The following is a 71,519-nucleotide window of genomic DNA, read 5'->3' as shown; positions in this document are numbered from 1 at the left end:
CAATAGGTGCTGCCATTAGAAGAAGAAAAAAAAGAAAGAAGGAAAAAAAAAGATTCTTCAATCTTGTAAATTATGTAGGTAGAGGCATATTGGACATGGTTCAGATTGACTGAAGTAACAGAAAAAAAAAAAAAAAAAAACACCTAGAAATTAGAATAATGCTTCTTGTTCTCAAAGACAAGAATTCCCTGCATGGATGTTGAGTATAGTCCTGAAACATGGGTCAAAAGTCTCCAGATGTCATGACGGTGCATTGCACAATTTGGTCCACACCAAACATCCACAGCCAGAGCTGCAGCCCCTATGAGATCCTCTTCACTGTAACAGGGGAGCAAAGAGAGTTGTTGTCCAAAGGAGCCTCCCCTGCTCCTCTGATAAAGCAGAATACTTCAGCAGCACTGAGCCTTCCATCATCTGCTTTACACCTTGTAAAAGGGCAGGAAGAGGCTTTTGGGGCAGAAGCTGGAATCTGGGCTGAGGCCATGAGCTGTGACTGGGGAGCACAGCCGTCCTTGGAGGCTCTGCTCATGGCCCAAAACAGGGATAGCAGAAAAGAGCTCTGTGTTAGCAGAGGGGTTGTGCTGGCCCTTGCCCAGGGAGGGTTAGCAGGGGTACAAGGGCTGCCTTGTCTTCATTTCTGGTCACAGCAGTCGGACCTACCGCACATGGCGTGGCATGGAATTACCCTTCTGCATTAGGACTCTCTGAGCTAATGCTCAGGCCCATTTTGAGGATGTGTTCTGGTGATCATCAACCATAACCAATGGGATAAGGAGAAATCAAGGGTTCACAGCTGGGGGAGGGAGGGGAGCAGGGAGGGAAGAAGAAGAAGAAAACGAGAACCACTCTTCTGACTCGTGCCTTAAAATCAAATCCACATTAGTGGATTTAGCTCATACCAACATTCTTTTAGCACGCCTCTGGAGCGGGCACCAGGGTTCCAGCTGTTTTATGTGGTGTTCATTATATCTGCCTGCTACAGCCTGATTTTTATTGCTTTGAAAACATGTAAACCTCTTCTCAGTACATAGGTAAGCAAATCCTGGACGATATTACCCAGTGAGGGGAAGGGAACGGCTTAGCGGCTAACCTTAGCACGGAGCTGAAAGGCTGTGGTGCAGAGCAAACAATCTCCGTGGTCGGGGTCTGTCAGTCAAATTCCTGGTGGACAATCAGCCCTTAAGATGTGATTCCTGTCCCGGAATAGCCCACACTTATGCTCTTAAGAGTTCATAAAAACCTGCGGGTGATGACTCGCCGCGGCGGCTCGGGCCCCGCGGCGCGGCGGCATCGGGTGAGCGGAGCCTGCCCCCTAGCGGGGCGCCCGCCCTTCGCGCCTGCCGCCGCGTGGCCGCGCTGCTCCGGACCCCCGGGTCGGGACGGCTGCTACACGAACGGCATGGGCAGCCAATAGGGGATGCTGAAACGAGACTATGGTCTGAGGGAGATTGTTCCACGCTCCTTTTCCCTGTGCACCAGCAGCACAAGTTGTCTGTTCACGAAAGAGGAAGTCATAGGGCTGGTTTCACAAGGTGCCCGGATGGGTTTCTGGAGAGGAAACCAAACTCACGGCTTACATTCAGCAGAAGCAGTGACTAATATGCTAGAGAAAGGACGCTAGTTTTCCAGCTTGCTAACAGGAGCTCTAGCAACGACCCTCAGCTCAGTAAGTTTGCTGATGACACCAAGCTGAATGGTTCCGTTGATACAAAAGAAGGAAGGGATGCCACCTGAAGGGACCCAGACAGGCTCGAATTTGGGCCCATGAGTATCTAAAAAGGTTCAACAAAGCCAAGCACAAGATGTTGCACTTGAATTGGGGCAATCCCAGACACAAGTACAGTCTGGGAGAAGAACTGAATGAGAGCAGTCTTGAGGAGAAGGACCTAATGGATGAGAAGACAGACATGAGCCAGCAGTGTGCTCTTGCAGTCCAGGGGGCCAGCAGTATCCTGGACTATGACAAAAGAGGCCAGCAGGAAGAGGGAGGGGATTGTCACCCTCTGCTCTGCCTCTCATGAGACCTAATTTGTACTGCTGTGTCCAGGCCTGGGGCTTCCAGCATGAGAAAGGTGTGGAACTGCTGGAGTGGATCCAGAGATGATCAGATGACTGGAGCACATCTCCTATGAGGAAAAGTTGAGAACATTGAGCTTTTTTAGCCTGGAGAAGAGAAGGCTCTGGGGAGACCTCACTGCAGCCTTCCAGTATTTGAAGGGAGCCCAAAAGCAGGAAGGGAGTGACTTTTTTCGAGTCTAACAGTGATAGGACAAAGGGGAATGGCTTTAAACTAGAAGAAAAAAAAAATTAGGTTAGATGTTGGAGGAAATTCTTTTCTCAGATGGTGAGGAGGCTCTGGAATGGTCTGTCCAGAGAAGCTGTGGTTGCCCCATACCTGAAGATGTTCAAGGCCAGGCTGAATGATCAGGGCAAGACTGCCCTGAGCAGCCTGATCTGCTGGCTGGCAACAATGCCCACTGCAGCAGGGCTGGTGATTTTTAAGGTCCCTTCCAACTTAAGCCATTCTATGATTCAGTGATTCTGTGATTAGTTCCAGGGCTCCCACAGTGCTCCTGATTTGCTTCCAGACCTTCATGCAAATCCACCATGGTGGAAGATGTGCCTGGGCCTCCTGTCTCCTAGATGAGGTGGTGGTGACAAGAAGGATTTAACTCCATCCAAAAGGCAGAGCCTCTGCAGAAAGGGTACCCTCATCTGCAGTTGTACTGGCCAGCTGCAAGTCACAGCTACATGTAGTTTAAATGTCAACTGCACTCTGGTACATCAAACACGTGGTTGTTTAACTGATATAACCAGGCGGTGCCTGCAGTGCGATGAGGGGCTAGTGGTGGAAGGAAGTGAGCAATACTTTGCTGTGTGGGACAGGGCATGACCAGAAACCTGAAATTGTGCCAAAGGACTTAGGAAGGCAGTGAGGGTGAGGACCGGAGGCATGCAGGCATGGAGACCAAGCAGAAGAGTTTGTGCTGCCTGCATGCAAGCTGGGATGGAGGCTGGTGCCAAGATGGGATGGTCTGGGCAGAGTGGCTGGGGCTAGAATAATAAAAAAAAAAAACAGAGGAAAACTCCACCACTATCAGGTGGAGACAGTGTGAAGCCCAGGGATGGCAGAAGCCCAGGGAACCACGAGGCCCAGGAACTGTACAAGGTCCAAGGAGAGCACAAAGCCTTTTGGACCACAAGAGGCCTAGGGACAACATGTGGTCCAGGGAGAGCATGAGGCCCAGAGGCCCTCTCAGTGTCCAAGCCGGGAGGACAGCTCAGTGCTGCCAGCTGTTAGCAGAGCTGGCAGAGCCCCGTAGGAGTAGTAGGTCTTTTAACCAGAGCTTTCCACTTTGTAACAGAGGTCTGTGGTCTGCAGTTAATCTCCACAGGTGGCCCCAAAGGTAAAGAGCTCTGAAGCAAAGGGTGAAGCTAGTCTTGATTTAGTCTCAAGCAACACACAGGAGCTAATTCATCACCGGTCAGTACTCATGCTGCTGAGTAACAGCTGTTTGACATTCAGGAAAAGGAACACTGCTTTATACAGGAGAGACTTCATTAAAAGTATGAAGTTAGATACAAAGGATGTAAAACCCCCAAATGTAGTATAAATTTGCACTGTGGCTACTGAGTTCCTAAAATGTTTGCAGCAGTGAATACAAAAGGAAACCAGAAAGGTAAGAGATGCATCAATGTAACCAGATATCAGTGGGTTTCTTTGAGGCAACGAGAAAGTCTTCAGAATTCAGAAATTTGATACGGATCTAGTTAATAAACGAGAACAAAGAGAGTGCAGACTAAGAGAGACAAGGACTGAGGTGGACTTTGCAAAGTGAAAAGTGTACTGTTTTAAAACAACAGCACATCAGCTAGATGTATCTGAACCAGGGAACCTGTGAAAGAAGTGGGAGAGGTCTGATAATTGGACAAGCTCTGAAGAGTAATTAAAGGAAATAAAGATATTGGTGAGAAGTTGCAAAATTTCCATGCATTACTCTTCATTGCTATAGATATTGGCACAGAGGTTAGCTAGCAATAAAGAGAGAGATATCACATGATTTATCATGGAAGTAAACTTGTCATATGTCTGAGGTTTATAGAGGAGATAAGGACTAAAGTAGTTAAACAGGTAACAGAAATAACAGTTACTATCCAAGAAGTTGGATTAGTGTATCAGTATTCAGGCCATAAATAACAAAATAACTTAATCCTAGTCATAAACATTTGCATTATATCACTGCTAACATAGAGATAGTTTGCTTCTTTCTCCATGCATTTTAAAAGCCTGAGTCTGGACTTCTCAACTCAGCCATAATTCCAATTTATGGATGTGACATGGTGACTTTATAGAGACAGGTCTTCCCAGGGGGAAGAATCACTCTCCTCAGCTGAATGTTCCTGGAGCACTTCACCCTCAACTTTTGAGTCTCCTTGGCTTACTGCAGAAAGGAAACAAAGAGCATTCTACCTTAAAATTATGAGAGATATAAAGCCTCTAAAAATCTCTCCTCTACACATTTGGATTCCATTATTTTTGTATTAATTTTTTCTCCCCTTCCACCATTCTCAAATCCTCAATAAACCATAGTGATTTTATTTTTACTTAGTGTTTTATTTTTTATTTTGTATACCTTCATTTCCACTTTCCTCTCTGCCTTTCTTTCTCTCTACTGCCAGCCTATGCAAAACAAAACATGACCTAAAATGTAGGGAGATCCATGTTTATTTTCATATGCTCGAATATTTAAAACCCTGGATATTAGCTCAGTAATGTATATCCTAGAATTATATGCTGCAGGATAATTCTGAATTAGTAAAACTGTCAGGCATAAAATTGTACAGCAATGGATTCAGTTTTCTTACAGTCTATACAACAATATTGCTGGAATTTTGTTTGTTTGTTTGTTTGTTTCATGTGTATTTTTGAAGTTTAAACCCAAAATAATTTATTTTCCATTGTGAAAGAAATAGATACAGACTTGCCCTTCCAAAGAACTGAGGATCTGTTCAAAGAAAACAGATTTCAAACATAGCAGCCTGGTCTCCTGCAAACAAATTTTACTCTTTTTCCTTCTTCAATCAACCAATAGCATTTTTTTCCTTCTTCTGCAGATCATCTGTCTATCTAATGTTGACAGATGCCACACTCTGATGTAAAGTTCTTTACTTGGTGTGTGAATCTCACCTAAATCCCCCAGCTCAGTTTTTAATGGTATTAAATTGAAGTTTGGTTGGAGCAGGAAATATTTGCATAAATGAGTTTATTTTTCCCTCTGCAAAATTTGCAATAGTAATAAACATATAATTGATATAACATCCAGCTTCCAGTGTCCTTGTCTGGATCTGTAAGCACCCCACTCATGTGACTCACACAGAGGGTCGGGGCACATTGCTGGCTCTTCTTGCTTTCCACCTCTGAACTTCCCTAGGGCATTGATCCTCATCTGGCTCTCTGACTGCACCCCCACACTTCACCCTAGGTCTTGGCCCTGCTGAACGACCTCAAGCTCATACAAGCCCTGTGGTCTCCCCACCCTCTCCATGCCATGAGCCACCCATGGACTTGCACGCAGAGTCTAATGCTGCTACCATAAGAGTTCATTCAAAACAAAAAGCCACATGATACAACGGTTCCAAGTGTTTCGTGGCCAGTTCTCATTTATTTTGATGGATTTACCTGTGTGGGCCTCCTGCATCCTGCAGCAGGATGATGCAGCAGTCAGCAGGAGGGTGTAGGCAGCAGGCTGGAGTACTCCCTCCTCTGCCTTTATCCAGTACAACCAGCCAGAGGCCTGGGCAAAACACAGACCTCTCAGAGCTTCATTGCAGCCATGTTTTGGAGAAGCTGTCCTCTGATCACAGCACTGAAGCCCAGGGCTTGGTTCTACAGGCTTTGTGGGAATTTGTCATCACACCCACATAAAATCCCAAGATGTCAGTAGAACAAAAACTGCAAGCACGTTCTCATGTCTCCATTCCAAGCATGCAGTTTGCATTCACATTTCTGGATCTGAAAGCTCCCTGGCAAGCATCCCTTTCACATTTTACACCCACTGATGATGGATGTAGGCGTGTGTGTGTGTGTTACTGCTAATACCCAGAGAGAGTCAATTTTTGTTGTATGAGAGAGTTCTGCTGAACTCATATTTTGGAAGTCAACATGCAATGCTCACCAAATGCTAACATTATTTTTCTTCATCCAAGTTCTACTGGGAGCCAGGGAGTGAGGTGCTGCCTGCTTCCTCTATACCACAGGCTGGCACCCTGGTGCCCACAGCTGGCCACCTGCCCCATCTAGCAACAATAATTAATGCCAATGTCTCAGGAACAAATTGAGCCTTAATTAAAAATCTCCTTGGAGCCTTTGATTTATTTTCTGAGTTAGACATATGTTCCTGTCCAGAAGAAAGAGCATCAGCTTTGCATAAAATCTGTGGGAGATATCCTCATGCTTATATCAGGGTAAAGGCTTTCATCAAAAATTGGAATATTAATAGCCTAATCCAGTGTGCTTTCTATGTACAAATTAAATTTATAATACATTTTTATTTTCTACTTTTACTTCAGTAAAGTGTATTCTGAGTTATCAAGGTCAAATAGGACTCCCTGTCCTTGCTGCAGTACTGTTAGCTGATGTGAGTCAATTACTCAGAGCATCTGTAGTTTCCACCTATTGTTTTTATTTCTTACCCAGCCAAATGTTTGAATAACAAACAGACTAAACTGTTTTCCTCAGTTACTGATGCACATGGCTCACCTGGTGTTTGTATTCCTGGGCCTGGTTCTGTTGTTTTGCTTCTAGTTAGGATATTTTAAAAAATTAGACACAGGAAGAAATACAGCTAGGTTTGTACCAAGAGCTCAAAGACTGGAGCCCTTTAAAGGCTTTAAGAAGAGAATTTCTATATATCAATCATGCTGACATTTCTCTCTAGCAGAGTGCTTTAATACTCCATAAGGTTCCAATTTGTCTTTTTTTTTTTTTAATCCTTATTTAGAAAACCAATTTGGTTAATTTGGAAATAGTAGTGGGTAGTACTAAGCTACATTTCCAAAAGAATGTCTTACCTAAGACAACCAAAGAAAAATGTGAACAGAAGAAAAAATTTATTTCAATCTGTTCCTTAGCTGCACATTTTAGAAAGCAGAACTATGTAATCCCCAGATGCTGTCACTGATAAATGGGGTATGAAACAGCTGGTCAGCATATTCTGAGACAGATTTTTCTGCACACTTTTGCAGCCATGGGCCAAGCCCTGAGAAGACACAGTCAACCAGAGCTTCCTCATGTATACACAGGCCTGTTTCCAGTCAAATCACCAAGCAATATGATGCTCAAAAAATACCTGGTTTATCATTAACATGTATTTCAAATGTGAGCTGTTTTGTGCTTGGAGTTCTGAAAGAGAGAGAGGAATATCTTGTAATATTTGTATTTGTATACAAAAATACTTGTAGTAAATGATCGAAATATCTCTGAAACTCTCAGGCTTAAGCTCCTCCTCTCCAGGCTGCACTTCCACATCTTGAACCTCCTCTGTGCAGTTGGAACAGGACAGCCAAGCCCGTGCCACTTCTGAAGAAGCCCCCTGTGGCCACTTGGCTGCTTCTGCAAAACGGACTGCAGTACAAGTGAGGGGATCACTGTTCACTGCAGCACTGTCCTGCAGTACCAGCAGCATGGCTTCATTGACTTTCAAATAGCTGCTTTAGGTCTATGCAGGATTAGAGTGTCTGGAATGGAAGCATTTAAAGAATGGTCAATTTTATTTAAATTTGTTGATGTTGTTGTTGTTGTAGTGCTGTTTAAAATGAGTCATTTATGTACTGAAGCTCTGCTCCAGGGCAGATTATCTGCAAATGTTATTTAGCCTTCTTTCACAGTGAGGCAGACAAGTCTCCCGGCTGGGAGCAGGCCAGGAACAGGGTAGATCATCACACAGATCTGTGCCTGCAGTTACTGCCTGCTCCTTGCAAGCTATAGCCAGGAGAAGAAGGAGCCACAAGTAGCCCAGGGGCATCAGATTCAGACCCAGAGATGTAGAAACCAAGGTTTAATCTAGCAAACATGCTACTTCAACAAAGTGCCATATACTTTTTCATTGTTTTCCTTTTGCAAAATCAGTTTATAAACAATTTTTTAACTTTTCCATTTATATCTATCATATTCTCAAGCCCTTGGAAAGGATTCTATTGGCTTTACAAAGGTATGGATCATGTGTTTAACAATCCACCTGTAGAAAAAAAGAAATAGGGATAAAAAGAGAGCAGAGGCTGTTTCTTTCCTTGCAGATTTGTATTTAAAAAAAAAAAAAAGCTGCATTTTTTTACTCTTTTGTAAGCTAGTGAGTAAAATCAGTGCCAACATGCCACTCTTCTCTATCAGACAGGATGCCTCTTGGGTTTCTTCTTTGGTAAAAGTGGAAAGTTAAGGGTGGACGATATGGTACATATATATATGAGTGATACAGTGAGAAATGTTTTCACAAGTAATGGCTGAGGGCTGGAAGAGACTGTTCACCTAGCTGCACTGCTCCATTGCCTCTCATGTGTTTAAGAGGGCAGCACATTTTCTTCAGATAACAAGCTCAACACAAGTCTAGCCAGCACAGGCACAGTGTACATCTTCATGTGTCCTGCATCGCCAAGCAATAAGATACTCCAGGGCAAGTCACCTTCTTGATCATCCATCCTCAGGACAGTATTGTTCCTATGGAGCAGCTAACCAAAGTGCCTTGATACTCACTCAGTGTGGTCTTGTAAGTGAATGTGAATACCACATCCAGGCTAAGTGAGAGACCTTGGACACACAGAAGCTATAGTTACTCCCTGCTATATAATAATATTTGTATTTACAGGATGAACAGGAGGCCTCAGCATCTGTGTGTGATTTACTGATTACTGACCTGTTAAATATTTGTTGCTAGGGAATGCAGCAATTGTGATTTCACACAATGAAAGTGCCCTGGTTGTAAAAATCACCTTTGTACTACCTATAGTGCAAGGAATGTCATAGTTTCCAAAGCCACTTAGCCACATAAGTAATATTCTTTAACATGAGAATCCAATTCATTTTGCACTTTAATAGGTAAATGCAGTGACAATTTGAGACATAGCAGCAGGCATTGCATTTGTAGCTAATTAAAGAAAACTGGATTGAGCCCAGATGTGGATTATGCAAAGTGATTGCTAGTGCTCCTTAGAAGCTGATAATTTTGAAAGCATTTCCTTGTGTTTGTTCACTTTTTCAGTATGCCAAGATTAAAAAGCTTCTGAAGAGGGGAAAATAGGCTTCCACGGGGTAAAGCTATCAATGGCAATTATTTCCATCGTTTCAAATTGATGTGTATGGTAGTTAATAATTGGGTTGCAGACATTCTTTAAACCAAAACCTGCCACTGAGATTTCCAAAGTGAGTGCAGCAAATAGTTTTCAGCTACTGTGTTAATAAATATAGAGCTTGGCGCCTAGTCCAGTTCCCACTGGAGCAATTTGTGACATAATGATATTTCATTTTTGTTCCAGAAAAAAAAGACAACATAATAAATGCTAAATATTAAAGATAAAACTGTGCTATATCTAATTCCACCAAATAGCAGAGTGAAGGAAGCGCAAAGATCGTTCACCTGAGGAAAGGAGGCAGAATCTGGCCTCCTAGAAACAAAAGAAAGATAGCACTATGTCAGGATCTTTAACACAGTATTAAGAGATAAAAAAAATACTATGTAAATAACAACAAGGTAGTTTTAGATTTCTTTCTGACATAAACTGACTTTAATATTTTTATAAGTTACCAAATATCCATTAGAAAACAGAGGGAAGAAACATACAAAAAAAAAAATATATATATATATATAAGCAGCTTGAATCTTGAAGCTTGAATTTTTGAATGCTGATTTTGTGGTGGGAAACTTGCCTGATTGTTTGATTTTAGAAAGCTGATGAGTGGTTTGGCAGTATCCACAGAAGCTTCTGCTTTCTCTCTTTCTTCTCCTTTTTTTTTTTTTTAATTTTTTTTTCCTAATTTGTATTGATCTTATTAAATGCTAATGATTCAGCATAACTCAGACATTTTCCAAGTATAAATACTGCCATTCTGCAATGAAACCATTATAAATTTATATGATTTCTAAACACAATATGCCCCTCTTGGGTCTTTGTAATCAGTTGTTGAATTATTCTTCTGTATTTGTTATAATTATATTGACGAATATTGCAGCACACAAAATAAATGTTGTTGGTGAAACAGAACAGACAATTTTCCATTTCCGTTCTGTCTTGTTTGCACTAAATTGGACTCTTACAGATTCTGTTTATAAAGATATTTACAACATTTACTATCATGAAAGCAAAAGGGAAATTTTTCACTCTGCATTTTCTCAGGCTGTTGTCTCTCATCCACAGTTCTCACTCATCAGCCATGCTTAGCCCACAAATGCTGAGACGTCAAAGCAGACAGGAAGGGGTAGATACACCCGTACAGCTCATTGCTAGTGCTGCCCAGGCAGCCTCCACCTGGAAAATTTTGCAACCAAGGCAATAGGCAGGGAAGGGGATGCAGACAGACAGTGAGCTTGGGACTGCACATCTCAGTGTCCCAGAGGTTCAACTCCTATCAGATTTTTGGAGGCACCAGAGAAAAGGATGGTCTTGAAAGAAAATAAGGATGTTTTGGAGCTGTTTCTCACAGTTCTTGAACAAGAGAGAGAACAAGAGAACGATATCAGAAGAGTAAGTTCAAAGGCACATTTAGGTGTTAAAATCCTAGTCATCTGGGAAATTTTCAGCTAGTCTGGACAAGATGCATGTGTGGTAGGACAGGATCATGGGGAAGAAGGTTGTTGGATGTTCCTAACAGTTCCCTTCAGTAATTTTATTAAAAGGGACAATAGTGGACACAAATAATTAAAGTTGCACGCTATTGTTAAGATTCAGAGCAAAATCATGTACTAGCCACAGATGTCATTATATTAACTGAAACCCAAACAGAGGCATTTGCAAAAATAAGTAGTGACAGGATAGTAAATAACTTTTGCACTCAGGCCTGACCTATGTTTAATCAAAATGAGTGAGGATGAAAACACTCCAGTCCTAAAGAACTATATTTCATCTGTGAACCTACTATTTTCCTGACCTTGCTGGGCTCACAGAACGGTACATAGAAAATATTCATTATTAAACAGGGAAATTATACACCACGTTCAATAGCCTGATATAGAGCTATTACCTTATACATAGACTTACAAAACATCTGCTCTTTTCTTTGCTTAAATTTTGGCCTCAGGAGAAAGCAGCTTTTATTTTCTCAGCAAAATACTCCCAAACATAGCAATAAATATGGGAAAATATGTTGCTATCTGTGTGCACGCAATGAAGAAATAAACCTGTCCAAAAAGACAGTATTTTTCTTCCAGCCCTATTATTAAAGCCTTAATTGTAAATTTTCTGGACTATTTTTTGTTTCTTATGGTGTTTGAATTTTCAAAAGCAATTAGCAGCAAAAACTGCTAAAGTTTATTTTAAACCTTTCCAGTTTCTGTAATGTACAGAAGTATTAATAGCTCAGCTGAAGATGTTTCTAGGAGTACACAAGAAAAATTACTGTTCTGCTGTCCATCCCAAAAATCCCAGAATTTAACTTCTGATTTGTGTTTTGATAGCATTTATGGAGACTGAGGCTGGAGCATCAGCAAGTTTCCTACATCCAGCTCTTCAGAACATCTATATCTGTTAATTTCTAGCGTATTACTGCAGGACAATGCAAATATATCCTTCACAGGATTTGGCTTTTTCAAAAAGTTATGTGGACAAGGTATCATCACACATACAAAGTGTTTCTTAACTGTCTTTCACTTTCTTAGTCAAAGAGATCTCCTTAAGTAAAACAAAGCTGTGTTTTCCCTCTGGCTTTAAGGATATCAACAAAAATTCTATGAAACACAACACAGTGTGGGTGCAGTCCTGAAGAATTTTTGTCCTCACAACCTTTTACTCTCCAGTGCATACTGGGAGCGCCTGTAAAGGAGTGGGATGCTCTCTGAGGGCTATGATGGGAGTTACTCAGCCTCTCCAGCAGTGTTACCTGCATTTCAGTGGTTGTGTCCCTTCACTGACTTCAATACAACTTCTCACTATGATGCTCCACGTTAGCACTGTGCTCATTTTTGCAGCTCCAGTGCTTCTCCCATTGCCCATCTCTCACCTGCTGGGCACTGCTGAGACTTCTCCCCAGGCCTTGCTAAACTGTGATTTTGAATGGTTTCACCTCAAAACCAGTAATCTGACCAGATTCGTTTGAAAATGGGACTAGTTTCATTCAAACCACGTCATAAACTTCAACACAGTCTGAGCTTTGACATTCTTGTGAAACTTGAAACCACATGTGTTCCACATGGTTTAGGTTTTTCTTGTGAATATCTTACACAGCTCTCTGGGAATAACCTTTTCTTGTGGGCTTTTAGCATTTCCTATCCCAGCCAGAACCATAAAAAGCAAAGACTGGAAAATATGAAAACTACAATTATGTGGGAAAAAAAGAGGACTTAAGTTTTTAAGCCTCAGACAAAGTTTGTGTTCATTTAGAGCTCAGAGTAAAGTTTTGAATTAATTCATGTTTTATTTAAACTGTTAGCCTTAATTAGGTGCACTCATGAGAAATCACTTCCGCTCTAATCCAAAATCATGGAGCTTGCAACACATGGAAATTATAAACACTTTGGAGTGACTTGAGAGATGGGTGTTGGCTCTGCAGCAGCAGAAGAGCAAATATTTACAGTACATTAGGCTTTGCTTCGCTCCTAAATTATTATCTTCCCCTCTGGAATAATCTGTTTTCCAAAGACAGATTGCTACTAATGCCAGTCCCCTCCTCATCAGTTCCATGGCAGTCAATTATTTTTCCTTTATTTCTATATTGAACTTTCTTGCTCTACCTCTCCACAGAACTAAGTGAGAACTAAGAAAATTCTTAATTGGCTGTCTTTTTTGTCCTCAGATCACACTTTCGCTTCTGGCAAATTATTATACTCCTCTGAGCTTCAGGTTTCTCTTTTTGAAAATAAAGATACCAAAAGTTAACCTCCTAACAGAAGTCTTAATTCATATCCATAAGAGGACTTCAAAATATGAAGTGATACATAATGTTAATTAGTGGTATTACAATTGCTTATTCCAAAAGCCCAAAGAAGCTGTTTCTGTACAGATTACTTAAGTTAGCACTAAAACATTCCCGTCTTTGTTCTCACATGGAAAGTTAAATACAATGAAAGCAATACTATGGTATAAAGGGGAAGAAATAATTACACATAGCATTTTTATTCCCCTGGTATAAATCTGCAGTGTATGATGTGCTGTTAGGTTGTGCAGTAAATGTACAGCAACCTGGCTTTGCGCTCACAATAGCTAAAACCATCTGCGTAGTGTAAAACCTTTGCTGGCAGGTTTCCATGTGTGGTTCATGCATTCCTTTGCCTGTGCAATTTGAAGCTGTCAAAAACTAATTAAATAATTATGTGGTTGTTACTGCAGCTGTGTGTATTCTTCATTACGCTATAAGGCTGCGGTTTGAGGCACTCTCCTGCTCTGGGTTTCAAAATATTAGTAATGGAAGGTGTGTTGTCGGTGCATGTTCTGCTGCTGCCAGAAAAAGCAGAGAGGGAAGGGAACCATCTTTAATATCAGTTTGTCACTGCATTTTTTACTGTATATTCCTGGTATACAGCACAGAGGTGGAAATAAAAGTTAGCTGCTTGCAGCAGGCAGAAACTGGCAAGGCCTGCCATGCATGCGGGATCTTGGGAAATCCCTGCAGGGCCTCTCTGGCAGGTGAGTGACCAAAGATCAGTGCTGCCAGACCTGCAGAGGTGGACTGTGGGTTGGCAGCAGGAGAGTGAGACCACGGAGGGGCATACCTGCTCTCCTAGACTAGGCCCAGGCCACTCTTGGCCCTGCTCCTGACTCAGCCCATCCTCCTTGTCACTGAATTAGGGGTGACACTGTATCACTTCCTCCAAGAACAAACTGAGTGGGTTTAACAACAATTGTAATGAATCTTGATCTCAGTCTGAGGGTGTTGTACAGATGCAACACAGCACTGTTTAATTTAATCTTTGGCCAAATTATGACACTGTCACTCACCAGTGTATGTTTTCCATTGAATAACAAGAAACTGTCTTTACGGTAAAATAATTTCTGGCTTCCCTACATAGTACGATAACTCTTTTGAAGATTAAAACATAGCTATCATTTACATTGCCTAAAACAGCATAAGTGGGCAGCAGAAGGACCGAGTCAGTGAAGCAGACATAACCCTGCCTTGTGTCTGTTGACCATGTGCAACAGAAGAAGGGGAAGCAGCCCACTGGCAAGGCACATGAGATCTCCTCACCAGGGAAGGTACTTCTCAGGACTGCTTAGTGAAGCTGCTGAGTCATTCTATATGCAGATAGAGCTGCTATTTCAATTCCAAAACAGCAGATATCAAAGACATTTTCCATTGCTGTGGAAGAAATGCCCTGTTTCCACATGCAGTGGCATTTTAGAATGAGTTGCTGGAGCAACAGCAGCAGCAGCAAAGCTGACTATTACAGAATGTCTCCGATTTATTATATTTATGGAGCAACTTTATTTTTAATAAGGTTTTCCTCTCATGTATGGAACCGTCTCATCACATCTACAGTTGTCTGCTTGGCTAAATGTTCAAAAATACTAATAACGGAAAAATTCCAGATGCTGACTTTTTTAAAAAATATTTTTCTTGTATGCACCCATGGTATAGTACATCAGGGCAGATGCTTTCCTCCTCATGTTTTCACATGGTTTATAACTATTGGCCTAGAAGATACACAGTTGTTCTCCATGTGCTCAGCAGTAATTTATTACCTAAAGCAGTTTGTTTGGTAAGACCCCTTCTCAGATTTTCCCACAAAAAAAAAGATTGGAGGTGAGTATTAAAAAGTTCCTGAAAACTAAAGCTAGGCAACAAAAAAGCTGCTTTCAGAAAAACCAGGCTGGGAGCTAATGGCTTTGAGTGGCGCATGCCTCTGGGTCCCTCTCGTGGCCCAGCACCAATAAGTACTGTCGCTAATCCCCGTACACAGCCCAACGCACCGACAAACAGGCGATTCCCACGCATAGGAAGGACAAACACGCTGGTAATCTGCGTGAGAGTTGATCCAAACCTGTTTCTCATTAATCTTGCAGCTATTGAAATTCCAGGGAAATATCACGTAGAGCCAGATGGCACAACTTCATTTTTGTGTTTACTCCACACGGCCATATAAACGTTATGAAACTACTGCAGATTACTATCCGGCATGCTTAAAGGGTATCAGGACATGACTGCATTTCACATAGCTTCCAGATCTATATTCAGGGTTGTACATTCATTATTTCTGTACCTTCCAGACTTGTGCGTTGTATTCTTAATAATCTGAAGGCAGTCCTCTTCCTAAGTACAGTTGAAGCAAACTTTGTTTGGGGCAATGTAGATTTGTTTTTTTGGCAGGGACTCCTTGTTAATGACTGAATATTATAATTAACCTCATCTGCTTTATTTGAGTTGAAGCTTGTTTACAAGCTAAAAGCATCAGGAAAAGCTTCAGACAAGTCAGCAGTAGTCTGAAACTGCAAATCTGGGGAAGACGTGGAATATGAAGAACTGACAAAGTATATTTAAAAAAAGATGGCTCTGGCCAAAGCATAAAGGGGCTTTTGGCACCTGCCTCCGTATCAGCAGTAAGAGCAGACACTAGAAAAGAAGTGCTGTGCCAGTACATGCTGGATCTTGCAGACCAGTTGTTTCAAGGGCAAGAGAAATGTTCTCAATCCATCTACTCTCACTACTGCTGAATATGCTCACTGGGCATGACATAGTTGAGGAGATACAATGCAGCACCTGAGCAAAAGGATCAGTTCAGTATCCAATGCCGCAGAAGGTAGCAGCTGCAGGGGAGTTATGTGCCAATGAGGGAGGCTCATCAGAAAAAGGCTATTATAGGCAGCCCTCAATTACTGTCATCCAGCTGACAGTACAAGATGCAAACATGCGAACGTCTGCTAACAAGAGCGAGGGGACTGTGGAAAATTCACATCCTGCCTGAAGGCCCATCTTCACAGGGCCTTGCAGATCTCTTCATTCTCTCAGATACAACTCTGAGTAATTTTGGTTGTGTTCCTCAAGAAACTGTACCAATATGTTATTTGTCCCATCTTCCCCCTCCAAGAGGTTGCTGGGCTGCCAGGGACTCTTCTGTGCTACTTTCTCCTACCTCCAACTGGTTCTAACCAATTTTCTTCTCCTACCTGCATCCCCTTTCTCAGCACCAGCTCTACCACTTCCACAAAATCATGCACACTTGTCCCCCAAAAAGCTATTTTGCTCTCAGCAAGTAGAGAAGCAAAATTCAATCTCATCTATGCTATGAAAAAGCCCTAAGCCACTCCAAGTTTATTTACAGCATTGGCTTGCTGTGCTTGTTGCAAAGGAATTGACCAAGGCAGAATGATATGCTCTAGACCAAGGGCAAATATACTGGTGCATTCATCAAACAAACAGGCAGCATCATGTGTAACAATTTACATCTCCACATTTGTCAACCAGGCTGTACACATTCTTTCTTGGAAACTATAAATTACAAAATATATCAAAATGTCCAGACAAAAACTCATTGGTTCTTTCCAAATAATCTCTAATCCATTTATCTAACGATACAACAGCAAGAAGGCAATCTAAAGCTTCTGGTTTAGGACTCTTTGTTTGTTTACCCATTTCAGAAATATTTACATCTTCTTACATTCCTCATTATCCTCAAGTGGCCTTTTAACTTTGCCTAAGTGCAAATAACCTGACTTGTGTGAAAAAAATAATACAAGTTATTTCTAACACTGAATCTTCTAAAAGTTCTGTTTGGGAAGGAGAGCTAAAAAACAGAGCAGGATTTGTTTTATTATCATGTATAACTGTTCTGCTAGCTTCTGTAGGAGGGAAGACCTTTTCCATACAGAGATAACGTCTCTACTCAGAAAGCTTCCCATAACAATGCTAACTGCCTAACTTCCCTAACTGTAGTGAAAGCTGACTGGAGGTAAACCTAAACTTCCTCACAACAACTGCTCCCTTAAGGATTAGCAAGAGAAAACTAGTCCAAATATGTCTGTATTCAGTAGATCCCTTTACATATTTTTGTAACCTCCAAATAGAGCTCTCTGATTTTCCAAAGGTACATCCCCTTTTGCACCCTGAAGTTTTTTCTAGGGAGATTCACAGGACTTTGGATATTGATATTAGATTTTCAGGCATCCAACAGCTTAGGAACGGAGGCACTGCATTGCTTGTTCCAAATGTGTTTCAAGACACCTGAAAATCCTGCACAAGCTCATCAAGCACAAGCAAAACATCAGGCACTGGCCTCAAAGCCACTTCCAGTGGAAGCGCTTCCCTTTTTACTGAAAGCTGTTGGAGAAAGAAGCTGCAATATTAGGGACATGGAGGGCATGCTGTCCCACCACAGACGCTGGTGTCACAGGCCAAAATGAAGGTCTTCACAAGAGCCAGCGGAGAACATATCCAACACAGCTCTGTTCACCTACTCCAGAGATGTGTTGACACAGGAGACACTGCTTGATAGTAGAATGATTTCCTGGATCTTCCTGTTGTGAAGATGTGGATTATTAATGCTATAGAAGTGTTTTTTGGAGGAAAAACATAGGAAATGACAAAAAAAAAAAAAAAAAGAACACTATTATATAATTCTTCATCTGCCTGTAGCGTCTCACAAATGCACCTTAAAATATAAACAAACATTTTCAGTTTAAATACCTAATGAGAACATGTGGATCGTACATAACTAGCCTGATTTTTAAAGGTACTAAACATCATAATGTAAATGCAGGAGGGACTGACTCGGAGGAAGACCGGTACTTAAGGCTACGGAGAGTTCATGACTTAAATTTTATGGCTGAATTGTTATGGACTACCATCTTGGGAAAATCTTGGTGTAAGAGGATCTGTGCTTTCTCCTGAATCATGGTTGTTTTCTGTTTCTGAAGTCAAAAAGAAATATATCAGCTCCTGTGAAGTGAGTATTCAGTCCCTCATATTTACACATTCACATACAGATATATATGTCTAACTGTGTGCATGTAGTCTGTATTTAATGGAAACATTCCATTTAATTCCTTTTACAAAGCAATATTTCTTACAAACAGCAAATTAGTAAAGGCAATACAATTTATGCACTTCTTGAAACAAGAAATTCTCACAATGAGCAACTTGTCAAGTTCTGTACTTCTAATTTATGGTGATGTTCAGAAATTCAGTCAACCTGGGAACTAAAAAACATGTGGGTGTTGTAAAACTATCCACTGTAATAAAACAGTTGCAACATTTTTAGCCAGCTGAGGAACTGGAAATTAGGTTGATGGAAGGGATTATTGCTTAATATTTTCCGTAACATCAGCAATCTTGTCAAAATCCCCCAGTTGCTCTGAGAGTAGGAGACGTCTGTTTTATGGGGTGAGCACATATCCTGGAATGTCTGCCATGAAACAGCGTCACAGCCAGGCTTCATTACCCCTTCACACATTAAGCTTGGTTTATGCTTCAGAGTGCCATGGAAAAATCACACCTTTGGTTGACACACTTATGCCAAAAAAAAAACCTCATTGTAGATAGTTCTGCAGACTGACAAATCCTCTGGCCAGTATCATGTAGAGTGACTACAGGCTGTACCAGCAGGCAGATAAATCAGTTTGTTATTTACATTGCACTGTGTAAGCTTGTGCTAGAAGGATCTCCCTGCATAGCTGTCTCTTACCGTTTAGCAATTAAAGTAACAAAGTCCATTTGGAAACCAGTCTCTAGGGGTATGCCCTCAGGGTTGATACTGGGACTAAACATACTTAACGTGTATCCTTACCAAGCCTGCAGAAAATACAGAATTGTGAAGAGGGACTGACAGCAGATGCTGTACTGTCATCTGAGCTGGAGAAATAGTCTGAGAGGAACCACCTGAAATTCAGTGAATTGTTCTGCAAATAATTGAGTTGTTCTGCATCTGGGGAGTTGAAAGTACTGAAAAGTAGCTCTACCAAGAACAGCTATGGAGGGGTACTGGTGGATGCCACACTGACAGTGAGCCTGCAGCATGCTCTCCGGGCAAAGAAGGCCAACAGTTAACAGCACATTGCCCCAGGTTGAGGGAGGTGATCCTCCACCTCTGCTCAGCACTGGGAGACACACCTGGAGAGCTGAGCCTGTTCTAAGCTCCCCAGCACAAGAGAGATGTGGACATACTGAAGCAACTACTACAGAGGGGCATTAATACTATACGGAGATTGCAGTATCTTTTATACAATGAGAGGCCAAGAGTGCTGAGCCTGTTCAGCCTGTAGAAGAGAAAGCTCTGTGGAGGATCTTTACAGCGTGTATAAAAATGTGATAAGAGAACATGAAGAAGAGGTAGGCAGACTCTTCTCAGTAGTGCTTACTGGTAGAACAAGAGAAGGTGGGCACACAAAAAAAACCATACTGAATTCCAGTGGAACATGAGAAAACATTTTATCACTTTGAAGGTGAAACTGGCACAAGCTGCCAAGAGAGGATGCAGCATCTCCATCTTCAGAGATACTCAAAACCCAGCTGGACAGGACTATGTAACTTGCTTTAGGTGACTACTTGATAGAAGGGCACTGATTACCTCAGGAAATCTCTTTCAGCCTCAGCCATTCTGTGATCCATTGATTCTGTATCAGTTGTGCTGACAAAACTTTGAAGTTTAAAGATTTGAATCCCTGAAAAGACAACTTCTAACTCCATCTTTATCAATAGAAAGGGTTACGCTTTGCATTTATGGTATTTTTCCTCAGGCCATTTATTTTTTAAGAATTAAAAAGTTTTATAAGAATTATAAGCATGTTGCATGCCTGAGCTTAACTGACACAATTCTCAAGAGAAGGTAAGATATAGTGGTCATCTAGTGATTTGTTAAAATAATGCTGATTGTTAGCAAAATACATTTTGCTTACCTCATTCTTACAGCCTCCATATCCAGAGAAAATATTCAAAAGAAATTGAGGGAGAATAAGAAAGGCTTCCAAGGAGTGGGGTCAGATACTGTTGATGCAGAGAACAAATACTTGGAGGTGGCATGGGGGGCATAGACTTGCTAGCTTTAATCAAGTGAGCCCAGGGAATGGCAGACACATCAGCAGGAACACGAGCCTGAGAAAGCAGGCAAAGTATGACTCTACTTGCCAGACCAAGCCAAAGCCTGCACTGAAACTTTCCCCCACTATTGTCCTTCCCCAGGCTAGCTAAATTTGTAATCACATGTTGTTATCACACTTTTATTTTGATGCATAAGAATGTTTTTAGACCTCAATTTCACTGACAGTTCATTTGCGCTTCAGCATTCCAGCAATTCTTTTGAATCTGCTGCCATCTACTGAACACAAATCAAACTGTAATTTATGGGTTTTGTGGCCAGCAGTGCAAGTTTTGAGCTTCTAGGACATTCAGGGTTTTGTCCACACCCCTTCCACTTCAAGGTGCAGCTTACCGTGTGGTAAGTTTTGTATGCATCTTCCTAGTGCCAGGAGTAGAAGTTTAACTGGTAAAAGGCTATCTCTGCATTATACTGGATACCCTCTCTGTCCAAGTCTCAATCACTGTATTTTCAGCACCTGGAGATGTTCCTTAGATTGCTCTCCACACATAAATTCATGCTTGAATATCTCAGTCAAAACAAAATAATTTTTAAAAGCTGTGAGCATCTAGAACTTTACCTGGGCCAAGTTGCCTGCACAGAATTACATCAGCTTCAATGTCTTCAGGAAAATCTCACAGTAAAATATCTAGCTGACAGGTTTCTGACTTATTTGGAAGTGGTGTAATCTTTCATTCACATGGACAAGCAGCAACATTTTAAAAACTTCTTAGTAGTTTTCAAAGCTGGGAGCAATACTACTGTGAAATGTAGATGTGAGAGACTGCAGATGAGGAATGTGGCTCCAAGAGAAGGCTGACAGTCAAAACTCATGCTTCCAGCCACTCCTGTTCCCAGGCAACTCTGTCTCTTTTCATATCAGTATCACGGGTTTCTGACACTGGCTAATTCAGTTGAGCTTACAAAACCAGAGTAAACGATTATTTGTTGTCTTTTCACTTTTTTCTTTCTTTTCTTGCTAGGGAAAGCTTTTCTAATAAAACATAGTATTTTTCAGAACACAAAAACACTATTTAAAAAATGAACTAAATACTTCTTTGAGCGTCCTTAAACCAGCTGAGATAGTAGCTGGTGTGTTCCGTGTTTTGCATTTTCAATGAAAATAGTGGTGCTAATACACCAATATTTTCATACAAAAAGCCAAGGTCTTTTCAGTTTCTCATGCTCTTCTGCCAGTGAGGAGGGTGGAGATGTGCAGGCAGCTTGGATGGGACAGAGCCAGCACTGCTGGCAAAAACTGGCCTAAGGGATTTACCATACCCATACCGCATCAAGTTCAACCATAAAACTGGGTAAAACTGACAGGGGCATTTGCTTGGAGACTGGCTGAGCATCATCCTACTAGAGGTGAATAATAGTATTTTGCATCAGTTGTTGGAGCTTTTTTATTTTGGTTATTGTTATTGTAGTCTCTTTGATGGGGGGATGTCTTTTTGTTTCCCTTTTGTTCTTACATACTCTTTCCCTCCCTCTACCTGTGAGTCCTCACTTTTTTTTTCCAATTATTTTCCTAAAGAAAGAAGAAAGGGCAGCTTGTGAGTGAACATTTGGTTAGTTGGTGCTTAGTTGCCCAGTGGGTTAAAGCACAATATGGAGCCGAGTTATGTAGTTATGGAGAAACTGAAAATGTAACTACCCGCGTAAACTGGAGCAAAAAGTCTGTGGCAGATTCAAAATCAGTGCTGAAGTAATCCACAAATTAGATGTCTTTAAAAATAAAATGTGATTCTGTGACAGCCAGCTGTCTGACTTACATATATGTTGCTCATCTTTGTGATATCTCTCCCTCTCCCTCTCCCTCCCCTTCCCTTCCCTTTCTCCTTTCTCCTTTCTTTCTCCTTTCCTTTCCTTTCTCCTTTCTCCTTTCCTTTTTTCCTTTCTCCTTTCCTTTTTCCTTTCTCCTTTCTCCTTTCCTTTCCTTTTTCCTTTCTCCTTTCCTTTTTCCTTTCTCCTTTCCTTTTTCCTTTCTCCTTTCTCCTTTCCTTTCTCCTTTCTCCTTTCTCCTTTCCTTTTTCCTTTCTCCTTTCCTTTTTCCTTTCTCCTTTCCTTTTTCCTTTCCTTTTTCCCTTCCTTTCCTTTTTCCTTTCCTTTCCTTTTTTTTTAATTTCAAGAATCCAGATGTGGGGAGAAATGTCTCCCCTTGGACGTGAGAACGGCACTGCATTCAGTGACTGCTCTCCACAACACTGTGCTGTTTTTGCGACTGTTCACACCGACGCATTCACTCTCTTACCAGGTTAATGACCAAAGTACCGCAAAAAAAATCTCGTCAGGTTAGCCGGGCTGCCCTCGCCGAGCCCAGCCGTGACACCGCCCCTTCTCAGCACGGAGCCAGCACGGCGACCTACATTGTGAAACCCCGTGATCCCTTCAGGGCGGCGCACCGCAGCGCAGGCGCCGGCAGGGAGGCGGGGTCGGGCTGCCGGAAGAGCCGCTAGGACGGTGGCGTTGAGGGAGCGGTAACGCTTCCACCGCGGCGTAATGGCGGGGAGGCGGTAGGGGACGGAGTGTCGGCGGCCGGTGAGTGCCCTTCTCTCGGCCGGGTCGCAGGTCCCCAGGCGCCCTCTCGCCGACTGTGTCCCCCCACCTTCCTCGCCGCTCTCCCGGCGGCCCGGGCTGTGGCCCTTACTCCTCCCTCCCGTCAGCGCCGCGGCGATTGCCGTGCGGGGCCGAGCGGGCAGGCGGGAGGCAGGCCAGTGCCGTGCGTGTGCCGCGAGGAGGGCTGGAGGAGGGGGCTGCGGGGCGAAGCGGGGTGCCCGCAGCTCCCGGCCGGCTCCTCCCGAGCCCGCGGGGATTGCCTCTCGGCACGGAGGCGTTGCTGCTGACCCCTGGCCGCGCCCTGCGTGATGTCAGCTGCGGGGTGAGGCCGGGACACGACTTGTCTTGTGCCTGGTCTGGAGCGACCTGTTTGTGGGCCGTTCCGAAATACGGACTTGATGGCAGCTTCTTTCCTGACGTAAGAAGCCAGCCCACTCGGTACTCGTTCAAGTTTATTGTTGCTGGCCCCTAGGTAGAATAGCTGCACCTCTGCAGCAGTGTGCAGCTGACTGAGTTTAGGTCTTCAGACAGCGACCTGAGAGTTGTCCCTCGTGTAAGAGCAGAGCTCTGCCTATATGGGGGTTGAGCACTGAAAGCTTTGGGCTGGTCGAAACCAGACACTAAAGTGTATAATGCTCCCTTTGGGGCCTGCAGAACTTTTTAATGTGTATGAATATGCACTCGAGTACATACACACGTGTGTGTGTATACATAAAGATAACTATAAAATTAAGCATCCTACTCCCACTGTCATCAGAAGTGAATTATCTGCTTCTTAAATAGTTCTGTAGCTTTCTAAGCAGGTTTAAGCACCTACGTCTTTTTTTGAAAGGAAAAAATTCCAGTTTGGTTACATATGGCTATATTTCAATTATGCAAAATACTTTGTAGATGCAGGGACTGCTGTTTGTTTATTTGGTTTTAACATCTCTTCCGGATAACACTCCTTTCACAGTCTCCCAAGTTTAAGTTAGCACCTGAATTACAGCTCTCTGAAAGCCTTTTATGAAAAGAACATGAACATGGTTGAGTCTGGAGATCAAATTGGTGGCCCACACTTTGTAGACAGTACTGACTTACTATGAAATACGCACATTTACTACCCAGTAATATGAAACCTCTGAGTTCCAGAAGAGGTAAAAAGTGCAAAGTGCATTGGGCAGCACAGACGTTTTTTTTAATCACCGGGTGATGTTTGCATCACGGACTGGTTGTTGCCCAACATCTGTATCTCTGATCACAATTTTAATTCTTAACAAGATAAGCAGTGTCTGCAGTGATGAGGGTGGGAGGATATTTGGATCATGATTCAAATGGTGTTTTATAGAATCATATAATGGCTTGGGTTGGAAGAGATCCCAAGGATCATCAAGTTCCAACCCCCTACTACAGTTAGGGCCACCAACCTCCAGATCTAATAATGAACCAGGTTGTCCAAGGCCCCATCCAACCTGGTCTTCCGCGCCTCCTCTGACAGGGAATCTACAGCCTCTCTGGACAGCCTGTTCCAGCATCTCACCACTGTCTCTGAAAAAAAAACACTTCCCTTCGCATCAAATCTAAACCTTCCTTCCTTGAATGTAAAACTACTCACCCTTGTCCTATCACTCTCTACCCGTGTAAAAAGTTGATTCCCCCTGCTGTTTATAATCCCCTTTTGAAGCGTTCCCCCTATTGCCTGTTAAACATTCCACGTGTACTGGAGTATCTTCCATGACTCTTTGAAAGTTATGCTGTACTGAGCTGTGACTGATGAGGATTTTTAAAGTCTTAATTTTTTTCCAAAGGCATTTGGAGCTTCGTATACAAAAACAAACAAACAAAAAAACCATGAACTAACACTGCATTATGTGAACCACCCCTAGGCTTTAGACATTTCAAGAGGAGAAGCTTCCATTAATTTTGAACTGCATTTTATTTGATTGGAGTAAAATTTTATTTACCATCAAGACATGCTTGCCTGTCCAGTGTTACAGAGCCAGGGCTTTTATTGTTGAGATTTTCATAACAAATAATAACCAGTGCATCTGAATTTATTGGTTGATTATTTTTAAAGTACTGCTTTTAACTTTCTATTTTCTAGGTGTGAAGCACAACACTGAATAGCAATAACCATGGGAGATACTGCAAAGCCTTCCATTACGAAACAAAGTAAGGAACCAGAAAAGTTATTTGAAGACGAATTCAAAGGAGGTCTCTTACGGAAAGACTACCAAGTAGTTGATGAATATGGAAATGGCCGCAGCAATAAAATAGATATCAGCCTGCAGAAGAAGAAGGGAACACCAGGTCATTATGGAGGTAGTCCCAGACAAGGACCATGTAGTGTTTTCAGTAGCCCAAATTCTCTTAAAAATATAGCTCACAGTCAAGGGTCAAAGTTGAGTGATACCCAGAAAGAACAAATAAAGAAGTGGATATCAGATGACCACCGTGGTACTTCTGACAGCAGGAGAGACTACAGATCTGGAAACTGGATTCCCATGCATAACAGGTCAAGAAAGGACTCTTTTCATGAAATTGAAGGTGCAGGAAACAGAAATGTGAGACGACAACTTCCGAAAGACTTAGCTGATGAAGACATGCCAGACGTGCAGAGAGGAAGCTCTGGTAATCAAGATGTTTGTTATTTTACATAGCTATCTGGTAGCTTTCTGTGTATGTTACTGAAAAGTAAAATTTCTATAATCACTGTTAAATAAAAAAAATGTTTTTGTTCTGTTATAAATGTACTGTAGCACTTGTTGTTACAGTGTGTGGTACAGAACTTGTTTTATAAATTGTGTTGACTTGGTAAATTAGCTTCTAAGTGACAGTACAAGAATTACAACAACTGTGCGTTGTCTCTGCTTGCAGTTTTCCAGATATAATTTGATTGTATCTGTTAAGGCTGATAGAAATGTTTTGGTTAGGTTGGTATAGGATACAATTTTAGAGCTGCTGATAAAGTCCATAAAAATGTTTCTTAATGAAGACTGAAAACAATGTTCCAGAGATGCTATGAGAACTTAATGATAGCAAGTGGTACAGTAAGAACAGATTATTAATTTCCCGTTTGCATTAAACTTTTCTAGCGGCAGTTCATACAAATATTGAAAGTATGAGCTTTAAATATTGAAATGCAGAGAACAGGCTGGGCAGGATCAGCGTAACCAGATCTTCAGTGAATATGAGCATGAGAAGAAAGTGTTAAGTAGACCAAAGCCTCAAGAGGCATCACAGAATCATTAAAGTTGGAAAAGACCATTAAGACCATCTTGTCCAACCATCAACCCATCACCACTATGCCCACTAACCACATCGCTCAGTGCCACAGCCACATGATTCTTGAACACCTCCAGGGATGGTGACTCGGCTACGTCCCTGGGCAGCCTGTTCTCTTTTGGAGAAGAAAGTTTTCCTAATATCCAACCTGAAACCTGACTGATACAACTTAAGGCCATTACCTCTTTTCCCATACTTAAGAAACTGGCTTTAGATAGGTAAGATGAGAGAGGTTATGACCCAGCTGCCTATTAACAAGAAGTCCCTTACTCTAACTAAGGCTGTGCATTGATCTGCCCTTCTCCTGTGAAGGAATGGTAGTTCTAATTGATAAAAGTCCAAGAATTTATTGTCCTTTCTCTTAAAATTAGCTGTGATAGGATGAACTGTGAGCAAGTGTCCAGTATCTCTCATTGTTAGAAATCAGTTGCAAAGTTAAGCTCAGTCTCATGAGGAAGGAGCAGAACAGAATTTACTGAGGTAAACGGAGTTAGTGGCATGTAGGTTGCTTATCATTTTAAATTCAGTTTTCAAGAGATACTTGCCCTTTCCTAAATTTTGGAATCCACCGTGGAGCAAATAATGTAACCCACTGTAGTTATCTGCAAGATAGCAAAGAGACAAGTAGTAGTAAATGTGCTGAGAAGTAAATGTGAAGACTTTGTAATTTATTTCTCAGTAATCATGGCATGGGAGAAGGGTATATACTGTTAGTAGAATTCTCAATGCTTGTCTGACAGTCCCAGAATAATTAAACTGTAGGAGAATTCTCTGGATGAAATTAATACAGTAAAGTTACTGAACAAGAGGAAGTACCAGTGATCTTGTTGAAGTGATAGGAAGCATTGACCAAATTTCTGCAAGAACTCTGCTCTGTTGAAAGTTTTTTTCACTGTTCTGATGATGAATGACAACATTCTTATTAATATAAATGAGCTGCAGAGATGCTAGGAACTAAATGCAGAAATGCAGAAAGAAGAATTAAAATTATTTTGCAAAACTGAAGAATTGGTCAATATACAGGGTGAAATTCCTTATGAATACAAGCAAAGACATCGTTTAAGTTGGAGTACACAAATGAAGAAGAAAGAGCTATTAAGTTGTGTTTCTTAAGGGAAATATCTGGAATCATGGTGAATAGGGAGATGAAAATGAGTAGTCAGAATCAAGGTGCTGTGTGGCATATGAACTCAAAATTGTAGCCTGAAGTACTCTTTTTCTTGAGTGTTTTTGGCAAACTTAGTTGCAGAGCTGTGTCTAGCTTCAATAGCTCTTTTGAACAAAGAAAGCAGGAACAGTTCAAAACAGCAAGATTGCCAGGGCACATAGAAAACATCAACTAACAGGGTAAGCCTTTCTTCTGTAGGCTTTTGGGGAACAGGCACGTCAATAAATTTCAGCTATTTAGAAAAATATTTATTAAATATATTAAAAATATTTATTAAAAATACTATGGTAATATTGTTTAAATCTTTCCAGTAGACGAAACAAAAAGTAGCAGGCCTAAAATTCAACAGGAGGGTTTCAGATGAAGAATAGAGGGAAAGTTTCTGTATGTAAAGCAAGTGAAGTATTGGGCACGTTGTCCTGGCAACTCATGCAGTCTGCGTGAAGGCCTTTGAGAATAGGTTGGACGAGCATCACTTAGCACTGACAAAGTTCATCCTGCTGTGAAGCACAGGTATGGTGTATCTCACCTCTTGGGGTTCCTGTATAAACTCTAACTTTCTGTCAGATATCAGCTAATAATATTTTTATACTTCTTTTGTTTGACATCTCCTGTGCAGTTGTCTCTTCCCTTTTGTTTCACTCCTTATCACCCTAGCTCACACAGAGGGAATTTACTAAGTCTGAGGCACTGATTTTTCTGCATAATCTTTAACTTAACACCCCTTTAGTACTTTATTTGCTTGTTAGCCTATAATTAGATTGTCACTGCGGCAACTAAAACATAATAATAGAAGTATTAATTTACTTCGCAGTTTTTCGGAAGATACTTAGTACTTTTAAAGGTCAGTGATAAGTGGGTGCTTGTCATGTGCTTTCCTTCAAAGACATTTATTTAATACAATTTTCTCCAAGTTCCACCTGCATTCATCAGGAAAAAAAAAATGTGGTCAAACAATTTTTGCAGGTCTTAGGATTCATAGCAGGAGAGCCAGTATGGAAAATGGAAAGGATATGTAAAGGTGAGGATATAACTTCTGTCTTTATTCACTGGAACTTAATTTGGAGGAAAAGGAATCCCTATTAAGACATAGTTCTGTTTATTCCAGCATATGCTTATGCTGCTGCTGCTGCTGAGAGCAGTTATATTACCATTCTTGTCCTGTTCCTGAGTACAACATCAGCGCAAACATGCTGTTCAGTGAACGGAATCAGACAAGTGGTTGAAAATTCACAACCAACTTGTTTTGCTTTGCCAGTTATTAGAGACAAAAATTGTGATTGCAGGGAAAAAGCTTTACAAATTATTTGGTAGAACAGGTGTCTTTTTTTTTTCTGACTATTACAAATAAACTTCATGGTATGGCAGAATTTTGGAGTCTAAGGAAGTTACATAAGCTTTGTCGGGAGCAGGGAAATGTTGAAACTCCATGCATGTGGACATTCAGTGTAGTCGTTCAAATGAAACTTTGTCTAAAGTCTTACCTAAAGTCCAGTCTACATGCTTTCATTCCTGAAGTAAGTTCTGTGCATCTTCTTTGGACTAGTAGTAATTCTTGCTTCAAAATGACAGTGCTTAAAAGAAATGGTGTTTGGAGTCCTTTGATACAGAAATTTCTGTAAACATAATAAACTTTCTAAGGATGTTTATTGTGCAAGTTGTATGGGTTTGTTAAGCAATGTGGATGAATAGTTAGCCAGCTCTTTATTGATGTGGAGCCAAAACGTGGTAGTACTTTTTGGTTTTTTTATAGTTTTTTTTTTTTTACAATGTTAAGGCAGTAATGATCCATGTGTTTATTTAATTGAAAGGCAAGTGCATATTAACAGTTACTACTGATGTATTAAATTAGTTTCATGTCAGCTAACCCTTAACTGCTAAATCACAGTGCTGTTAGCTCGTGTGAATGAGTCAGATTAGCCTATAGTTGATTATTCTGTATAGTCTTAGTGACCTGTGTGTTGCTTTGCTTTATCATTTGTTTGTGTGTCTAGGCATCATTAGGCAACCTGAAATCTTTGGGCATGTTCTGTCTTTTCTTTATAGTGTTATACTGATGTGTCTCAAGTAGGCATCTGAAATCTTTGTCATTTATTGTTACTGTTTTTTAACTTTAGCAAAGCTATCTAAATAAGGATGCCTGCTATTTTCAGTGAGACAAACATGTGTTTCATAGTTATAACAAACAGTAGTCTATGTTCTGACATAGATATATACTCTTGTTATTGTCAGACTTGCACAGAACAGGTTATGATACCACGCAGAGTAGATGATTCTTGCACATAGGTAGAATGGAAATTAAAGAAGAAATGAAATCCATAATTTTGTCTGATGCTTGGAATTTATTTGATGTGTTTGCTCTCATAATTCTTCCTTAGAAATGAAGAAGCTCAGGAAAACAAGGAGATCAAGAAGAAGTAGAAAAGATGAGTACGATCAAGATGATGAAGTGGATGGCCCAGTCATAGATGAATCTGTGCTTTCAGCAAAAGAGCTTCTAGGTTTACAGCAAGCTGAAGAAAGATTGAAGCGAGACTTCATTTATAGACTGAAGAAGGTGCCACTGTTTTTAATTACATAGTCCTCCCATATATTTTTAATCTCTGAATAAGATGTAGAACATGCATATTGAACAATCTTTTGGACTATAGCTAGAAAGTCATTATTGATGTAACTGACAGAGTGGATGAATTGTCAAGAAAAGGCAAGTTATCCTTCGTTTTTTAATTAGATTAAGTCTTGATGTGGCAGCAAGATAATTGCAAAAAAGACTATTCCATTAGCTCTCCAATTAACATCAACTCACTAGAGGTTGGGGCAGCAGATCAGAAAAATTTAATTGTTTGGTTAATATATTCTACCATAGTTTTTGAGTACTGGACAACAAGGTCCTGGACTTAAAAGTCCTGCAGTGCTATTCTGGCATTATATTTGATGTTTGAACTTCCTGATTGTGAAGATAATGTTGGCAGCATTAGTGAACATTTCAGAGAGTCTCCGCATTAGCAAGGATATTGAAGGAAATTAAGTTAGTATTATTCTTTATTTTATGATGGCTTTTTTTTTTTTCTGTCTTTATTTTAGCAACCTCGAACCTACCCATCAGCAAAATATGCCTGCAAATTATGTGATGTTCTGATTGAATCTGTGACTTTTGCTCATAAGCATATTAAGGAGAAAAGACACAAGAAAAGCATGAAGGTGAGTTAAGGACAGCAGAGGAAGTATAAAATGCAGGCTTATGGAACTATCTTCACTTGCTAATAACTATGAAACTGCACCATGCCTAAAATCATTCTTCATATATGTTTTTACTGTATTTGAAGCTTTTCAAAAATGACTCGAGGCTGATGAAAAGAGTAATCTTAATACCTGGACCTTACTCCTACCCTCACCTTTGGAATTTAGTTTATACTTCTTAATGCCCATTATTAAAGGAAGTCTTCCATTAATTTGTCACTCAGTAGTATTTGGTACTGATGGTTCAAGTATAACAAAAAAAAAACACCTGTTTTAACTGACTCTTCTTGCTGTTCTATAATTCTTCTGATAGTTATGTGCATTCCTCTTAGTGTATATTTGGTATATCTCATCAGTAAAGTGTTTTGCGAAAGTTCAGAGCAGTGAGGTAAAGATAATTGGTATAGCTTAATTGGAAATCATAAGCTATATGTCTGGATGAGGATTGCCATTCAGAATACTTAAATGAAATTAAGTGCCTGTGGAGTATTGCAGGCCTATTTATATATGAAGGAAATATGTTTGATCATGTTTAGAATAAATCTCAAATTAACTTCCAGCATAACCTCAATGTTACTATTCTTCAGTTAATTTTATTTTTCAGTTCATTCTGCTTTCTCAGATGGAGGTAGGCAGTAATTATCTTGATTGTGCTTTCTGTTTCTTCCTCATGAACTTCTAGCCTTTCTTTCTTCATAGATTTTGAAAGAGTTGCTGTGTTTTTTTACATTCCAGACACATACATATGTACGTGTACAAACATATATGCTCCTGCACATTTCTGAAGCTTCTTGGAATATGTAAATGTTTTATACCTACAACAGTTTCTCTCTTGTTCTTTCTTCCAATTACCTTGACTGTCTTGAAAAGCTGTGGTTACATTAATTGAGATGAGTTGCATGCATTCATTCTAGCATACTAAGCAACTGAACAGAATCATTCGTCTTCTTATCTCCAAAGGAAAAGCAAGAGGAGCAGCTGTTGAGTGCCTTGCGTCCTCCAACACCTTCACAGATTAAAGCTATTAGTGTTTCCATTGAAAACATAGTACAGGAGTTCGGCTTAAGTAATGCAGATTTACAGGAAAGGCTCAAGATTAGAACAATAATGGAAGACTTACTGCATCAAAAATTGCCAGGTATTATTTGCAACTTGTTCTAATTGCTAGATATGTCAACTTTTATAAGTTCACAAAGGTGGAAACTTGTTTAAAAATTTGGCTAGCTGTATATTAGAATACTATATTCAGTTACTAGTCTCTTTAAACAATACGATGTGGCAATATCAGAATTATATTACAATGATGTTCATTACCTAAGTGGACAGGGAGTAAAAAGTAAGAGTGAACAGGATGTGGAGAGCATTTTACCTTCATCATAAGATTTACTATTAAAAAGAATGGAAGGTAAGGTTTACTGAATGAGCACTATGCTGTTGAGAGAGCCTTCTTGAGTTTTTGTGTCTATCAGATCTAGCAGTAGATGCAGTACATTGCCAGTGCTGTAAAGTAGCTTCAGATATAGGTATAAAATAAATGGAGCGTTCTTTCCATTGCAGAGTGCTCCTTAAGGTTGTATGGATCCTCCTTTAGCAGATTTGGTTTCAAAACTTCAGACATAAACATAGACATCCAGTTTCCTGCTAGCGTAAGTAAAACCATTTTATTAATTAATAACCAATTTATTAATTTTATTATGGTGGTTTGCATCTTTGTGTATGGTTTAAATTAAACTTACAAAGTGATAATAGCATTTTTTTAAATGAAAATTCATTGGGTAGAACAGAGCTATCACACTATTGCTGTTGTAATATAACACGACTTCATACTTCATTGAATCTTTTTCTAAAGGAATGGAAATACCTAAAATATATGGACTCCTAGCAACTGTATGGGACAGGACAACTTATTTGTCTTCTGTTACAGCTGGATCAAATGGCATTTCCATGATCTTGCTTCTGTACTCATCTGTGCTTCAGAGTTTCTGATTGCAATATCATTTTTGAGCCATTAGACCATCTTATGTCATTTGTGTATGAATTAATTTAAAGTCTTGGTCTGTCATGCTGGTAGGTTCTTTTCTAGGTTGTTGGTAGGTTGTTGTGCATGAGACATTGAAAAAAAATCAGGACAGTGAAAAGCTGCTTCCATGCTTAAAGTTGTTCCCGCTTTGAGATTCTCATAGCTAAAGTCTGACATTTCCTCAGATGAATACTGAGTGTAATGGGGAGAAGAACGATCTGTATTCATAAAATATTTATAGTAAAAGCTGTGATTCCAGTCTTTGACATGCAACAGATCCACTGCTTTCAGAAGGCAATCTGATGAAACACACTGAAGAAGTATTTATCTGTCTTTTTGACAGAGATAAAAAAATAAATAGACTTACAATTTCTCCAGGGTGTTTACCATCCATATTCCTCCTGATACAGCCTTTTTCCCTGTTTGCCTCTTGTTGTCTCTGGAAGAAAAATAGAATTGACCTAGAGGCGTTGTTTAAAAAAAAAAACAAAAAACAAGTGGTGTGGGGAATCACCTTTTTCACTATGGTGAAGACAACTGTGTTGTTTTTATTTCCAGATGAGTCAACCAGATGTTCTCTTACTTGTTCAAGAAAGCCTACAGAACAGTGGTAAGAAACAATTGCTTCCTATTCAGTTTCATTAAACAGTTACTGGTAGGGAATTCCATCTCTGTTGAACATGTAGAATAAATAATTATGAGGCTTTTTTAATTAATTGGAACCTGAAAATTATTGCAGAAAATAATACAGTGGTAGAGGCAGAAATTACTCTTGTTTTTATAGTCAGTTTTATGATTTCTGGGGTTGCTGTTTCTGTTGATATGAGAAATTCCTGATTGCATTTCTGGTGCATTTCTTTCCATAACTGCTGTATGAGCCATGTATAGTACCTAAAGTAGGCTGGACATTTCTTAGTTAATCAGACTGCTTTTACTGTGGTCTGTTTGTAAATGCAGTGAGCTAGTATACTACTGGCTGCATACAGACATGGTTTTCAAGCACTTACTTCAACTGTGTGTACTAATACATAGTCATACAATATCACTTTCCTAGATGAATTTTACATCTTAAATGTTCTCAAGCTAGCTAGAGTATATCTGAGGAAAAAAAAAAAAAAGGAAAAAACGACTGGGAACTCTGTTCTTTTAAACACATTTTAAAAAATTTTGAAAAGTAAATTTTTTACATTTTACCTTGCTTTTTGTTCACAGATGAGAATTCAGTCTGTACATTTCCAGGCAAATTGATTAAACTTGCATGCATTTTCTGCTCTAGACTTTCTCATCCCATCTTTCTTCCCCTCGTCTCTCTCTCCCTCTTTTCCATTCCTTTGTATGTGCCTGGTCTTGTCTGATAGTCTTTGAAGATGGTAATACTACTCAGCAGGAGTTAAGAAAAGGATGCCCAGATCCCATAAGAACTCAGAATATGTGTTTTGAAAGCATACAGTGTTTTCTTTAGCATCTCATGCGAAGTCTTTTTGTATTAATCTTGAGATACAGGGACAGAGTATTAGTCATTTGAGGTAACTCAGTGGCAAAAGCAAAGAGGTAACTAATTTTAAAATAACCAAGACATTGTCAGAATGTAGCAGAACTCCTCTAGTTGCATCCAGATGAAAATATTTTCTGTCAATACCATACTTAATGTGCCTTTTTCTCTTTTCTCCCCCCTAGAATCTTTTATTGGAGTTGATGCAGATTTCCATACTAGAATACCAGTGGTGGTATGCAGAGAAAAGCAAAGGTCTCAGTTATCACTTTGTGTGTTCTGATAGTATATAGCAATGTAAATTATATGTACCAACATCTGAAAAATGATGTTTCTTTACTAAATTGTTACAGTTCCATGGATCTTGAAACACAAACTAACACTCATGGGCAAGTCATTCCTAGCCTAGAATAAGAGGGTAAGGGTTGTTCTGTCCTCAGCTGCGTATTTCCCAGTCCTTACAACCATTTTGGCTTCAAGCATGTGCCTTTACTTCTCCATTTGGGGTAGCTGCTTAAGAAGATACTCCCCTTGCTTCCTTATAGATAACATAGATGGCGTATCAAATTAAAGATTTCTCTAAGGACAGGATCAGCTTGCTTAGCCTCACTCTTATTCCATGCACGAGTTAAAGACATTTTATTTTGCCCATTTAATGGATATCACTTAAGATTCATGAAACGTTCTATAAATACTTTCTGATATAGGAATATTACCAGTTAATAGGAATGTTACCAGTTATTTGCTGCTACCTTGTTCTTTCACTGTTTGAAAATGTTTCTTGTTCTGTGGAAACAGCCTAGAAACTGCTTCGCAATGGGTGTGGCGTGGGAAAATATTTTTGATACACAAAAGAAATCAGGATCAATGTTTTATAGTTCAGTGATTTAATAACATTAGAATTGAACGCATCAGTAACATCTACTTAAATTTAGAATGTATTTGAACACACTTCTACAGAAAATTTCGAGGCATGCTCCTGAAAGTAAGGTCTCCTATTTATTATGTTGGCCCAGAATGTCAGGGGCAGGTATAGGTGGTATGGCATTAGAGGTTGAACTTTCCCAGCAATATTTTGTTGCATTTTGTTGCTGTGCAACAGATGGCAGCAGAGGTGCAGTCTGACCAAATGGCATGGAAGTGCACATGAAGTAAAGATGTGGAATTGAATGCACTAATGAGCAAAAAATGGCAACCATTGGCACTCTTCAGTGCTTGCTGAACATTTTTGGAGATCAGACAATGGACATGAGAGGCAATGGATAGTGCATTTCAGTAGTGGTGACAGCAGTGTGCAGGACAAGCCACGTTCTGGGTGGCCAAGCAAAGATGTAATCTCTGCTACTGCAGATTTTTACAAGCTCAGCTTGCCAACTTTTACCTATAAAAATGCATAGCTGATGATGGTGGTTATGTTAAGAAGTAGTATTTTGTAGCTGAGAACTTGCTCTATCAAATAGCACTGTGGTCTTTATATCTGTTGTGGTTTTCCTGGAAATAAGTAGAAGACATTACTTTCAGAACAACCTATGTATAATGCATTCATTTTCAATCTTATCATATATCAAGTTGGTTTTCACGCTTCTTTTAATATAGATGTGCTGCCTCGGAAAGGCTGTTCAATCTTGCCTTACAGCTGCCTTCTGCATTGTTTCATGAGATGTAATTTCTTTTTATAAGGCCTCTGAGATATTTTACTTGGTTTCTTGTTTTTTTAGTGGCCTTATTTGTAAAGTAAGTGCTGGGAATGAGAATGCTTATCTGACAACAAACCATTTGGCTACCATTGGAAAACTAGAGCCTACTGTTGCATCTTTAGTGATTGCCTTCAGGTACTGGGCAAAGGTAGGAATTATTTTTATTCCCCCATCTGTGAAAATATTTAATGAATATTGGTCCTATACTGGGGAGACTGTAAATACGATTTAGAAAAACATTGAAACTATTTTAGAGAGAGTACTGGAAAAAGGATGTATTTTTTTGTTCTAAGATATAAACTTTATCAATTATATAACTATCAGTTATGCCTTATCATGTTCCATTAAATTTTAGAAGTGGAATTTTCAGATTGATTCAGTGAGTGGCATGCAGAGCTCTAAATGTTCTGTTATTTTATATTACCAAACAAATCAGAAAAATGTCCATGAAATGCAGTTAGCATAAATTTACTCATTAAAAATATATTTTTTTAATAAATTTATAAATTTACATCATTAAAAATACTGGAAATAAAGTTTTTATTTTGTACATAGCAAATGTGCAGTATGCTCAGTCTGTGTGACTGCAGTATGTTTACAGCAGGACTCTTAACAGACCTTGATAACAAAGTCAGTCTCACATAGGAGCTCAAAGATACCTGAATTTCACTCACTTTATACAGTGACTTCTTTTTTTAACAGCAAGTAAAAGAATATTTTTTTACTGCATCTCTTCAAACTGCAATTACTGCACAATTTATTTTACAGCTGTGCTGTGTTGATCGTCCTGAAGAAGGAGGTTTGTCACCCTATGTGTTTGCTTTAATGGTTATCTTCTTTCTGCAACAGAGGAAAGAGCCTTTTCTACCTGTCTATTTGGGTTCATGGGTATGTATATTAGTAAACCGAGTAAAGTGAGTGAGTGAGTGTCTTTTCGCTTGTGGTGTAACCTGACAGCTTCTTGCTATGCTGAGAAAGCAGTAAGCTGCTCGCTTCTGCAGGAATTCAGAGAGAGCATGAATTCAGCCAAGGTAAACTTAACTAACCTTTATATAAATACTTGCCTGTAAGGATGAGATTTGCCATCACTGCCACTGAATTAAGTACTGCTGCCGACCCTTTAATGAGTAATGTAACTGAATAATGCAGTGCATAGCAATCTACTTCCTTATTTCTTCAGCCTGTCTTCCATACTCTTGATGACTCTTAGTTAATGCAGCTATATCCCAAAACAATCTCTTTAACTTTGACATCTAGTTTTCTGGTGATGAAAATGTGGACTACAGTTCAGGCGCGCATTTGAGCATTGGGATCAGAATGTAACGGATAGAATCTAATTCTGTCGGACACTATTCAGGTGTTATACTCATGGCATGTATTTTTGTTCTTACAATCACTTGTTCACATTTCATGTGGGTGTTCAAGTTTCCATAGCTAATTGCACAGGCTTTGCAGTTAACAATTTCTTTGCTATGAGGCTGACTTTTTCCCAAAGTCTCTTCACTGTCTTCACTGAACGTGAGAAAAAGTCCTGTACAATATAACTGCATAATTAAAATACATGCATTTGCGCTTGTGCAGTATGGTATGCAAGGTTCAGTGAAATATGGAGACCCTTTCAAATGCACTGTTTCTCTTTTTGTAGAGAAATTTAGGGAGAAGAGAGAAGCAAGTTGGGATATCTTCTAGGGCCTGAAAAAGCTGATTCTAAACTTTGTTCTTGTTTGGCTTACTATGCTGGGAAGAATGCTTTAAACTTCATGTAATGTTAATTTTTGTTTCTTTTCCTATCTCCTTTAGATTGAAGGTTTCTCCTTAAACAAATTAACTAATTTTCATCTTAAAGAAGTTGAGAATGATGCTGTGGTTTGGGAACATAGCCCTGTTGAAGATGCTGCTTTGCCACAAGAAAGTTCCCCTAAAAGGGACAAGGTAGTAGTAGTAGTTTTTAGTGTAGTAGTGTAGTAGTTTTTAGTGTTCTTGATGAAAAAAAAATTCTGCTATTCTTGCTTTGGTTTTGATGTTGCAAAACTGTAAGAGGAAATGGAAGATTACCTAACTGCTTAATACAAAGTTTGCTATGCTTATCTCTTGGTGCTCAGAAGCTGACAGGTTTTACTCAAGTATCTTTGATAAAGCCCTAGGTTTTAATGTGTTAAGGGAGAAAGTAGAGTTTATAGTCTTAAAGCAACTTTATTTCAGAATTAAGTCGAGCATATGGATAGTATTTCCTCCTAGTTCTGAACTACTCTTACACATCATTTATTTTATAACTACTGTACAACCCCTAGTATTACTCTGTAATTACGTGTTGCACCAGTTAGCCATAAAATTTAGAATATGTAATCTGTTTTTGACTTGTAATATTTTGTGGTGTTTTCTTGGAAATTTGTAAGCCATAACAAAGAAAGGTATATAATCAATTGCTATTAATCATTGACACTATTCTTCAACTACTGCTACAATCTTTTATTTTGAGGTCTTACACTAAGAGCTTATGATATCACATCCTTTTTTTCAGCTATTATTGCAATTGCTGTATTAAAGAAGCAGTTGCAAATTTTGTAATATTACTTTACAGATGGAATATAAAGAAATTAAACTATATGGCATTGTTTGCAAACACATGTTCTAGATAAGCAATTTTTCTTTTACTAGGTGACTATGCATTAATTATTGAGGGTTTCTTTTTTGTAATTGACAGGTTCCCTTAGTATTCGATTCAGTACAGAAATGTTCAGCACCTGTAGGGCAGCTTTGGGTAGAGCTGCTTCGTTTCTATGCCTTGGAGTTCAACATGGCTGATTTGGTTATTAGCATACGACTGAAAGAAATAGTGTCACGGGAATTGAAGGACTGGCCTAAAAAGCGCATAGCTGTGGAAGGTATGTTATATCAGCAGGCTTTAAAGAACTGTTACCATTAGCTTTCCAGGCTATTCTCTTTGCTGTTGAGATAATGTGCAATATCTGAATAATATAATGTGCATACCTTCTGGGGCAGTGAAGGACACATAATGGGCTAGGAAAACACAGGTGATGAATAATTGGCTGAGAGGTTGGTGTAGAGACAGACACTTTGGGTTTTTTGACCGTGGGACAGTTTACTCGGCTCCTGGCCTGTTATCTGTTGATGGAATGCACCTGTCTCAAAGAGGGAAACAAATCCTAGCTAGCTGGACTCATTGAGAGAGCTTTAAACTAGCTGGAACGGGGGAAGGGGATAAAACAGGGCTCACCAGTAAAGAGCCTAAGGAGGCTGTGCTGCAGAAAGGGGTGAGGCAGATATCTCAGCTGAAGTGCATCTATACCAATGCATGCAGCATGGGCAATAAACAAGAGGAGCTTGAAGCCATTGTGAGGCAGGCTAACTATGACCTTGTGGCTATTACAGAAACATGGTGGGACCTCTCCCACGACTGGAGTACTGGGATTGATGGCTACAAGCTCTTCAGAAGGGATAGACAGGGAAAATAGGGTGGTGGCGTAGCTCTCTATATCAAAGAATGTTTTGATGTTGAAGAGCTTGAGGTTGGACATGATAAAGTAGAGTGTCTATGGATAAGGATCAGGGGGATGGTCTTTAGGGGTGACATTGTGGTGGGGGGTCTGTTATAGACCGCCTAGTCAGGATGAAGAAATAGATGAGGTGTTCTATAAGCAACTAGTAGATGTTGCATGATGGCCAGCACTTGTTCTCATGGGGGACTTCAACTTCCCTGACATATGCTGGAAATAATACTATGATAATACTAATAATAATACTAATAATGATAATAATAATAATAATAATAATAATAATACTATGCAGAGGAAGCAGTCCTTGAGATTTCTAGAATGTGTGGATGATTGCTTCCTGACACAGCTGGTGCAAGAGCCTACCAGGGGAGATGCCTTGCTAGACCTGCTCTTCACCAACAGGGAAGGGCTAGTAGGAGATGTGAAGGTTGGAGATTGTCTTGGCCAGAGTGACCATGAAATGGTGGAGTTTGCTATTCTGGGTGACGTCAAGAGGATGATTAGCAAAACTACTACCTTGGACTTCCGGAGGGCAGACTTTGACCTGTTCAGGATGCTTGTTGCAAGGGTCCCTTGGGACTTGCTCCTGAGGGGTAAAGGGGTCCAGGAAGCCTGGATGCTCCTCAAGATGGAAATCTTAAAGGCACAGGAGCAGGCTGTCCCTGAGTCCCGTAAGTTGAGCCGGAGGGGAAAAAGACCAGTGTGGATGAACCGGGAACTTTTGTTGAGACTCCGAGAGAAAGGAAGAGTCTATGTCCTCTGGAAGATGGGACAGGCTACCTGGGGAGACTACAGAGAACTGGCCAAGATTTGCAGGCAGGAAGTTAGAAATGCAAAAGCCCATCTCGAACTCAGACTGGCTACTGCAGTAAAGGAGGACAGAAAACCCTTTTACAAATATATTAACAGCAAGAGAAGAACTAAGGAGAATTTCTCTACTTGATGAGGCAGGCAATGTAACCACAGAGGATAAGGAAAAGGCTGAGGTTCTCAATGCCTTCTTTACATCTGTCTTTAATAGACAGAGCAGTTATCTACAGGGTACATGCCCTGACCTGGAAGTCTGGGACGGGGCGCATATTACACCCCCTGTGATCCAAGCAGAGATGGTCAGAGACCTGCTCCTCCATCTGAACTGCCACAAGTCCATGGGACCAGATAGGATCCACCCAAGCATGCTGAGGGAGCTGGCAGAGGTGATTGCCAAGCCACTTTCTGCCATCTATCAGCATTCCTGGTTATCTGGAGAGGTCCCACAAGATTGGAGGCTTGCCAGTGTGACTCCCACCTACAAAAAAGGCCATAAGGAAGACCCGCGGAACTACAGGCCTGTCAGCCTGACCTCGGTATCAGGGAAAGTTATGGAGCAGATGATCTTAAAGGAGATCACATGGCACGTCCATGGCAACCAGGGGATCAGACTCAGCCAGCACGAGTTCACAAAGGGCAGGTTGTGCTTGTCCAACCTCATCTCCTATGACTGGGTGACCATACTGGTAGATGTGGGAAAGGCTGTTGATGTAGTCTACCTGGACTTCAGCAAGGCCTTTAACACAGTCACAGGGGAAACTGGGAGCCCGTGGTGTGGTCAGGTTCACTCTTCTCTGAGTGGAGAACTGGCTAGAGGGCCGTGCCCAGAGGGTAGTGGTTAATGGAGTTAAGTCCAGCTGGCGTCCCGTTACGAGTGGTGTTCCCCAAGGGTCAGTATTGGGGCCCATCTTGTTTGATATCTTTGTTGATGACCTAGACGAGGGGATTGAGTGCACCCTCAGTAAGTTTGCAGATGACACCAAGTTGGGAGGATGTGTCAAACTGCCTGAGGGTAGGGAGGCCCTTCAGAGGGATCTGGATAGGCTGAATAGCTGGGCTGAGCTCAATGGGATGAGGTTCAATAAGGCCAAGTGCCGGGTCCTGCACTTTGGCCACAATAACCCCATGCAATACTATAGGCTTGGGGCAGAATGGCTTGAAGAATGTAGAGAGGAAAAGGACCTGGGGGTGTTGGTTGATGCTCGGCTTAACATGAGCCGGCAGTGTGCCCAGGTGGCCAAGAAGGCCAACAGCATCCTGGCCTGTATTAGAAATAGTGTAGCCAGCAGGAGCAGGGAGGTGATCATCCGCCTGTACTCAGCTCTGGTGCGGCCGCACCTCGAGTACTGTGTTCAGTTTTGGGCCCCTCACTACAAGAAGGACATTGAGGCCCTGGAGCGTGTTCAGAGAAGGGCAACAAAACTGGTGAGGGGTCTGGAGCACAAGTGTTATGAGGAGCGGCTGAGGGAGCTGGGATTGTTTAGTCTGGAGAAGAGGAGGCTCAGAGGAGACCTTATTGCACTCTACCACTTCCTGAAGGGGGGTTGTGGTGAGGAGGGGGTGGGCCTCTTCTCCCTGATAAATAACAACAGGACCAGAGGGAATGGCCACAAGTTGCGCCGGGGAAGATTTAGATTAGACCTGAGGAAACATTTTTTCTCTGAAAGAGTGGTCAGGCACTGGAATGGCCTGCCTAGGGAGGTGGTTGAGGCACCATCTCTAGCGCTGTTCAAAAAGCGTTTAGATGAGGTGCTGAGGGATTTGGTTTAGTGGTTTAGTGGGTAGGGATGGTGTTAGGAGGATGGTTGGACTAGATGATCTTGTAGGTCCTTTCCAACCTAATGTACCTATGAAACTATGAATCTTTGTATTTTTTAGCTTTGGACTGTTATTCCTAGCAATGCTATAGAATATTAAAAAAAAAAAATCAGCTTGGGGCATTTATTTAGTGTTATCAGAAAGTTGATGTAGATGGTCTTTAAAAAAAAAAAAAGTCTTCAGTATGATTCTTACATTTATGTTCCTGGATGTTTTAGTGTAATTAGTATTATGTTTGAATTTGTTAAATATATAAGTATATTATTTTTAAAAAGGTTAATTCCTGCACTACTGGCTCTTTTTCTTTCTACTAGACCCATATTCTGTCAAAAGGAATGTTGCAAGAACTCTGAACAGTCAGCTAATGTATGAATATATTCTTCACTGCCTGAGAGCAACTTACAAGTATTTTGCTTTACCTCATAAAAAAACTGTGAAATTGAGAAAAAAATCCCATCCAAATGCCAATGAGGAGAAATCCCAAAAGCTGGATGAAGGAAATGATACTGTAAAGCATGAGAATTCTGAGTTGCAAAATGTAGTGGAAGATTATGTAACTGAAACTACAGATATTCCTCAAGTACATGGTACTTTTCCTTCAAAGGTATGTGATGGCTCAGAGAGCGTGACAGAAGAAGAACTGGCTGATGATACAAGTCATTTGGGAATTGCTCATGAAGATTCAGACTGCATAGTTGAAGAGGTTATTTCTGGAAATAATGAGGGCTTTAAACCAAGTTGTGAAGAGATGGAGAGTGGAAATGAGGAAGAGGAAGAACAAGAGCAAGAAACAAGATGGAATAATATCTTGTCTACTGAGCAGGGAATAGACGAAGACAGTGATGGTCGAGACCTCCCTTTTACAATGACTGATCATGATGTAGAGACATGCAGTACTTCCGACTTGGAAGGTTTTCAAAACACAACACTTACAGAGAGTGATGAGTTTGGCTTAGAGTGCACTGGTATAATAGCTAACAAGACTGATGTTGATGAGGAGAGTACTGAAGGTACTGATGAGCTGGATGAATCCCCCCAAAAATACATACATTCAACACAGAATCAGCTCCCTGAAGTGATTAACTCAGAGGAGGAGGAAGAGGAGGAAGAATTGAGTCTTCTAAACCAGGCAGCATGTGGTGGTGTCCTAAGAGCCAAAGGTGAACTAGATAGTACATTCCCTGGATCTGGGGATGAGAATGCCTTGTCTGAGGAAGACGATGATTTGTCCATCACAGATAAATATGAAGAGAAGTGTTTCAAAGACAATGTGCATGGGTCTCTGGGGATGAATTTCAGTCAAGAGGATCTTAGTGAGAAGGGAAGTCTTTCTGAAGTTAACACAGCAATAGAAAAGTGTTTAGAATCTGAACTCTTTTATGAATTTAGTAAACAAGCTTTTACAAAAGGCAAGGTAAGCAACCCTTAACAGAACATAAACACGTTTATGTTCTCTGATCCGTTATTTGAAAGTACTGCTCAAATTTGTTAAGGGGTTATGCTTTTTAAAACTAATTTTGCTTTCTGTTCATGCAGTCTCCTACAGTAGTGTGTAGCCTGTGCAAACGGGAAGGTCACTTAAAGCGAGATTGTCCAGAAGACTTCAAGAAAATTGAGCTAGACCCACTGCCACCGTTGACACCCAAATTTTCAGTTATTCTAGATCAAGTTTGTGTCCAATGTTACCGTAAGTTTTTCTCCATTTCATATTACTGTGGGGAAGAAAAAAGAAAAAAAATATGAAAAACTAGTGATATAACCAGAGTCTATTATTATAAAGAGTTTATTATTATAAAGGTGACTAGGTTGTTGCCACACTGGCTACAGTGAACTGACTACAATGGAACTGTGTCTAGAGTTTGTGTCTTGAGAAATGAAAAATGTTTAGGTTTGTCTATGTGGCAATGATGTCTGACTACTAGTTTAGGAATCTTAATATAAGTGTTTGTTTTGTGGTGGAGCATTTTGACTGATGCTTTAATATTAAAAATTCAAGTAATGTTTCTCAGCAACACTTCAATGTTCTAGACAAACTGGAATCAGAATACTGATTTATAATACTTTTCCACTTTTGTTCTTTACAGAGTGACCCAACTTTCCTCCTTTCTCTCTCGCCATTTCTGACCAGACAAAATGCATTATTTGTCTAATTAATATTTTTATTTGAACAGGTATTTCACTTCTACTTCATCCTTGTTATCTTTCCTTCACATTTGAATCTTCTCTTGCTTTTCTCCCTGACTTGCTGTGCACCCCTCCCTTTTTCATTTGAATCTTTGTTGTTGACTCTTTCTACAGATCATATTACCTTAACTGGTTTTTTGTTCATTTTTTAAGAGGATTTTGCTCCAAATATTGTAGAGGATCAGGCTCGGGAACATATACGACAAAACCTGGAAAACTTCATTAGACTGGAATTTCCAGGTAATGAAGTTCTGGCTTCATGTAGTCATGCTCTGATGTGTTCATACTTGAGTGTTTTCCAAGAAAATACGTCATGTCACATCATAAACAATTTAGTTTTGAGCATTTAATCTATATTGTTGCTTTCTGTATATCTTCTGGTACAATAGCCATATTATTAACACATCTTCCTGTTGATGTGAATTTTATTTCTTTTAACAGAGATGAAAGATGTGAAAACTATATCTGTTGTGTGGTTTGTTTGCTTAAGGAAAGGAAGAAAAGCAAGAAGCTCCCCTCAGATTTTATTTGTCCCTTCTGTGACTTAGTCATGCATAACAATGAGTGTATGCAAGGGAACAAGGGCAAGTTAAAGAGAATATAAAAGCAGTAGTAGGACAGCTTCAAGATAGCTGTTCATTAACCAGGCTTCTTATTATATCTACTCTTAAAAAGAAAAAGAAAAAAATACTATTTGTTTTTAAGAAGCCTGGTAGGGGTCTTGATTCCAAGGTTAAGGAACAATATTTTAGTTTATATGCATGTTTCTGTTTTTTTCTCTTTGATTTTAAACTTACTAAGACAAGTCTGTCTATATGTATGTCTGTCTGTCTATATGTATGTGCATTTGCATACATATATTAGTCTATATGTGTGTGTATGTATATACTTTATTTATTTAAATTTCTTACAGGGACAGGAGTTTGATCCGTGTTGTTCGTACTACAGATTGTTGGTATTGAAATAGTTTTAAATTCTGGCTAGTTCTCAGACCCTGGCTGTTTGAAACTGTTGTTTTCTTTCTGGATCCTTTTATCTGTAGGACTTGGGCCTCAGTTCATAGAATTCTGGTATTCTGTTGTTTTTCTTTATTTTGCTAATGTGTGATCAGATGTCCCTTATCACAAAGATTTCTTATATAAACCAATTGTATTTTAATCAGGTTTAAATCCACACCTGCCTACTGATAATTTAACTATGGGAGCACTCTATTTGTGTCTGGATCTGTTAGACTTCTCATTTGAGCCAGTAAAAGCAGAGGTCATTACAAGTTTGATAGGAACTAAGTTTTGAAGTACCATATAAACCTGTTGTGTTTCTGTGCCTGTATTAAAAAGCATGTGGTGGTTTGAAGCTGTTGTTGGTTATAATCCATCACATCTCTTACAGGAACAAAGCTGAATTTGTTTGGCTCCTCAAAAAATGGCTTTGGTTTCAAACAAAGTGACCTTGATATCTGTATGACGATGGATGGGTTGGAAACTGCTGAGGTAGTTTGGCAAGATTTTTTTTTCCAATGAATGCAAACTTAGCACTATATACGTGTTGTAACTTTATGAAAGCTTTTCAGATAAAGGAAAGCACAAGTAGGTGCCACAAAAGTGGGTGGTCATGCCTTTTTTTATTTTTTTTTATTTTTTTTAGTATTGATCTGTGCATGAGTTGAAGAACTTCCATGTCTTGGTAGACAGTTTTCTTCTGAATTAGGACAATAGCATTATTTCTAGTATTAGCCTTGCAAATAAATAACATTCTTTGTAGCATGAACAACTATGAATGGGAAGCAGTAGAAAGGAAATAAATCTTTGCATAAAATAGCCTGTACTGAGGTACTGTCTGTCTAGTGTTGGGGCTATAAGTGCTAATATGAAATAATCTCTAGCATACACCTTCTCAGTTATGCAACTTTAAACTTAAATGGCAACTAATAAAGGATTTGTCTGAAATTCTTGTAGCAGATATTTGAGTTTTGACTTATTTTCTTACTGTCTTAGGGACTTGACTGCATCAGAATTATTGAAGATTTAGCAAAAGTTCTCAAGAAACAGTCAGGTAACTCTTAAATATTGAAAGAAGTTATTCTGTTTATGACTTGAGTTGATATGAAAAAAATTTGGGCACAGAAAATCAAAACTGTTTTAAGAACAATATGATAATTAAGAGAGTATGATGTGAACATTTGAATTTATTTGTACATGTAGGTTTCAGAGTTATTATGTTACAAGACTGCATCTGAATTGGGCAGATAGTAGATTCATAACCTTGATATGTAAAAAAGAGCCTTAAGCTGAAGTTTGAGGCTTTGTGTTATTAGCTATGTTGTGTTTGTGTGTTTAGTGCCTAGTATGGTAGTGGTAAATGGTAGCCTAATACAAGCTTGCAATAGTCTTGCTTCATCTACAAGAAAATAAAATTTTACAGTGCTTGTTTTGGTTTATCTCATGTGATTTTAATAAAATAGAGTGAACTTTGAATAACCTCGTAAGTTTATTTTGCTGTTACGTTAAGAAAAAATCTTTGTTTTATTGGGAGGGGAGGGCATGCCTATTTTTATATATGTAATAGGGTTTGACAAATGCCTAAAGTCATTTAATAATGACATACTACTGATTCTTTTCCAAAATAATTGTAATTTGATAATTGTGGTTATCAATGCTACACAATAAAATCTTAGTTCTTACTGCAGTTTGGGATTATTTGTACAGTATTCCATACTGTTATGAATCTGATACAGACATCTAGTAATGAAAAACTTGTTCCTAGGTCTACGAAATGTCTTGCCTATAACAACTGCTAAAGTCCCAATTGTAAAATTTTTCCATGTCAGAAGTGGTCTTGAAGTAGACATCAGTTTATATAACACTCTGGTAAGGTTATCTGTTTTTTATCAATAAAATATGCGGCTGTTTCTTGAGGACAAAATGTTTGCTTTGTCTAGGTTCAATAACTGATTCCAGTTCTACTCCAGTTTTAGATTTCCAGACACAAATGGCTTATTTTTGACTGGGTGGAATCTACTGTTCAATCAAGGCTTTAGTGTTATTACATCTCTAAGACAATATAGTAGTTATTCAGTAGTAGTAAGCAATAGAGTTTAATTCTTTCTGCAAATCAGAGAAAATAGTGTAACTTCAGCTTTCCCATCCCTCGATTCCCATCATATCTCCTGCTTAGCTTTTGAGACCCAGAATAGTAATAGAGAATCCAGCTTACCTGAACTGGAACACAACACAATTTAGAAAAAACATTTTAGAAATGAGTCTCATTTGTTGTTGTTTTCAATGTTTTGAACATCGATAGCCAGTTCCTTGCATCATCAAAGGAAAGTGAATTTTAGAGCCAAGAATTAAACTTTCTGAAGCTTCTTTGTGAGCCTCAGGGGAGCCCAAGTAGAGAAGGATAACTCAGCTACAAAATCTGAAAGTATGTTTTTGAAATTTTCCACCCACATGGCTAATTTGATAGCATTTACTTTTCTGGAATGGAATTTCTTAATTCAAGAATTTACCCCCTCCAAATATTTTGCAAATGAAGTAGTAGATGGATGCTTCACTTTCTGAAGTACTGCTCTGTGAATTCTGTTTTATAGCAACTCTGAGAAGCGTGAGTTGTTTGACAGCTTTTCAACAGAGTAGTACTTAATAAGATAACCTCACTGTTGGATGTTTCCTTTCTCAATATACATTTTACTATGCGGCGCTTATTTGTTGAGCTCACACCTCTGCAGGCTGTTAACACAAACTCACTGTAATTTTTAAATGAACTAAAATTGAAGAAGTATGCACGTATACTTGTGAACTATGAGTCTAGAGTGCTGTGAATCATTCATTGTCTTCTCTTGACTAAAAACGTATTTTCAACTCATTCCCTCAGTGTCTTGAGAGCTACTACATTTTATACATGGCTTTCCTATTTTCATAGGCCTTGCATAATACAAGACTTCTTTCATCATATGCAGCCATTGATTGTCGAGTAAAGTACCTGTGCTACACAATGAAAGTTTTTACAAAGGTGAGTTTATTTCAGACATTCACAAGACAGTATTACCTGCATCTTGAGTTGATAATCATAAGAAATATGATTTGTGTTTCTTTTTTGTAGATGTGTGACATTGGAGATGCATCTCGTGGTAGCCTTTCTTCTTATGCATATACTCTTATGGTGCTTTATTTTCTTCAACAGAGAAATCCACCTGTCATCCCTGTTCTTCAAGAGGTACAGTACACCAAGAAAGAAATTAGTATCTGTATACAGTATTGATCAGAAGAATATTAGTGGTTAGTCTTAAAGGCTCTTCTGTTGAATTTAATACTATGTTTTCAGATCTACAAAGAACCAAAAAAGCCTGAAATTTTAGTTGATGGTTGGAACGTTTATTTCTTCGATAAGATAGAAGAGTTGGTGAGTAATGGTGAAATGGTATACTTCTGCAAAAGAAAAAGAATTCATTGTAAGAAATGTTGTCAGATATGTTGATTGAACACAGTAGTGGAACTGAAATAGCTGTTGCTTTAAAAATCCAAATGTGAACCTTTAAGAACAGTTTTATTCAAGTCATCAGTGCAAGCATCTGTACATTTAAAGACCAAAAAAAAATACTATGCATAATCTGAAAAAAATAATTTTAAAATAAATTTCTTTAAGACGTTAATGATGATTAATCACTATGGGCATCACATTACTGAGTAGAGAATTCCTTTAAAACAATGGTTACCATTAGTTACCATTGGCCATAGTTGGTTAAACTTACTGAATAATATAAGTGAGAATTTACAGTGAATTAATAAAGGCAAAGCCTGAGGTTAACAGTATTATTAATTCCCCACTTCTGTTAAAGTTTAAAAGACATGCCAGTATAAAATCAGTGTTGCGTTCTTAGTGGCAGTTTAGAAAGAAAGTGTCCTGGAGTAACTGGATTATGTTGGAGTTGAAAGTTATCAAGTTATTCTCCCAAGTGTAAGTATAGGAAATAAACATATTTCTGTCATTTTCAGCCAGTTGTTTGGCCCGACTGTGGCAAAAACACTGAATCTGTAGGGCAACTGTGGCTGGGACTTCTTCGTTTTTACACAGAAGAATTTGATTTTAAGGAGCACGTCATCTGCATTAGGAGAAAGAGCCTGCTTACAACTTTCAAGAAGCAGTGGACCTCCAAATACATTGTAATTGAAGGTAAAAGCATATAATGTACATCCATAAATGGAATTTCTTCAGTGTCCACGTGAAAAACTTGGTCATTGCACATTGCTTAGTTTTCTATTAATAGATTACAAGCTGCTATTTCCTCATCTTTTAAATCTTTGTAAAATTCCCATTGAGTTTCAGTGGAGCCAAAAATATTTTTTTCCCACCTGCAAAAAAGCTGCAAAGCAGAAATGATACGAGTGAGATTTTCTCCTGATGCAGTTCCATGCCATTTCCTCAGATCCTGTTGCTGTCACCAGAAAGATCAGCATCTGCCCCTCTGCTCCCCTCCTGAGGAAGCTGCAGGTGGCCATGAGGCCTCTCTTCTGTCTCTTCTTCTCTAGACTGAAGAACTGAAGGGACCTTTCTCACTCCTCATACATCCTGCCCACCAGACCCTTCAACACCTTCACAGCTCTCCCTCTGTCATTCCCTTATACCATTATGTCCTAATATTGTGGTGCGCAAACCTGCACACAGGTTGCAGAGGTGACACTGCAGAAGTACAGGGCAGAGTGGAAAAATTCCTTCCCTTGACTGTCAATCTGTACTGTGCCTAATGCACTTGAGGCTACTTTGTTCACTTTTCACTTGTGCTAACATGATCCTTTGTCCATGAAGTTAATTTATTTTCCAGAAATTTGCAGTGTAATTTTGGTGTATTAATTCTATGTTCAAAATAGTTGTCTTGGGCTGTTTGTGTGTGTATGTGTATATATGTAAATATTTGAGTCATGTCTCTGATGCTTCCTATACAGACCCCTTCGATTTAAACCACAACCTGGGAGCTGGATTATCAAGAAAAAGTGAGTTACCTGTTGAAAAACTTGGGTACAAAGTGATAACCCTTGTTTTACTGGCTTGTTTGGTGTTCATGCGATGTCTTCTATTTTTTTGTTTTGTTTTGTTTCCCTAGTGACAAACTTTATAATGAAGGCTTTTATAAATGGCAGAAGAGTATTTGGTACTCCTGTAAAAATATTTCCTAAAGAATATCCAACAAAAATGGTAAGCTGCTTCTAAGGGCAGTATGTACATGTTTTTCACTTTGTAACCTGTCACTTGTTAAGAATATGGTTATGGTCTCCTCTCTCACTGCTTTTCTTTCCTAAATTTCAACAGTGCTCTAATAGATCCTTAACTGCTATTACCGAGTATTTCTTTCATATTGTTTGCCTATAAAATGTGGGGGCATACAAAATCGTGATCAAGTGAAATACTCATTTTACAATCTTTTACATAGTTCAGCCCCCATCAAAAAAGCTTAGGGTTCTTTAAGAAAGAATGTGCAGACCTGGTAGTTAGCAGGCTGCCTGTGAAGAAGAGAAAGCACTGGACAGTTTTATCATGTCTGATCTTTCAGGACCGTACATAAGCAACATTTCAACAACTTGCTTATCTGTTTTGATGGCCAAGTATATGAATTTGCGATTTATATGCTTCACTTTTTTTTTTACAGGAGTACTTCTTTGATCCAGAGATATTGACAGAGGGAGAATTGGCACCAAATGATAGATGCTGCAGAATTTGTGGCAAAATTGGCCATTTCATGAAAGATTGTCCCATGAGGAGAAAGTGAGTATAGTTCTGGGATCTGTGTTGCACATTTCTTTAGAAGGAGGATTAGAATAGCAGTGCTAAAGCTGTGCATTCACAGCTGTATTTCATACACCATTAGAATGGAAATGAATGGAATTTTGCAACTGTGAACATAAGAACATGGATGTATCTCGAAGTCCTTTGTCCAGCCATTGCAATACGTGATGCTCTTTATGAAGGTGTTCAGGATGGCTATCTTCTGGGGATCTCTTCTCTTGTATTCCTGTACTATCTCCGATTGCTAAATAAGAATGAGTGCATGCCTGCTCTGGCAGTACTCATTTGTATGATTTTACCTTTTTTCAGTTGTTTTGAACTTGATTCTCCTTTTTTCCTTAACAATCTTCTATCTTCCAATTGATTCCAGAGGTGTGCTGACTGCTGCATAAAGACGTGTTTTATTTTATCTGTTTTAAACCAGGCTCAATTTTAGTTTCATAAGCATATCTAATAGGGGGGTTTAGTGAGTAATGATAATGCCTTGATGAGATTTTAAGCCACAACTGTGTTCATCTTTTAGCTTCTTGCCAAGTTAATGTCTGTGCCCTTTTTAGTAATTGCTCTTTAGACAATTGCTCCTTTCATTTTACCTGTCTTTCCCTATACATTTTATAACTGTACTCCTTCCTTCTTAAAGTTTTGACACTAGGCCAGCACAAAGCACATGGCTGTAGACTCGCCATGGTTTTACATACAGCAAAGAAAAGTCAAAAATATTGTTCTTGATATTTTGTCTGATGACGCCAATGTTCTGGTAAACTTCTTGGCTATTAGTGTTAGTCACTTTTTTCTTGTTTTCTTGTTTGTATTGGTGTGGCTCTTTTTGGGGTTGTTTGGTTGTTTTTTTGGAGTTTTGGGTTGTTTTTTTTTTGAGAATTCTTTAAAATTTTTCCAAGATGTTTTTCCTTCCATCTAACTGCTAGCTTCCATTTCAATATTGCATAGACATAGTTCAGATTATTTTTACCTGGATGCATTATTTGCAGTTTATCTATGGTGAAGCTTATCTACAATCATTTTGTCAGTTTATTCAGTTTTTTAGTTTCTTTGGGTTTCTTGCTATTTGTGCTGCATCTGACTTGAGCAAAGGAGCCTATTACTATCATCAGACACTGACTGTTCCTTCTCCAGTTCATGAATAAAGAAGTTAAGTGAAACCAGTTCAGTAATGGCTCCTGGGTCCTCAATGATACATCCTTAAGTCACTCTGAATGTTAGAAGCTGCTTCTTTATATGTAATTTCTAGAGATAGTGAATATACACTGGTTTGGAAGGAAGGTAGATTTCTGGAATTGTACAAGAAGTAAAATGAGAGTTCTATGTTTTATCTATTGTTAGCATTTAATTTAGTGTCCTTTTCCTTTCGCTGCCTTTGTAGCTCCATCACCAAGATCTTCACATTGATGCATTCATATTTTAAAGAGAAAAAAATTAGAATTTCAGCTGTATTGTAATCTAATTGTAAAGTTAAGTTATTAATATATATTATATTTGTGTAGGACTGTTTCTTAGGGAAATCAAAGGCATTTAACTTAATTTAACCCACTGAAAAAATACCTGGAGTCTGTTTACTGTCTGTATGCAGTGTTTGTGTTTTTATCTTTTATGTATATAAGATGTATGACCTTCCTCTCTTGCAGACTACGGCGACGACGTGATTATGAAGATAGTAAAAACCAGAGGTACACAGAAAACAAAGAGAAAAGCAAAGAGGACAAAGAAATCCAGAATAGAACAACAGAAAAAGAAGGCTCTGTCAAGGAGGGAAAGTTGCATCTGTTTACACCTCAGAAGAGCAAAGTAGCAAGGGGAACAGTGGAAACTGGAAAAGAAAAGTCTCCCAGGCAATCAGCAGAGAAGTGGAAGCGACTGGAAGACAGAGAGTTAAAAGAAAAACGTTGTTTTATCTGTGGAAGAGAAGGTCACATTAAAAAGGAATGCCCACAGTATAAAGTAGCTGCAGGTATGGAACCAATCAAGCTGAATATTCAGGATTGAGTAACTGGTAAAGATTTTTTCTCCTGAATGGTATTCACATAAATGGTGACTGGCTTTTTAAAAATAGTCAGACATGGTTGGTTTTCCCTCTGTTTTCACATATCTTATAAAACTGTTGTGTCGTGAGAACTGACATGGTTGAAAAGGAGTATACCCGACTGCTCTGTAGTTGCTGATGGGAATTATGGGTATTCTGAGAATCAGTTTATCTGTAGAGAAGGAGAGTTGATCTAGGATGGACTTTATATTTTTTTATCTAGTGCCTGAAATGTTCCCTGTAATTCTCTGGAGATAAGTGATCTGGTTGTGTTACTTACTGTGCTATAAACGCTTCGTGGGACTTCAGACAATTCACTTAACCCAGTTTCACCATTCATTTTCTGAAGGTTCCAGTCTCCTTTTGTAAATTTGGGAAGGGCGGTTTCTAGCCTAAATGCTTAACGATAGATGCATCTCATTTCATTGCGCCCATTTTTCCATATTATGTAAAGGCAGAAAACAGCAGTGTCCTAAATTCTCTGTGCTATGCAGGTAGAACACAAGCATCTTTATATTTTTGTATCTTAGAATACCTGAAATGGAAACTAGTTTCAAATTAGTAAGTCTTTGCTGTATTATGGCTTTTTCAGGAGGTTCAAAACCAGAAGCGTTGTGTGGATCCCCTTTACCTCCAGCTGCCAAACATGCTGGTCGATTAAATCAGGTAAACATTAAGTGTTTTTTTTCCTGAATCTCTTTAAATATTCTGAAACCCTTGTAAAGTAACTTAAAAGTAGCGTTACTTAAGCTTTCAAGAACGTGTGTCTATGTGTCATTCTGTAATTCAGTTTTGTAGGTTCATCAGTATGTATGTGTTGTTTATAGGGAATGCTTACACACGATGAAAAAAAGAAACAAAAAGGAAAAGTACTTTTGAGTCCCCAGTCAGGTTAGTATCTCTTAATTTCAGTTCAAGAAATTCAACGTTAAAACCATGCGTTTTCAACTTGCTTTCTCAGTCAATCCCTATGGAAACTCTGCCTAATTTGTTGAACACAGCAGCAGTCTGTACAGGTTGGTAGATAATTATGAAGTGAAGCCACCTTTTTATTTTATTTCTTTTTAGGCTGGAAAAGTGCATTTTTTCACTGGTGTTTTAGGAGCAAAACTTATAAGGCGTGTCGATTCTGTCAGCCATTCCTTCTTTATTAAACTCTGATAGATTTATTTTGCAGAAGGATATGGTGTTTCATCAATCTCTCTCTTCTCTCCCTCTGTTTTGGCATACATGGGGTTCTGTGTTTCTCTTCAGGGACGATATGTGGAGCACTTTCTTGTGAAGCTTCCTCAGAATAATTGTCTAGAATTCCACATGATCAGCTAACTTAAGAGAAACTATGAAAGCACATCCTTTGTCTGAGCTGCCAAAATGAGAGAAAGTTAAAATTACACTTACAAGTAGCAGACAGATGATGACATAAAGGCCTTTATACATGCTCTCTAGATCAGAGATGTTCTGTGCATTGTGTTAGATGCATGGTTGCCACAGCAGCTTCCTCACAGAAGTTAACTGACACAGTGAAGACTTTTCAAGTAACTGCTATTTTTTTTAAATTACTTAGAATTTTGTGTGCAACTGCAAACCATTTAGCAGCATGGGTTTTTCCATGGAATACATAACTCTTTTCCGGGGCATCTGAAGGGAGACTTGAGAAGTCTTTGCAAACTGCTATTTAATATCTCTTTAGATTTTCAGTTCCACTTGGGGTGGGGAGAAAGACATTGCAAGAGTTCTTTAAAGCTAAGTTGGGGAATTAAAACACAAAGTAATTTGTTCTCAGGCATTTAGCTGAAAAAAAGTTGTCTTACTTATGTTTTAATATTTCCTGCTATCCTCTAGCAGCTGGTATTATAAAGTTGATGTGTGTGCTTTAGTTACAGTTTGACTTCACAGTAATTTCTTCCTGATTGTTTCAGTTACTTTGCTTTGTCTTTTGTTGTTGTTGGTGGTGGTTTGTTTGTTTGATTGTTTCTGTTTTTGGTGGTGGTGGTGATTATTCGGGGTTTTTTTTGGAAACCTTTAAGCTTTTAAAGTTTTTTTTAAAGCTTTTTTTTCTCCCCTGATCTCAGGCAGCCTTTCTAGTAGATATATGACTCAGGGAAAAGCCTCACAGAAGAGGACCCAGCAAGAATCGTGAGGGATGTGAAGCACTGTTAAATTGCACTACAGTTGCAACTTACTTCATTCACTTAAAAACTTTGGCTAAAGCATCTGGATTCACAGGACAGCAGCATAAACAATCTTCAACTTAAAACACCCATGTTTCTTTATTATTTCTTTAGATTGCTAATACAGGATTTTAATGTGGTCTTACACCATAGAAACCTTGCTCCTAAATAGATTGCCTGAGCATTTTAATAGAAAGCCATGATGTTTTGTATTTGTTCAGTAGGTAAATCATATAGATAAATGCAGGTACTAAAAATGGACCAAGGTTTTGTCATTCAGCCTGACCATTTTAAAATGCACTGAAGTTGTGTGCAAGCCAAATAAACATATTTTCTTCAAAATTTGTTTCTTTAAAGGAGCAAATATTATTTATATATGTTGATTGTTACTGAATCTTTGTGTAAAAGTGTTTGAAATGCTTGTAAACTGTGCTTGCAAACAGGTTTTTGTGGTGGTTTTTTTTTTTTTGTTTTCCCCACGTAGAGGACTGAAAACACAGACTGTAGTAAGCAGACATTAAACTCTCTCAGCGGTAAAGCAGTACCATTGAGGTTTTTAGTTTTCTACCCTTTCTATGATTTTATGAAATTTAATTTGCTGCTGTGCTTGTGTACAAAAGTGGTAAAGGGAAAGAAAAAGAAAAAGAAAAAAAAAGAAAAAAGAAAAAAAAAAAGACAACTAAGAAACAGGTCAGTCCTGTTTGATGCTGCTAAGAATCTTTTTCATTACCTTGGGGATACAGACATAACTGCTTTATGGAATAGAGAAATGATATATGGCATCTGGGGAAAACACGTGCATTTTCATAAAATGTGAATGGGATCCTTGGACCAGCCAAGAATTTAAGTATGTTTATCAACTTGAGCTTTACTTGAAGTCCTTCCAGAGCTGGTAATGTACTCTCTGTCTCGTTCAGGAAATAATTACATGGTGAAATTGAAACCACTGTTATTTATGACTTTGAGATAAATAAATAAGATCAAAATCCAGACTTAACGTTTCTGTATTTTATTCTTAAGTTGTAGCTTTCAATATTCCTGACTTAAAGGTGGAACTAATCATTACTTTATTAGAAGGCTCTGTTTTATAAAATATCACTTTTTTTTTTTCCTTACCTGTCTGTTTTTCACTACGGGTGAATGCTAGAATTTCCAGAGTGACCTTAGGAAGCTGGGATCCTGACTCCTACTTTTTTTTTATCCACCTGTAGCCAGCTATCTGTATATTTCTATATGTTCTTTTTTTTCCCCAAAAAATAATGCTGCTTTTCTTTACCTGTTTTCTTTACCTATATCTTAGCCAGTACCACAACCAGAGAAAACAGTTCTATTTTTGTTCTCTATTGCGTATTTTTCATAAAGCCTTTTATTTCCCTGAGCATTCTTTCTGTACTTCTACGTTCATCCCCAAAAAGTTCATATCCAGTGCATTTATGTGCCTCATGTATAGTTTATTTAGCCTTCTGTTTGTACTTTGTGTTTTGTTGATGAGAACGAAACATATGAAACATAGTCTCCCTCTGAGAGACGATGGCATAATGTTACAGACAGAAGGTTTTTTTAAAAACGAAAAAGATCATGTTTATACATATTCAGCACCTTTCCATTGTGACACTTCCTAGTTTAACAGTGAAGCTTTCAACTGGGAGATGTCTCAACTCACATCTAAATCCTACAGATTACACTTCCAACTTACAGCTTGCTCTGAAAGTAGTACCTCTTATTTCCTTGGAAACTACAGCGAGGAGTACAATAACACTGTATGACAGAGCAGATTCTCAGCTATAAAACACTGTTCTTCCAAAGTCATTGCCACTTGCTGTGCATTTTCATTAGCAATGAAAAGCCTGCTTGCCACGCTCATCAAGATTTGTGCCAGCAGAGGCAGTCAGCTGCCCCCACTGCTGAAACACACCGCCCACCTCACTGTGCTCACATCCCCTGCGTGGTCTCCACAGACATTCAGCAAGCGACGATGAACATCAGCGGGTGAATCATTAAGGTTAGAAAAGACCTCTGAGATCACTAACTCCAACTATCATCCCATCAGCAGCACACCCAATAGCCATGTTCCTCTGTCTTGGTTTCAGCTGGGACAGAACTGTTTTCTTCGGAGTGCCTGCTGTGATGCTGTGTTTTGGTTCTAGGAGAAAAACAATGCCGATAGCACACCGCTGTTTATCGTTGCTGCTAAGCAGTGTAAAGGGCACAAGGAGCTGGGGGGGGAGCAGAATTAGGACAGCTGACTCAAACTGGCCGAAGGGATATTCTGTACTGTATGCCACTATGCAGAAGGAGTTTTGAAGGGTACAGAAGTTCACTGCTTCTTTTGCTGCGTAAGTCACATAGTCATAAGTGTTATCCTTTTCTCAATCTTGGTTTTACCTCGACCTACTTTCTTTTTTTCCAGTTCTCTCTATCCCAACTGGAAAGCAATGAGTAAGTAAAGCTTAAAGCACAATACCCTCAATACATGTTTCTTAAACACCCCCAGGGACAGTGACTCCGCCATCCTCCTGGGCAGCCCACTCCAATACCTCACCAAAGAAAAACCCAACTTAAAACTTTCCCGGTGCAACCAGAATTCATTCCCCCTCATGCTATTGCTACTACCCGGGAGCAAACAGGCTCTTGAGAGAGCCGGAGGAGTGCTCGTTTCCAATCTTAGCGACCACGGCTACGCAGAGACGCCCATCCCCGTCTTCAGCACGCAGTATCACCACCCTCCGGCGGCGGTTCCCGCGGGCTGCTTATCTCCGCTCACACGGAACACGACCACCGCATCACGGCCGGCCGCCCTATGGGCGCGGGCGGCGGAAGCGCGTCGGGCGGGGCGGGGCCGTGCGGTGACGTCGGCGGTGCCCATGGCAGAGGGCAGAGGACGGTGCGGAGCGGCGTGATGGCATCGTCGGTGGTGCGGGCCACGGTGCGCGCCGTCAGCAAGAGGAAGATTCAGGCCACTCGCGCCGCGCTCACCCTGGTCAGTGCCGCGCTCGGACCACGCGTGCGTCCGCGGTCAGCGCAGTCGGAGCCGGGCCGGGCTGCGCGGCGGGGCCTGCGCCCGCGGCCGAGGGGTGACAGCGGGCGGGGCGATCCCGAGCGACGTTGGACCTCTGGGGCCGAAAGGGCGAGCGAGGGTTCGGGTGCGGGCCCAGGCCGGCGTGAAACGATGTGTTCTTGTTTTTCAGACCCCGTCAGCCGTCCAGAAGATAAAAGAGCTTCTTAAAGATCAGCCTGAGCATGTAAGTGGAGCCACAAGGCACTGCTGGCTAACCTAGAAGTAAACGCGTAGAAGTAAACACCCAGCAGGGGGCTTTTTTTTTTTGCAGGGGAATGTCTATTAAACACTGTTTATAGCGTGAAATGCAGGAAGCAGCTTGCTGTAGTGGCCTGGCACTGTACAGTTACTTCTGAGGCAAAAAAACGTGAAAGAAATTTGAGCTTCAAGCTATTAAGTTACATTTTAATGAAATCTTTGAACGTGGCATAGTGGTGACTTCTTGTAGTGCCTTCAGCAGGTTTTTGTCAATTGGGAGACATACAGTACTTAGGAAACTTGACAAAAAGTTCATTTTTGTAAGTAATCGCTATTTCAGCAAATAACTGAGCTTCTCAGAGGACAGCACAGTCCTGCTTTCTAACCACTGCAAAAATAAACACTGTTTTTATTTTGCTTTACAGCATGTACAATTTAAAGAGGAATATTTCTCTTGTAACTTCAGTACAGTGCCCATTGTTTCTTTTTCTTCCTGTACATCTTTTTGTTCAAAACACAAACGATTCTAAGGAAGCCCCAAGCCTACATCTCAGCTGGGCAGTCATCCATGTGTTATAATTGGTGTTCCTGTTTTCCAGCGTGCTGAATTGTATCTAGAGTTTCCTGCAGGGAGGTGCTTAGTCTGAGCAGATCACACAGTTTGTCTGAGGTCCCACTTGATGGCAGTGGGCAATGTTCTGATAGGCTTTCATCGTTAACATTGGTGTGCAGCTTACTTCTATTAAATTATGAAACAGTGATTTGCTGAAAATGGAAGCAATATTTTTGAGAGATTGTTGTACATGGATGGTTTTCTACTTCTATAGTACTTTTTCGTAGTTCCTCACTTAAATGGCTGGTGTCTTTCTGTTGAACGAGGAAGGTCGTGGTGGGAAGCTGTGAACGATTACAATCATACTGCCCAGGTTGGGTTTAACATGGGTTAACATAGTAAATAAATACATGTGGTGTAAGGAAGGACTTGAGTTTTGTGGGCAAAAGGCAACAGGAGTAATGAAGAAATCAAAGTAAATTCATTCAGAACTTTGAATTGAAGTAGTTTTCTGATGGTCATTAGAGAAATAGTGTAAAAATCTAGCAGCTGCCCTTGGCCTGCCCTCACAGCTTCATAATTAATTATAATTAAAATAGTGCCTGAATTGCCATCTGAATAAAGATTAAATAGAAAGTCACAACGTTTTGTGATGTTACTGTTTTATGAGACTGGGCACTTACAGAAGTACCAGTAGTTTATTATCACTACAGATCTTCTTTTTAAGCATATTTTAGAGCTAGGTCTAAAGTTGCAAATATCTGATGCTAACCGTTACCTCAATAATCAATTCTGTAAAAGGAAAAAAGTCCACTAAGCTAGTTCACTTCTGTTCTAGTACTGGCTTTTCATTATTTTGTTATTCTGCCTACTTAAAAAAAAAAAAGTAATGTATGTTTGTTTTTTTTTTTTTTCAGGTAGGAGTGAAAGTAGGTGTTCGTACAAGGGGATGCAATGGACTTTCTTATACATTAGAATATACAAAGTCTAAAGGAGACTCTGATGAAGAAGTAGTTCAAGATGGTGAGTGTCTTCTGCAGTAGAGCAATCTTATGCAGCTAGAAAGGCGGGTTAGAAATTGTTCTCAGTAGTAAGTCCTAGCTTTCCAATACTGGAATTACTGTTGCATTATTTTCTGCATTGAAGTTACCAGCTGAAACCTGCAGCTTTGCAATCTGTAGTTCAGAGGCTACTGCACAGAATTAGTAAAGCCAGTTGTTTGTGTTTTTGGAAGTTGTTGATCTTGGATATTTAGAGGGGAAAAAAAATTCATATAGAAAGGGATACTTTATCAGGGTTCCTAAAACTAGGCTTGACAAAATAAGGATTTCATTTCTGAAAATTCTTCTCTGACTTGTCTTCTGCTTCATTGTTTTGTAATTTGTTTTTAGCCTGTGTAAGCATTTAATCTTTAAATGGTATAAATGGTTGTTACTGAACAGTTTTAATTAAGCATTACTTTGAAATAGGCTGATGTTTAAGTGTGCTGTGTGTTAATTTTGTTGAGCACTCCATAACAGGAGTTGTGCTGTTATACTGAAAGTTCCACAGCATTTAGCAGTGTTCAGAAGAGTTTCTTTGTGGTTCTTTTGTCAAATACCCTATTTTCACAGAATCAAAATAGTGTTTGTTTTCAGTACGTTTCTAAGATTATTCCTCTGGTTTTTCTTTTATTTAAGAATTACTGATTTCTCTTGTACTTATATTCAAAAAAATAAATCTGGCAGAGAAGTAGGGGATACAAATAAGAATGGAATATCACAATTATTTCCTTATTAGTATGCTGCTAGGTAGAGCCATCTTCCAGCTGTGCTGTAAATATCTATGACCAACTAATGCATTTCATTCTTACAAAACGAATTATTTGGAACAGCAAATGACTGAATTGAACTGCAGTGTGTGAGGTCAAGACTGACGCGTAATTCTGCACGTGCCTCTTGATTTCAAATTTAGCTTGCTTCTGGAATTATCTCTTATGCTTGTCTCAGAGCTGCTGTGCATTTATAGAGCTGAAAACACATTTTCTGGTTTGGATCTTAAGGGATATAAAATCAGTTTCTGTTTCCCTCGGTCAAGAGACTGAGTTGAAGCTCCAAAGACAGGCAGCGTTTCGGATGTCTCTGCTTTCTGTTTTGTTTGGCTGCTTCTAGACAGATTTCCACTAAAGGCTTCGACTTTTATATAGCTCTGTACTCACTGAGCTGCTGGCTTTGGATGCCAGCCAGAATTTTCTGGCTTTAAGGCAGCAGGTGACAGCTTCATAGATCAGGTCTATAAAATGTTGCATTAGGTTTAGCCCTCTTTGTCAATTGCTATCCAGATTTGCCCTGAAAATCTGTTTAAGTTCAGCTTAGTTGCCTGCAGACTTGTGTTGTTATAGCAATATGTTTTATCTCAGTTTTGTCTGATAATAGAACAGCTTTCTAACAGTTGCTGTACAACTTCACCAGTTATTTCTGTTATCTCCTGCTGTAGACAACTGAAGCATTCTACTCATAGTTTTGTATCAAGATTTCACCTTGCATGCCCTAGATCCCTTTCTGATTCATAAGATGAACTACTACTAAGACTGTTATTTGGATTTTATGTTAGGACAAAAAATGCACTGAAATTGTCATGGGTTAGTTGAGGAAAAAAAAGTTGTATTAGTGGTCTTCAGCTTTTGCTTCCAGGTTTTTATTATTGTTAAAGCTAAATGTTTCTTTTATTTGAAACTAAATGGTAAATTATTTTGCTCTACATAAACTTGTTTTTCTTTGTTGCCTTCAAGGGGTTAGAGTGTTTATTGAGAAGAAAGCACAGCTGACACTGCTAGGAACTGAAATGGACTATGTAGAAGATAAATTGTCCAGTGAATTTGTCTTCAATAATCCAAACATTAAAGGAACGTGTGGCTGCGGTGAAAGCTTTAACATCTGAAATCTCAGGACTACTTCTTTTGACTTTAAACAACTCAAAATACTTGCTATTTGGCTTTCAGAAGCAGGTCAATTTTGTACAGGTTCTAGGATGTGTAAAGTCTGGACACCTCTAAGGAAAATAAAGTCATGATGAGTATGTAAATTGTGTGTTAAATTCCAGCAGTGATGCATGTTATGCTGTAACTTGTGATGAGATGGAATCCAACAGGTAAGAGCAGTTAAGTGCTTTCGTAACGTCACTGTACTTTTACATGGCAAGGAAATAAAACTGAACTGTTCTTTTCCTTTGCAGTTTTCTTTGTCCACTCATTTCCTGTCCAAAATAGATGCAATTTGCAAAAGGATATTGACTGTATATTCTGGTTTGATTTAGGGGAGGAAAAAAAAAAATCATCATTTGTAGGTGTTCTTTTGTATACACAGACATATGGTCTTCAGCTTCTAAATCCACGGATTATGTAAACGCTTACTTTCTTTTCTTAGATTTCTGATAGTTTCATGTTTTTATGTGTAGGTTTTCTGGTTACCCACTTTCCTCTAAGTCCAGAGAAGTCCAAAAAGAAGTTTGCATGTGAATTGTAGTGGTAGGCTGTTGCAGCACTGCTGGTAGAAATGTATAAAAATGTGCTAACCGAATTTTAATCCTGTTCAATTGTTGTAATCAGTGACTGTTTTTCAAAAACATAAAAAATAATCAGGTACTGAAGTGATAAAGCAGGATACAGGCCGTGTTCCTCGCATTTCTGTTTATCTGTTCTTAATGCAAAGGTGATAAAACTTCTCATAATTTTGATTGTGTTCACAGAATGTGTTTGTGTTCTCATTATGCTATCTGTCTGCCAAAGCCATAAGCAGCTTTCTTGGGGGGAAGAAAAGTTTTTTGTTCTTTTTTTAACCATGTGTGCTACTCATTCTGTTAGAAGTTGAACTCTGCTTAGTAGCTGTGTAGCACTAAGATTTTTCTTTTTAAAGGATTACAGTAACTTCTGTGTAACGGCTAACCAAAGGTTAATTTAGTAACAGAAAACTGTTCATTTAAAAAAAAATAACCTTTTATTGAATAATTTTTAAAAAGAGTTGTCAGTAATTAAATATATGTATATAGAATTTTTTTTTTTGTCCTCTGGAGTTTAAGCTTACTTTCTCCTAATGAGATTATTCCCTTTTTAAGGCAGTGTTTTTTGAGCTGATGGTCTTTCACTGGAAATCAGGCAGAAGTTTTAAGTGTTTCTCCAGGCCTTCCCAGAGCTGAAAGGAGGAAAATACACTTCCATCCTTTTATCTCTAATTTCCCTGATTGTCTAAAGAAGACACTGTGCAGCTAAGCTACTCCCTTGTGTAGACAAGACAGTAAGTTGTTAATCTGGGAAGCTAAGCTGAATACTTAGTCAAAAGGGTAAATAGAAAGTAGGAGATGCTGCGAACTAGGCTCTTAGCATCATATACACTTGCCTGTGAACAGTCTGGCAATAGCAGCATGCTAAAGGTGTAGAATTGCAGCCAGTTAGGTCTGGCTTGAGAAAAGATGTAGAGGCAAGAATAAAAATGAAAAGCTTAAATCATTCTTGGTATATACTGCATAGGAACAGAAGGCCAGAATTTCCAGAACTATAGGTTAATATCAGGTGTTTGAATTCTAGTTGTCACTTTTTGATGTAAAACACTTTTTTCTTCAAAAGTCAGCTATTATATGCAGTTACTTTATTATTTTCTACAGTAATTCAGGAGTAACTGGTATAACACTTGTTAGGTGAATTTATAGTGCTGTAAGCCCTTTCATCTTGCCAAACAAAAATCCACTTAATGTGAAAGTATGTGTAAAGCTCCAAGCTAAGGGCATTTCTTCAGATTGTGTTTCTATGCTCCTTGCTAGCAGATGAGACTATGAATGTAGTAGCACTGGTGTTTGCTGAGTGCTTTGACTTCACTCATTTCACTTGCTTCAGTGTGCATTTGGTTTTGGGGATCTTTTTGGACCTGTGCACACATAGCAATCTTTTCCATGTGTTTTGTGTATATGCCTTGAATGGATGTTTGCATTTTCACACTCTCAAGAAATAATCTTCTATAACGTATTGATTTACTGACACACAACGCACAGTCTGTTAAAGTAAGCTTCTGCTTAAGTTCTATTTACTGTTGTATAGGCATGTGGTTTTGTCAACTGATACACATTTTGTGCAATACTGTATGTGAAGTTCTGAGTTATAATAATAAATATTGACTGTTGGTAAATGTGAAAGATTTCTCTCTTGAAATGACTGTATTTACAATAATAAATGCGGGGCAGAGGGCATGGTAGGGAATTAGGCTTGTATGCCTGGACTAAGAAATAGTTACAGTGCTAATCTTACCTGAATTAGTAATTCTAAGAAATACTAACGAATTCTGAGAAAATGATGGTGATTGTTGGTACAGCTGTGTATTCATAATGCTGGAGAGGAAAAAAACAAATCTTTCATACAGCCAGAAGGCTGTAAATGCAGCAACTGTCCTTTTGTTGGAGTTCTTACAGAATGTTGGGGGGGGAAAAAGCAAAACCCTAAAGCAAAACAAAGAAAAACAAACAGAACAAAACTTCCTTCACAACAACAAGTCACCCCTGATCCACTCCTTTTTGTAGCTCACTTTGGATGCCTCAAGGAGGACAACTTGTGTACTTAGCTGTTTAAGTAGTTTTCCTAAACACGCCATTCTGGCAACAGATGATGGCACAAAATGAATTTGAACTAAAAAAGAAAGATAGGGGAGACAGGACTGTCAAATAATTATTGTTCTATGTGTGTTGAATCCTATCTGTTTCTGTTCTGTGTTTCTTACTGTAATTATTACTCTCCCCATTTACTTGAATCAGCTTCTTCACCAGTGGAAAAATTCCCTACCTATAGCACTTTGGTCCTAATGCTGTTTTGTTTTAGCATTAACCAGATAATTCTTTTATCATGCTAAAGTTCTGCAGTTTCTCATCACAGGAGATGGTAGTTGTCTCATGTGGCAAAGTACATATCTGTATATTTGTCCCAGAGTAGCTCTGAAAAGATTACTTGAAAAATTTTTCAGCATGACTAGCTCTTTACCTGTAAACACAGAGTTTATAGATAAAGCTGAAAAGCCACACAGTGAGAACTTTCACCTTTTGCTTTTCTTGTTCCTTTAAGATATGTAAGGAATGCTGCTTTGTGAAGGTAAGCTAAGATGCAAGGACTTAGCAGAGCTCCTCAAGCATTCGGGTTTGGGTGACATTCACTGTAATTGTTTTCAGCAGGAATTGGCACTGCAGTGTCCTAACCCCTGCTTTTCATAAGCTGAACAGCTCTAGTTCATGGAAACAGCAGCTGCCACAGGGTGGCAGTAAGTTTACTGCCATTACAGTTCATTCAAGACGAGACTTGCCTCTGCCTGGTTCCCATGTTCTGTTTCCTCTTTTATTTCTTGGAGTACTTTTGCTGATATTGATGGAAACGGCTGTTGAGTAGTTCACCCTTCTTTGTATTCTGTTATGTTTTTCCTGTCTTTTTCTGAAGGATACAGGTATGGGTGCAGGTAAGCAGATAAGACCTCCTGATGTGAAGAGTAGCACAGAACAGAGCATTTAGGTTGCCAGCAAGCTTTTTTACATTGGTTATCTTTCTCCAGAAATGTGAAGGTAGTATTTTTGTCCCGGCTCAGCTGACACCCCCAGCTCTATTACCTGAAGAAGCTCACCTACGATTGATCACCTGCTGTGGGATGAAAGTCTACAACCCACCACTGTCCTAACTCCACAAAGTGGCCTTTAGGGCAGGAGGAGGGAAGTGAGTGAAGCAGGCAGAAAAACAGCATTTGTTTGGTTTTTTTTTTCACAGCAGTGAAAGAGAAGGTGTCTGTTAAAATAAAAATTGGGTAGAACAAACAAAAAGAGGGTCTCTGCAAAATAAGATGAATAAAAAGCTGAGGAGAAGAGTTTCAGTGACAAGTATCTGGTTAAATAAACTTAGCTTGCAAGACTACAGCAGGAGATGCTGGCTTAGCACCTGCATGTAAATCTGGTTTGCTAGACAGAACAAGGAGTGGTTGACTTTACTAGGTACAAAGATGGTTCTAGTTGAGCAAAGAAAACAACCTCTGAAATGAAGCCAAGAAAACAGAGCAAGTCACTTGACACGTCAATGAGTTATGTCAAGCAGGTATTCCCTGTGCTGGGTGCATGGGCATTGCTCACCAAACATGCACACTGAAGAGAGAAATGACTACATATTTAAAGGCTTAGCACGTGCATACTCATTACATTCCAAGGACATGGACAGACATTCCAAGAAATGATTGACATCTCTGGTGGCCATGGGATTAAAGCTAAGAGTCATTTTTGCTGTAAATTTCCAACCTTTAAGGGGGGGTAGCCTGAACTGGTTCCCACTGATGTTGTATTGAGCTGAGGCGTCTGTTTTGCCCTTTTATCTTCAAAAACAGGACATCTATTCTACTTTATCTCCACTTGACAACAAGTTTTGGGGCCTCTGCATTTTGTTCTTGGGCTTGCATTTACACAAGCCTCCTGTCCTTCAGCTTGTACCTGCTCAAGTTGTTCTCGCAATATTCTTATGATTCAAAACCCAGATTACAAAGTATGCATTAAAAAGGGAAACAAAGGGGGTGGGAAATTTACCTTCTGGATGGGATGATGCATGGCAGGCTAATTGAGAAGGACGTGAACCTGGAGTAGCTCAGCCAATGCGGGGAACAGGGATAAAGAAAATATGATGCTTCAGGGCGGGTTTGGTGTGGAAGTTCCTTGGCCTAGAAGTCACCTTGCAGATACCATGAGAAATGCTGACCTTTGTGAGGTTTAAACTGGTAGGCAGAGTACCATTGTGCATGACACAGAAGCATCACTGTTACCTCACAGGCCACTGGCAAGTAAGGGGCTGACTTACTTTTGGCTGTTTGTATTTCCCCATCTGTCTTTTCCCTGCTTTCACATCTTTTAATTTCTAACTAAAATTGCTTTACTTTTGTCAGCAGAGTGAAGGCAAATGGACCAGACAGGGGATGATACACTGCCAGAAGATATGGAGCAGAAGCAATCATCCACTGTGGGCTGGAAAGTGAGAACTGTAATGGTATAAGAACCATTGGTAGGCTTTCTGTGCCCATTTCCTTTGTCCTCAGGGTTGTTCTGCATTTTTCCCTCTTCTTTATGTTTTATTTGTTTGTTTTCCCCCAAAGGAACTGCCTAGGTACTTCTACAGTATCAAATTATTATTTTTGTGTTATGATACTGGAATGCACTTCAGTATATGCAGTAGATCTGACAGAATGACAAGATATGCTAGGCTTTAATGGAATTATACTTCACAAGAAAATACAAAGAAATTTTTTAGACGTCACGAGTACATTTGTACTGAATTTTTGTAGCAAAAAGAAAAAAAATAGTGCCAGAATCTACAGTAGTTGAACATTTCATGATCAGTATTTAGCATATGAGCAGGGTTTTAATTACTATCATTTGTTCCCATTCTTGAAAAGAAAGAGGTATTTGTTCATGCTGAAAATCAAGAAGATGATTTTGTTTGTTTCTTATTTGTCCTCTATGTATCAGTCCATTCAGTGAGAATACTGCTAAGAGCCAGGTGTCTTAATCTGCTTTGTCCTTTACATCATGTGCTCTTTAAAACATGTTTATCTTTATGGAAGCAGCTCACTTGCTTTCTTCTGTAAATTTTGAGTGCTATTTGAATAAAACGAAAAGCCATTGCAATCCCAATAGGCATTTTGCCTCAAGTAGTTTCTATTCTATGTGATGCTACTTCTCTGCAGGAATTATCAGCCTCTGTGAGTTTTCGGTAAAATGAAATGACTCAGTGCATAATATCTGGATCCAGTGCCTGTTAGCATGTGACAGCAAACAAACAGCACCTCTTTTTCATGATTTGGGGCATCATATTTGGAACTTACTACATAAAAAAAGTGACTGGCCCTAGGTGCTGGACATTAGTTGGGGGATGGAAAAGGTTACAGGCTCCTTTGGCTCATTTTCTCACTCTTAGTGATCTGTTTTATATACATTGCCTATGTGGCAGAACACATTGTTCCAGTCAAACTGCATTTCAAAAACAGTTTTGGACAGGTTTATTTATCAAAGCATGAAGTAGAAAAATCAAGAGAATTTTTCGTGTTGTCTCTAGAGTCCATCCCAAACAGTAGGAAAGAAACTTCTATGCATATTCATGCAAATCAGTCCAAAAGGAACTGCCATCATTGTGAAGTGCTGGAACACCATTTGTTGTATCTCACACGAACAGCTTGCTTTTATCTTCATCTATAGTCACTAAGCATATGGGCTATGAGAAAAAAAGGGGATGGATTCTTTAGCAGGGTCATTCTGTGATGGGGAGAAATGGTTTCTAGAGGATAGTGGAGATGTAGAAAGGATGTAAGGAAGAATCATCGAGTCCAACCCAACACAGCAAAGTAGGCTCCCTAGAGCAGGCTGCATAGGTAGGTGTCCAGGCAGGTCTTGATTATCTCCAGAGAAGGAGAATCCACAACCTACCTGGGCAGCCTGTGCCAGTGCTCCGTCACCCTCACTGTGAAGTTCTTACACATACTGGTACATAACCTCCTATTCTCAAGTTTATGTCTGTTTCCCCTCATCCTGTCCTGTCACACATTGCTGAAAAGAGGTTGGCTACATCCCTTTGAGTCCCTCACTTAAGAGATTTATAAACATTAATAAGATCACCTCTGAGTATTCTTTTCTTAAGGTTGAACAGACCCAGTTTGCTCAGCCTTTCCTCATAGGGAAGACACTCCAGGCCTCTTATGATCTTTGTGGCCCTTAACTGGACTCTTTCCAGGATATCCCTGTCTTTTTTGTACCACGGAGTCCAGAAATGGACACAGTACTCCAGGTGAGGCCTTGCCAGGGCAGAGTAGAGGGGAAGAATCACCTCTCTTGACCTGCTTGCCATACTCCTTTTAATGCACCCCGGGATCCCATTGGCCTTCTTGGCCACCAGCGTACACTGCTGGCTCATGGTCAACCTGTCATCCACCAGGACACACAGGTCCTTCTCTGCAGAGCTCCTCTCCAGCAGCTCATCCCCCATCATGTACTGATACTTGTGGCTATTCTTTCCCACATGCAAGACTCTACACTTGCTTTTGTTAAACCTCATCTGGTTTCTGACTGCCCAGCTCTCCAGCCTGTCCAGGTCTTGCTGAATGGCAGCACAGCCTTCTGCTGCGTCAACCATTCCTCTCAGATTTGTATCATTGGCATACTTTCTGAGGGTGGACTCTATTCCTTCTTCAATGATGTTGATGAAGATGTTGAACAAGGCTGAACCCAGCACCTCCACCTGGGGAACATCACTAGTCAAGGTCTCCAACTGGACTGTGTGCTAGCAATCGCTATGCTCTGAGCTCTGCCAGTCAGTCAGTTTTCAACCTACCTCACAGTCCACTCATTTATCCCACACTTTCTCAGCTTCATTATCAGGATGTTGCAGGAGGCAGTATCAAAAGTCTTGCTGAAGTCAAGATAGATGACATCCACTCATCCATCTACCCAGCTGGTGCTGCCATCATAGGAGGTTATGAGGTTGGCCAAGCACAATTTTCCTTTGGTGAACCCATGCTGAATGATTCCTGATGACCTTCTCTTCCAATTGCCTGGAGGTGGCATCCAAAACAAGCTGTTCCATCACCATTACAGGGACAGATGTGAGACTGACTGGCCTGTAGTTTCCTGGATCCTCCTTCTTGCCCTTTTCGAAGACTGGAGGGGTCTTGGCTACCCTCCAGTCTTCAGGCACCTCTTCTGTTCTCTGAGACCTGTCAAAGATCCATATCCCAGACTCTCTTCCCTCCAGCGCCTAGTTCTCTGAGGGGGAATTTTTGAAGTGAAGACAGAAGCAAAGAAGGCATTCAGCATCTCTGCCTTCTCAGCATTCCCCATTACCAGGATACCTCCCTCGTCCAGCAGGGGACCCACATTATCCCTAGTCTTCCTTTTACTGTTAACGTACTGTAAAAAAAAACTTCTTACTATCCTTTATCTCCTTTGCCAGCTTAAGCTTTAGCTGAGCTGTAGCCTTCCTTGTCACATCCCTGCAGGCCCTGATGACACTCCTCTACTCCTCCCAAAAGGACAGGCCCTTTTTCCACACTTCATAATCTTCTTTTTCCCTTTGATTTCACCTATGAGCTCCCTGCTCATCCACACAGGTCTCCTGTCTCTATTCTCCAATTTCGTTCTCTTAGGGATGCACCAATCTTGAGGGTGGAAGAAGTGCTGACCAGCTCTCATGGGCCCCCTCACCTTCTAGCACTCTAGCACATGGGATACCTCCAAGTAGGTCCTGAAAAAGGTCAATGTTGGCCCTCCAAAAGTCCTGGTTAGCAATCCTACTTTTTGCCTTACTTCTTCTACTCATGATCCTGAACTCCGCCATTTCATGATCACTAGATCCCAAGCTGCCCCAACCTTCACATCCCTTACAAGCCAATCCCTGTTGAAAAGAAAAATCTTGCTGAGTTAGTGAACTCCTCTACAGTTTAACATATGTTGAAGGGCATTACTGTTGGCTTCAAAGAAGTCAGGATACAGTTCTGAAAGACCACACAAGAACTGCGCATATACTGAAATCAGGAAACCATGCTGACCTCTCTGCTGCTAAGTCCCATTCACTATGTTCTTCCAGACCAAAATGAGTGTTTTTCTTTCAAGAATTCTTTGCTTTACCACACCTAAACTTAAAGGTAAAACTTCCCTTTTTCTCAGCTTTCTGTTAAAATGTATGCCTATTCATTCTAAAAATAATGATACCTTTTTACTTATGTTGAATGTTCAACGAGTTTTTATGCAACATTGGTTATAGCATTATTTAACACAGAAAGTAAAGTTGACCATCAGCAGACAGAATGAATAATTAGAACAGGGTTTATTATTATGATCTATTTTTTACATAAGTGCCATTGCTTTGAAGCTTCTGAGCTATTCACAATCTCTGCTGTGTCAGTATCAGTTACTGATACTTCCTAAAACACCAGCGAGTGATGAGTACTGATAAATACTTTGAACTAGTTCTGCCACTGTCATCGTCCTTCAGTGTCCTTAGGACCACTTTGTGCAGACCGCGTAGTGCTGCAGCTGCTCAAGTGATGTATTCTCATTGCATTCATACTGCAGACAGCGCTGGACTTACAACCTATAACTGCTGAAGCTGAACTGCTGAAGACAGCTTTTTGATAATAAGCTCTCATGGCACAACAACCATTTTTGCAACAGAGAGACATTGTATTCACAGTCTTAGGGCAGAGCTGCTGCTCGTCAAGACAATCAGGATGGGGAAGTGATTGGGTTATGTCTGCAGAACTTCTGGCTGTAAGCAAGGAGGGCAAAATTTAACAGTCCTCCCAGCCACAGGCAGCCTTTCTATTTTTCTGCTTGCACAACGATTCCTAAGCACTATTTTTATTGGTGTTTATTTTTACCGTCTTTCTGCGCTGTCAAAGACAAACGAGCCACTTTCTTACTGCCCTTGTATTTCTAAGAATCAAATTACTGCACCCAACACATTAAGGGAATTTAACTCGCAATAACTTCTGCTGAAGACGCATAAGTTCTCCCGCACAGTCGGTGAACCACAGCTGCTGCAGTTCCGTCTCCGCTCAGAGAAGCCAAAGGGCAGAAGCGGTGTTCAGAACCAAACGGTGGAAAGCGTTCGGCTGAGTGACTATCAGCCACGTTCCCCAATCATTCTAGCTTCAACGTTTTCGTATCGAGAAAACACCAGCTTCACTCCTTAAGCTTCGTAAACGGGTATTAGAACAGTCCTAG

At 39.7% G+C, this 71,519-nt stretch overlaps 2 protein-coding genes across 3 annotated transcripts; both read left to right on the top strand.

The window, feature by feature from the left end:
* Positions 1-22,655: 22,655 nt before the first annotated feature.
* On the top strand, positions 22,656-55,970 carry TUT7 (terminal uridylyl transferase 7). 2 transcript variants are annotated; one of them, XM_065745667.1, is made up of 29 exons: positions 22,656-22,748; positions 24,850-25,376; positions 29,577-29,755; positions 30,283-30,399; positions 31,399-31,576; positions 31,996-32,084; positions 33,017-33,068; positions 34,136-34,205; positions 35,669-35,795; positions 36,416-36,535; positions 37,448-37,579; positions 38,352-38,532; positions 42,108-43,207; positions 43,330-43,480; positions 44,131-44,217; positions 45,367-45,467; positions 45,972-46,029; positions 46,741-46,844; positions 47,899-47,988; positions 48,079-48,192; positions 48,301-48,378; positions 48,972-49,149; positions 49,920-49,967; positions 50,078-50,169; positions 50,621-50,736; positions 52,401-52,723; positions 53,388-53,461; positions 53,623-53,686; positions 54,868-55,970. In XM_065745667.1, the coding sequence occupies exons 2-29, from the start codon at positions 24,881-24,883 to the stop codon at positions 54,933-54,935; spliced, it is 4,587 nt and encodes a 1,528-aa protein (XP_065601739.1). In that variant the 5' UTR covers positions 22,656-22,748; positions 24,850-24,880; the 3' UTR covers positions 54,936-55,970. The 2 variants fall into 2 exon arrangements, with proteins under 2 accessions (XP_065601739.1, XP_065601740.1); XM_065745668.1 differs by lacking the exons at positions 22,656-22,748; positions 24,850-25,376; positions 29,577-29,755; ... (2 more) ...; positions 31,996-32,084; positions 34,136-34,205 and having other exon boundaries at positions 32,635-33,068.
* A 1,820-nt stretch (positions 55,971-57,790) lies between these two features.
* On the top strand, positions 57,791-62,340 carry ISCA1 (iron-sulfur cluster assembly 1). The gene is made up of 4 exons (XM_065745528.1): positions 57,791-57,946; positions 58,155-58,208; positions 59,693-59,798; positions 61,546-62,340. The coding sequence occupies exons 1-4, from the start codon at positions 57,866-57,868 to the stop codon at positions 61,692-61,694; spliced, it is 390 nt and encodes a 129-aa protein (XP_065601600.1). The 5' UTR covers positions 57,791-57,865; the 3' UTR covers positions 61,695-62,340.
* Positions 62,341-71,519: the final 9,179 nt, after the last annotated feature.

This window comes from Cyrtonyx montezumae, unplaced genomic scaffold, assembly GCF_038088225.1.
Source record: "Cyrtonyx montezumae isolate F1298 unplaced genomic scaffold, pur_monq_1.0 scaffold_36, whole genome shotgun sequence".
NCBI classification, from domain to species: domain Eukaryota; kingdom Metazoa; phylum Chordata; class Aves; order Galliformes; family Odontophoridae; genus Cyrtonyx; species Cyrtonyx montezumae.
The sequence above is the reverse complement of the archived record's forward strand: the minus strand, read 5'-3'. Positions and strand labels throughout refer to the sequence as shown.

Coding starts and splice junctions, on each gene's coding strand:
- ISCA1 (XM_065745528.1), top strand. CDS start 57,866: ATGGCATCGTCGGTGGTGCGGGCCACGGTGCGCGCCGTCAGCAAGAGG. Junction 58,209..59,692: donor TTAAAGATCAGCCTGAGCAT/GTAAGTGGAGCC, acceptor TTTTTTTTTCAG/GTAGGAGTGAAAGTAGGTGT. Junction 59,799..61,545: donor TGAAGAAGTAGTTCAAGATG/GTGAGTGTCTTC, acceptor GTTGCCTTCAAG/GGGTTAGAGTGTTTATTGAG.
- TUT7 (XM_065745667.1), top strand. CDS start 24,881: ATGGGAGATACTGCAAAGCCTTCCATTACGAAACAAAGTAAGGAACCA. Junction 43,208..43,329: donor AAGCTTTTACAAAAGGCAAG/GTAAGCAACCCT, acceptor CTGTTCATGCAG/TCTCCTACAGTAGTGTGTAG. Junction 46,030..46,740: donor AGTTCTCAAGAAACAGTCAG/GTAACTCTTAAA, acceptor ACTTGTTCCTAG/GTCTACGAAATGTCTTGCCT.